This window comes from Clupea harengus, chromosome 12 (assembly GCF_900700415.2).
Source record: "Clupea harengus chromosome 12, Ch_v2.0.2, whole genome shotgun sequence".
NCBI lineage: Eukaryota > Metazoa > Chordata > Actinopteri > Clupeiformes > Clupeidae > Clupea > Clupea harengus.
In genome coordinates, this window is record NC_045163.1 from 24,249,063 (window position 1) to 24,320,113 (window position 71,051).

General features: G+C 43.1%; 6 protein-coding genes across 18 annotated transcripts in view; 1 reads left to right on the plus strand and 5 right to left on the minus strand.

The window, feature by feature from the left end:
* Nucleotides 1-3,621: 3,621 nt before the first annotated feature.
* Nucleotides 3,622-5,903, plus strand: LOC116222848. The gene is made up of 4 exons (XM_031577831.2): nucleotides 3,622-4,349; nucleotides 4,535-4,556; nucleotides 4,696-4,758; nucleotides 5,025-5,903. Exons 1-4 carry the CDS (start codon nucleotides 4,140-4,142, stop codon nucleotides 5,417-5,419), a joined length of 690 nt encoding a protein of 229 aa, XP_031433691.1. The 5' UTR covers nucleotides 3,622-4,139; the 3' UTR covers nucleotides 5,420-5,903.
* A 7,789-nt stretch (nucleotides 5,904-13,692) lies between these two features.
* Nucleotides 13,693-35,591, minus strand: sh3glb2b (SH3-domain GRB2-like endophilin B2b). 12 transcript variants are annotated; one of them, XM_031577349.2, is made up of 15 exons: nucleotides 35,342-35,591; nucleotides 31,399-31,540; nucleotides 31,002-31,013; nucleotides 28,269-28,397; nucleotides 25,223-25,356; nucleotides 24,733-24,825; nucleotides 24,289-24,300; nucleotides 22,921-22,983; nucleotides 19,975-20,019; nucleotides 19,551-19,574; nucleotides 17,972-18,061; nucleotides 17,582-17,682; nucleotides 17,209-17,223; nucleotides 16,658-16,904; nucleotides 13,693-15,181 (listed from the first exon to the last, which is right to left on the minus strand). In XM_031577349.2, the coding sequence occupies exons 1-15, from the start codon at nucleotides 35,402-35,404 to the stop codon at nucleotides 15,074-15,076; spliced, it is 1,278 nt and encodes a 425-aa protein (XP_031433209.1). In that variant the 5' UTR covers nucleotides 35,405-35,591; the 3' UTR covers nucleotides 13,693-15,073. The 12 variants fall into 12 exon arrangements, with proteins under 12 accessions (XP_031433209.1, XP_031433211.1, XP_031433210.1 ...); XM_031577351.2 differs by lacking the exon at nucleotides 31,002-31,013; XM_031577350.2 differs by lacking the exon at nucleotides 24,289-24,300 and having other exon boundaries at nucleotides 35,342-35,590.
* Nucleotides 35,592-36,840: 1,249 nt separating this feature from the next.
* On the minus strand, nucleotides 36,841-45,862 carry pip5kl1 (phosphatidylinositol-4-phosphate 5-kinase-like 1). 2 transcript variants are annotated; one of them, XM_031577345.2, is made up of 11 exons: nucleotides 45,219-45,862; nucleotides 44,066-44,236; nucleotides 42,264-42,314; nucleotides 42,022-42,176; nucleotides 41,649-41,773; nucleotides 41,502-41,536; nucleotides 41,364-41,419; nucleotides 39,422-39,534; nucleotides 38,210-38,372; nucleotides 37,813-37,851; nucleotides 36,841-37,350 (listed from the first exon to the last, which is right to left on the minus strand). In XM_031577345.2, exons 1-11 carry the CDS (start codon nucleotides 45,231-45,233, stop codon nucleotides 36,870-36,872), a joined length of 1,404 nt encoding a protein of 467 aa, XP_031433205.1. In that variant the 5' UTR covers nucleotides 45,234-45,862; the 3' UTR covers nucleotides 36,841-36,869. The 2 variants fall into 2 exon arrangements, with proteins under 2 accessions (XP_031433205.1, XP_031433206.1); XM_031577346.2 differs by lacking the exon at nucleotides 37,813-37,851.
* Nucleotides 45,863-45,950: 88 nt separating this feature from the next.
* Nucleotides 45,951-48,814, minus strand: dpm2 (dolichyl-phosphate mannosyltransferase subunit 2, regulatory). Its single transcript, XM_012837816.3, has 4 exons — nucleotides 48,716-48,814; nucleotides 48,146-48,235; nucleotides 47,931-48,033; nucleotides 45,951-46,633 (listed from the first exon to the last, which is right to left on the minus strand). Exons 1-4 carry the CDS (start codon nucleotides 48,716-48,718, stop codon nucleotides 46,578-46,580), a joined length of 252 nt encoding a protein of 83 aa, XP_012693270.1. The 5' UTR covers nucleotides 48,719-48,814; the 3' UTR covers nucleotides 45,951-46,577.
* A 2,123-nt stretch (nucleotides 48,815-50,937) lies between these two features.
* On the minus strand, nucleotides 50,938-53,469 carry LOC116222815 (dolichol phosphate-mannose biosynthesis regulatory protein-like). The gene is made up of 4 exons (XM_031577653.2): nucleotides 53,370-53,469; nucleotides 52,800-52,889; nucleotides 52,585-52,687; nucleotides 50,938-51,287 (listed from the first exon to the last, which is right to left on the minus strand). The coding sequence occupies exons 1-4, from the start codon at nucleotides 53,370-53,372 to the stop codon at nucleotides 51,232-51,234; spliced, it is 252 nt and encodes an 83-aa protein (XP_031433513.1). The 5' UTR covers nucleotides 53,373-53,469; the 3' UTR covers nucleotides 50,938-51,231.
* Nucleotides 53,470-60,791: 7,322 nt separating this feature from the next.
* Nucleotides 60,792-71,051, minus strand: part of fam102ab (family with sequence similarity 102 member Ab) — a 49,821-nt gene continuing 39,561 nt past the window's right edge. The window contains exons 4-12 of the mRNA XM_012838021.3: nucleotides 70,075-70,104; nucleotides 65,452-65,568; nucleotides 64,445-64,491; nucleotides 63,970-64,118; nucleotides 63,582-63,686; nucleotides 63,187-63,388; nucleotides 62,705-62,826; nucleotides 62,490-62,559; nucleotides 60,792-62,377 (exon numbers count right to left, since the gene is read on the minus strand). Coding sequence (XP_012693475.2) covers nucleotides 62,332-62,377; nucleotides 62,490-62,559; nucleotides 62,705-62,826; nucleotides 63,187-63,388; nucleotides 63,582-63,686; nucleotides 63,970-64,118; nucleotides 64,445-64,491; nucleotides 65,452-65,568; nucleotides 70,075-70,104 — 888 coding nt within the window. The 3' untranslated portion in view covers nucleotides 60,792-62,331. The remainder of the gene's footprint in view (nucleotides 62,378-62,489; nucleotides 62,560-62,704; nucleotides 62,827-63,186; nucleotides 63,389-63,581; nucleotides 63,687-63,969; nucleotides 64,119-64,444; nucleotides 64,492-65,451; nucleotides 65,569-70,074; nucleotides 70,105-71,051) is intronic.

Genomic DNA, 71,051 nt, shown 5'->3' on the forward strand with positions numbered 1-71,051 from the left:
AAACAATTCCCTGTTTTGTGAAAAGGTAATTGTGGGTGCCGTCAGATATGTCTAATAATCACAACACATTAAGGACTTTCTTAGAGCAACACAACAAGGGAATTGCTAATCGCTAACAAGATGCTAGCGCGAACGTGAAATTTGATTACTTTGATACTATAACAAACTAGCGAGTCAACAACTTTCCTAACACAGTCAAACATCAAGCACATGGTTGTTTTGCTTGGTTTATGGCAGGTCAAATACAGGCAAGCTGGTCTCAGGTAGAGAAGTATGGGAGATGTTCTGGGGTAAATTGCATTATTGAGGTATTTAATGCAGCGCAAGTCTGTCACTTCCAAAAAAAGTGTCCGGGTGACGTAATGCTAGCGTTGGTATAGCAACTGTCACACAAGAGTAGTTCGAAAGCCAATATTACATCACCCGGACCCCTTTTGGCACCCGGACACCTTTTGCCTTTGACAGCTCCACGTAGGCGGTGTGCTTGCTCTAACCTGCTAGGGGCCGTAGGTGCTGAAATGTGCCAGGTGCCAGCGTGAAACGGGTCTGAAGGGGCTGAAATGACACAGCCACAAAATCTTTTATGCATTGAGTTTGCCTTTGATAATGGCCGTCAATACACACAAAGTTTGGTGTCATCCGTCGTAGATGAGTGGTCTGAAAAATGAAGACTAGAAAGTTGACCATTTGTAGTTTTATTTAGACTATTAAAACATCTGTGACACGATGTCAATATGACTATTAAAACATCTTTTTATTGTCTATTTTTGCTGAGAACCACTTTCCTCATGCTTACTTCACATGTGCAAAACAGGCTCCACGTAGGCAGTGTGCTTGCTCTAACCTGCTAGGGGCCGTAGGTGCTGAAATGTGCCAGGTGCCAGCGTGAAACGGAGCTGAAGAGGCTGAAATGTGCCAGGCGCCAGCATGAAACGGGTCTGTAGGGGCTGAAATGGATGACAGATTCAACAAATCAACAAACTTTATTGCAGAACAGTGTACAAAATATACAGACAGGTGCTCAATATATCAGCCAGTCATGAAGCAATATAAATGATACAGTTGACAGATTGGTCGGTGACGTCAGCATCTTTTATGCCCTCGCTTGGTACGCATATGAGTCGCTTCTGTCGAGCCCCGTCTTATTTCGTAGTTCGTTTTCCTTGTGTTGTCCATGTTTTTCTGTTGGGGTTCTTCGGTGAGGAAACCCCTTGTGAACACGGGGAGAACATGCAAACTCCACACAGAAAGGCCCGGGAGATAGCCCACCTGAGGACCTGCCCCCCAGAGCCAACAGCGCCCCATGTGGGAATCGAACCCATGACCTTCTTGCTGTGAGGCGGCAGCGCAAGCACTTGAGCCACCGTGCCACTTTTGACCACCATATCCTCAGTATTCTTCTCAAGCACTTGTTAATAAATGCTTGCACTTTCGCTAGCATGGCCTTGGTAGTTCGCCAGGTTTCCGAGCCGTACAGCAAGACACCTTTAACATTGGTGTTGAAGGGACGACATTTTAAACATGATCTCTGTTGGTCCAGTACATTTGCTTGCTTCCATGGCGGTTGCTTATGGCAACCAGGGGAGAAATGGGCAGTGTGTGGTATCACACTTGCCAATCATAATAATAATAATAATAATACAGTTTATTTGTATAGCACCTTTCATGCAAAACAATGCAGCTCAAAGTGCTTAATACACAGACATTCCGCTCCAGAATGGACATTTTAAAAGGAGAATATGTTAAGCCAGTATTTCAATTTAGCATGTTTCTCTAATCTCTGATGACATATCATGTTGATTTTATGATTTAGTAGAGTACATTTACTACATATTGGTCCTTAAAAGGAGCATTTTGGAGTTTTGGTCAAAAACTAGTGAGCCAATGTTGTAGCGAAACAACCTCTTTAAATCTTAAAGTTGATACTTCAATGAGAGTCAGAAGACCGAATGCGATGAACTGAAGTGTCCTTACCTGCTCTTTGACAATTCCGCATCATCTGTTTACCAAAATGTGTCACTCATCAGTTTTTATGTTTTTTTTTCTTTCTCAGGCTGTGGATGACTCTGGGGTGCCAGGCATGGACCGAGTTGACAGCATGGCAGAGTATCTGGTGGAGCTGAGGCACCAGCTCTCTCTGGCCCGCACCAACCAGCAGGTCAGGAATATTTATTGTCTTACTACTTTCCCTCTGTGCCCTGTCATACATATTCACACTCATGTTTTTGTCTTTTCTCACGGGCTGCTGTAGACGTGAGCCACACCACCCACCCTGGTACAGTGGCACAACAAGAGGGTGTAGAGGCAGGGCAACGTGGTGGTGCAAGGACTGGACCTGCTCAGCCACTTGTCTGTGGCGACTGACCCTCTCCTCCATGCTAATGTGTGCCCACCATCTGCACCCCCCCCCAACCAGGCCCAGTTCACCAGTACCCCCAGGCTGGCAGCACCGTGGGCCAGGCACAGGTGAAGAGGAAGGTATCGTCCGCCGTCGCACCGGCGGCTGTGAACTCGTGCCCCCAGCGAGAACTCTTCCCTGCTCCACCCTCGGGCCCTCAGCTGTTCATGCTGGGTCCAGTGACCTCACAGGGGCCTGTGCTGGGTGCTGCTTCACAGGCTCTGGGTGCCAGCCTCTCCTCTGCCGCTCCTGCTCCAGTCCGAAAACGGACCTGCGGTGTTCTGCGCAACACGTGCAAGAAATGCGAGCAGTTCAGGACAGCGGAGACTGGACACAGCCAGTACAAGGACATTATATACTGCCCCTCTGTAGAGGCTGTCCCCAAGGAGCAGTGGTTGGAGGATAAAAAAAAATGCATGAAAAATAAATGAATAAATTGTCCCCCCCCCCAGAGGCATGGACACTGGCTTAGTGCCCCTCAACCCCTTTCCCTCCCAGTTTCACACTTTCTGTATATAGTTCTGTATATGTTTTCTGATATATATTATTATATTGTATATATATATTATGCTATAGTTGTTGTTGTTGAATTTGTTATTGCAAATAAAAGTTTGTTTACAACAAAGATTTATACATTGTTCTTTTGTGAATAGAAGGACGTATTAATTGGAACACAAATATTTTGTGAAACAATTAGCGTACCTCACACATAACTGTACATGAACTTGCATTGAAATATTCAATGTAGATTTATAAATATCTCACTAATATAAGGTAAATTAAAAGTAATATGCAAACAAATTGTGATTTCCAGTAAAAATTGAACTTTGCAGTAAATAATGCACAGCTAAATTTCTGCTAACGGTGGGACTCGAACCGGGTATTTTGGGGTCAACTCTTCTCTCATAAATGCATATATGTATTGAAATATTCAATGTAGAATTATCCATATCTCACTAATATAAGGTTAATAAAAGGTAATATGCAAACAAATTGTGATTTCCAATAATGAAAATGAGCTTTGCATGAAATAATGCAAACCTCAATTTCTGCCAACGGTGGGACTCGAACCTGAAACCTCTGCTCTCATAGTAATGCATACAAAATCAGAAGTTAAATGTTTTAAAAATAATTTATGATGTACATCAACATTAAAAAACTTTACTCATGGAGGATTAGGCCATACAAAATCCCTTCCTTCTTTTTTCTCTCCTTTTCCCTTTTTTCTCTCTTTTTTCCTCTCTTTTCTTCTTCCCCCTTTTTTCCTTTCTTCCCCCCTCATGGTGTGCGAGTGTGCCCCAGCTTCTTGCCTACTCTAAATAAACTTGCACAGCAGATTTCTATGTTTACCAACCCATTTTCTTTTTTGTTAATAACGAAATACTCTTAGAATGCTGCCGTCAAATTATATTTGACTGCATGCTCTGGAATAAGGCACAATAATAGCGCCATGTTGTGTGCGTTTTACTGTTTATTGCGAAATTAACAAATGCTATTGCCCCGAGCTGCCGCTGAGACATAAAAAAAAAAAAGAAGAAACGTTGAGCATGCCTAGTCTTGACTCAGGATTCGAGTGGTCGATGTTTCTGCAGGGCGAGACAGGATGCATAGATTTGTGTGGGCGGGCGGGACTAGGCTATACAGTAGCCTATATAAAACTCGTGGGAACTAAGGTTGAGAGGAGAGAGTGGAAGCAACTGAATAGGCTAAGTCGTAAAGCGGTGTAACCTTGGTGCACAAGATGCAGTCGGCTCTTTCTACCGATGCCCTTTCTTCAGGCTCGGTGACCAACTTGAGACAAGAAGAGATTGTCATAGCTCTGTTAAGCCACTGTCGGTCCATGAAGCGACAAGAGACGCGGTTTCGTTTAGCAACGGGTTTCATGTTACTCGTGGGCTTCGTCGTAATTTGTTTTCTCCCTCATCTCAAACGAATGAGTACAAGTGATGAGGTAATGCGATGCTATTTTTTTGTTATGAGCAGGTGTATGCATGCGTTTTGTGGGAACTCGGGAATAGCCTCCAATAGCCTCTATGGATGTACACAGCCTTTTGCACATAATGACAAATGAGTAAATAGCATGAGAGCCTGCTTGACGATCTGTTTGTTCAGTTCCTAAATGCATTTGTTTTTCAGGCTGGCATGGGTGCACAGGGGGGTAAGTGTTTTGTTGTTGTTGTTGTTTATGTTGTGCCTATATTCGCCTAAGCCTACTGATAGGAGAAGTACATTCCAAATGTTAAATGCACGTATTTCAGCTTTATTAATGTCATGTTTTTTTTGTTATTATTATTAAGTATCTCTTGCTCAAGCACAACATGATCCCCGACCAAAGCAAGAGCCTGGCTTTCGCCTGATTCGTAAGTCTCATTTTGAACGCAAAGCAGAATGTGTTTTACTTCTTACTGGGGGTTCGGAGGATTAAGGAGAGTAGGATAAGTGGATAGGTATTATCCACAAGTTGGACGGTCGGACTTGCGTTTGAACACCCAGTTAAATATATATTTATAAGTACAAGTGTTTGTGTGTAGAGACAATGGGTGCATGTTTTATTTGGCATTATGTAATAAATCATGCAACTTAACAAAATATCAAACATTCATGTCATTCTCTGCGCTGCCCTTAGCTATTAGACCCCATCCGAATAATACTACACCCATGCAGTGGAGGAACCCCACCAATCGCCAGACCGTCAAGTCCCTGCGCATTCCGACGGATGGCTTATACTTCGTGTCTCTGAGAATGTCCTATCGCATACCAGACCAGTTTTGTGAGCAAGAAGGCGCTTTTGAGTACCTGAGCACTGTTGTCATGAAGTCCAAGAAGACCTACCCAAAGGATCAGAAGGTGGTCAGCTCCTTGGACACCATGACCTGCACCTACCCAAACCACAAGTCCGTTTACACCGGCCGCTTTATCCCGTTAACGGCGAACGACGAGTTGAAGGTCATGGTGTACACAAAATATGAACTTATTGACTGGTATAGGGATGGGGTGTCTTTTGACGTTTTTCTTTTCTAATGTGTGGGCCAGAGGATGATAACTAAAATAACCTTATCAGGAAGTTGTGGTGGTGTGACATCATTCGGTGTCAATCGATGTATGTCGTTAAGTGGCTCTGAACATGTTAGTGGTAACATGGTCACACACGTATACACCCCAAGGGGATTTAAACTTTTTTAGAAATGTTCCCCTATAAAGAACAAATCTGAATGAACCTGACACGTTTTATGTTAAAACTATCCCCTACATGGAAATTCATGGCTCTATTGAATCGTTTTCTAAACACAGATTGACCAGTATGGATTGGTTTTGAGATCTTGTGGTTTGTTAGGTCATTCCAAAGTGATAACGTTATTTTATCTATCTATTTGACTATGTGGTCCCTGGGCCAACTCATTGTTGAGTACTAATAAAGAATGAAAGAGAGAATGAAATTCCTTCAAGTTGTGATTTCTAAAGTTGAATATTGTGATTAGGAGCAGCATTACTTAAAGATTGGGGCTGTGGGCTCAGGAACAGCTTCTTCCCTGCGGCTGTCACCCTGCTGAACTCTGCATCACGGTGATAGCCCCCCTGGCTACCCCCTCACATTCCTTCCTACAGTGACTGTATTCCCCCCTCTACCCTGGCCTGACTGCCACACACCTCCCTCCAGCCACTGAACATTTGCACTAAAATTGTTCATTTGTTTATATCTATTTATTTAAAATTGTTGTCCATATCCATATTCACCGTATTTATATCTTATCATGTCTCCTACCTCAGTTATAACTTCTACTGCACTTTCACCTGTACTTCACCTGCACTTTACATATATCTATATCATATCTGCACTAATCACCATTATTGCTGCTTACTGTTCACTTATATCTTATACCATACTGTATATATTCTATGTATCTATTTTTATATTACCACTTTGCATATATACTCTGCAGTCTTCTGATTTTGCACTTCTGGTTAGATGCTAACTGCATTTCGTTGCCTCAGTACTTGTACTCGATGACAATGACAATAAAGCGATGACAATAAAGTTGAATCTAATCTAATCTAATGACAGGTGAAATGGTAAATATCTTACCAAATATATAACAGTTCTAACTGAAGTCACGGTCTCGTGATATACATTCTGTTATTTCCCACCTCTTTAAGGTTGTGCTCATTTGGCTGTGGCATACTCTGTACAGATACAGTTTTATGTGCTGAAATTGTCATTTGAGTTTGTCCAACATATGCTTGTCCGCAGGGGCATGTAAGCATATAGATTACTGATGTTATATTGCAATTTATCAATTGTTTGTTGGGAAACTTACCATTGTGTGGATGGGTGAAAAACTTCAGCAGACATTAGGAGTATTGTTTCCATGGCTGCATTTTCCACATCTGAAATGTCCTTTTAAGTGAAACCAAGCATGATTAGGGCAGGCGGGTTGAGAAGAATGCAGTTGTGTTGGTCCAGTGTGGTCTCTCACTAATGGCTCTGCTTTTGCCATTGTTTGTTGATTATTCTTGATACTAGCACGTACGTTCTTCACTTGCATGACAGGAAATAACTTTCCATGTACATGTGTGTTCCAAACCATAAAACAAAGCAGCGTTTGCTTACCCTTTTCTCTTTTGACCGTGGAAAAAGAAAGAAAGAAAAGCCGCAAATTAGGGGATCCGACTAGTGCCAATGGTGCGGGACACACCACAAAGACTAGGGCTGCAGACGCTCGCCAACGGGCAGACCTTGGCCGACGGCCTACCTTGGTGCACCAGGGGCTTTAGTCATAAGAACTGTCCCTTAGGTATGTTTTGTTTCAAGTGGTTTGGATGGTTGCTGTTGTAGTGGAGGAGAGCGCTCTCCATAGGCTTCCTGTAGATCGAGGCATGATTTCTAGAGATGGTAAGGTCCAGGAAGTTGATAGTGTTGAGGTTCTACTCCGTTGTGACACAGCTTCCTGAATTTACATTTGACTGCAACATTTGAGTTCTTCTATTGTTCCATTCCAAAATATCAAGACATCATCTAAAAACCTTTTCCACAATTTTAGCTTTGTTCTGAATGGATCCATGTCTGTGTTATTGATTACCACTTCCTCCCAGAGATGCACATCCTGGATCAGCCACCGTGCCCATCAGAGATGGATTGTTTGCCCGAGACAGAAGGTCCTAGAGGGGGATTTGATGTGCTTTGGGGTTACCGTACAGTATTGGAGTCCTGGTGTACTGCTTTATAAGGAAGTTAACCTTTGTTAGTGAAATCCAGTTGCATTCCATGGCATGCTTGAGAAGGCTGTCAATTTCATTTTTTATTTCATTCACTTGGCTGATGGTGGGACTCTGCGTCTTCCATGTGAATAAGCCTCTTGGCTCGATAATAGTTTGCCTCCATAATCCCAATACGCCCTTCCTTATCTGCAGCTCCCATTATGATTTCTGGATTGTTCCTTAATTCTGTCAAAGCCTGACGATCAGCCATGCTGAGATTGTTGCTGATATTTTTTCTCAATCATTTCATCCTTGTCACGGTATATTCATTTACCAATGGGGGTGATGATTGGACTTTGGTTCGTACAAAAGATGAAGGTCTGGTTGAGGGGGTTGTTTCGAAGTACCAATAGGAGGCATCATGGTGTAGTCTGTATTTCTATTAAGGCGGCGGAAAGAAAAGCTTCAGGTGCAACTGCCTCCTAAATTTGTATGTCCACTTTGTGTACATTGACTTGGTTCGTTGTGGAGAAAGGCAAACCTTAAGTTGGGAGGGAGGTATGCGCTGGACTGAGAGTAACTTTGGAGAAATGTATGACTTATGAATATGAATTATGGTATCTCTAGGATAGTCTGAGGGGCTTTCTTCCCCCTTAAACCCCTTGTTGTCTTCCTGGTCCTTTGTGGCATCCTGGTCTATCTGGATTTCATAACACATTCATAAGCACTGAACAACTGTTTAAAAAGCAACACATGTGTATTTAAAAAGAGCGTATATGCAGCATGATAGATATTTAGATAAATCAAATAGCCTACCTAGCACTGTATGACTAATTGCTTAAAGGAAAGCTAATGTTTCAGCTTGGGCGCTACTTTTAGATCTTGGGTCCAAACTGTTACTAAGGGCAACTAACTGGCACGCACAAAACGGCTACACAATGTAACCCTAAGGTAAGCATCTGCGTCAGAGTCAACTGCTTGTTCTTGCGACTGACAGGCTCATAATGTTATTATAAGTGTCTGACAACATGGAAAGGACCCCTACAGAGGATCCCTAAATGTACCTGTGTCTGTTTACCTCAATAACTGTAAATAAAAACTGTAAAAAATGTAACTGAAACTTAAACTACATAAACTGTGATTTGTCCATATGTCCATATGGTGTTTTATATGATACACGACATATCATGAGCGAACTAAGCAGTCAACGCCATGACTGAGTATTTCCACCTTAGAACGGCAGGGTACCAATGACAATCTAAACAACACGGAATCAGACAGCCTGGGTTTCATACATCACATACCTGAGGAACTAATCCCGTCAATTTGATGGGGATTTACATATGCTGCTGTCCTTCTCCTTATTGTCTCTTGTTGTACGGGATGCGGATGCTATGTAGTTCTGTCAGCTTATGTGAGGGAATGTCGCCACCTGCTGGTGTATATCCTAACTGCATCGCATACTTGTGGATTCTTTTTAGATCAGCTTCGGGACAAATTGGACATACATCCGCAAATTAATACGAGGGAACAAAAATCTGCTCTTCTGATGCTCATACGCCATCTCTTTTTCTTACGTAGTTAGATAAGATGGTATAGAAATACATTTGAGTCTTTCGTAGTGTGTGTGGTCCTACACATCACCTGTGTGCATGTATATTGTTTCATCATTAAATAAAATTAATGCATTACATGTTTGAAACTGAAATAAGTGCAATTTTATTGCCAAAATGCTCAAGACACCTCGTAAGACCGACTTAACCTCTCATCATCATCAACCATAGTCTTGCTTTCTTCTTAATGTCTTCAGACTCAGTGCTGCCAATTTGATTACTTTGCACCCTGGTCCTGGAACAGTCTTCAGTCAAAACCCACTTGACCACTTTGTAATTTTAAATGAGTTCAAAGTTTTATTCGGTCTCATGCAAGTTTGTCCGCTCCTGTTTCGGATCCAGCTTATGAGCTTTTTAATTGTAACTACTGAAGTCACAAATGTTACATAAACAAACTCATAGGAATGATCCACAAATATGCGTTTTGGAAAATCCCTCCCCATTTCTGTGGAAATGACACACACACACACACACACACACACACACACACACACACACACACACACACACACACACAAACACGCTCACATTACCCACAAATTCACAGGAAGCGATGTGCAAAACCCCGGTTCACATATGCAGATTTTTGTTTGGTGATGGTGAAATATTTGTGGATCATGATACACATTTGCGGATCGTCTTCTGTGGGTTGCTAATAATGAAGTCCAATACAAACTTCCATAGTTCTCCAGTTCCATATGGTTTGTATGCATGTATGTCAAACACCATACATTTGATCACATTTGATCGCTTCCTGTGAATTTGTGGGTAATGTGAGTGTGTTTGTGTGTGTGTGTGTGTGTCATTTCCACAAAAATGCAGAGGGATTATCCAAAACGCATATTTGTGGATCACTCCCTATGAGTTTGTTTATGTCACATTTATGTTATATGTTGCTTACAATTAAAAAGCTCATAAGCTGGAACAGCTTTGAACTCATTTAAAATTACAAAGTGGTCAAGTGGGTTTTGACTGAAGACTGTTCCAGGACCAGGGTGCAAAGTATTCAAATGATGAAGGATATTATTGTATGAGACTGAGACAAGATGAGACTGATAAAGACATAAACATGTCTCCTTTCATTGCTGTAGAAGTGACACACACTCACACCCATACTTGCTGAAAGGTGATCCACTGGAACGTCCCATATCAACAACTCCATCTGAAATCAATCAATGCTTACACCACACAACCCCATGTCAAGAAGGGGAATTATCAAATCCTGATGACAATCCTGGTAACCTTTAAACATAAAAAGCAAGGAAAGGCAATTTCATGCACATTGTTTATGTTGTGCCTATATTCGCCTAACCGTGCAAACCCATGACAGCGACGCGATACGCTTCCATCACTTTGAGTGGGCGTGTTGTAGCGTGTGGAAATAGCATTTTCAAACTGTCAGAGACGACACCAAACATTCTGATTGGCCGCTGCGGAAAAAATCGCTCCTCATTTGCATAGGATTCAACATTTTCCAACTTTTTTCGGTCGCGTCGCCCAAAAAGGTGGTCTACGTCACAATGGATTGGCTCCCGTTCAAATGCATGGGATTAGAATATCGCGTCGCTCGTAACGGTGTCATGGGTTTCCACCGTTACACTACAGAAAAACAGACCAACATAGAAGATCAAAACACCATAACATTCCTGATTCCATAAACATGTCTCCTTTCATTGCTGTGTGGATGAGCCATCAAACTCACTGTCATCACCAGATTCGTTAAGGAAAAGGGCAGTGTATGTGAACATTTTCTTGACGTCAGTGAGTATGCGAATTCCCTGATTAAACCGCCAAGGCCCAAACTTGATTCAAGTTAGCTTGTTCGGAGTAAGAGACTTGTGGAAGACGACTTAATATGTTTATTCCGACACTAGCCACAGTTACCTCGGCACGGCACCGTCGCATGCCACGAGGCATGTCTTCTTCTGTGAGGAAAGTCTTTTGTTACGAGGAAAGTCCTCTTCATTACAGAAATGTACATTACATATATAGTTTATATAACAATAAATAAAGTTAGTGGAGGGGGTGGGTGTGTCTGGAGGTCAAAGGGGAGGTCTAGCTTGTCAGGGGATATAGCCTGGTATGGCCATATAAATGCTAATATGTTTGGCTTCAACCATTTTGTCGTGGCTGTAGACAAACGGCAACAATCTGAGACTACATCAGCTTACATAGAGATGCAAAAGCTATTACATCAACTACAAATCCCACAATTCAACAAATTGATCAGACTTATGAAGGAGGAAGGTGCATGGCTTGACAGCACGGTGGAGTGGGGGCTTTAATGAAATCCCACTGCCCCAATGTACATCCACTGTTTAACTCACTCAGTAACATTTGGTTTTTAGCACAAGGCACAAATACCATTCAAGCAACCAAACTGCTTTTGTAACCAAACTGTCTCGATGCCTTTCACAATTTTCCCCTCATGCTCTTGTAAGAGATCAGCATTATTGTGTGACTTGTAGTATTGTACATGACCCGATGATTTGCCGACACGGAGCACCTGATCACATCATTTTCATCTTCCTGCAAGCCCGCCGCATTTCACACCAGCGAGTTAGCGCAGCTGATCAAGATGTATCCATTCTTTAATGAGCAGAAGTTAAGGAGCTCCACGAGAAGTTGTTTCAGAAGCCACCAGGGAGAGGTGGCACAGCCTCTAATTGAGGGTGACCTACAGGGTACATGCTCCGAGGTGTACAAGGTGTTCCAGCTTACACTTATACCATACGTGACGATACCAGCCACCAGCCACCAGCACATCAGCAGAGCGCTACTTTTCCTGTCTAAAAAGGATCAAACTCATCCAAGGAACACGTGTGGACAGGACGGACTTGCAGACCAAAATATCCATTGACTCTTGTTTACACACAGAAAATAAGCACCAAGGACAGTTACGCACAGAAAAACTGCACCAAGGACAGTTACGCACATAAAAACAGCACCCTGGACAGTTACGCACATAAAAACAGCACCCTGGACAGTTACGCACATAAACACTGCACCAAGGACAGTTACGCACATAAACACTGCACCAAGGACAGTTACGCACATAAAAACAGCACCCTGGACAGTTACGCACATAAACACTGCACCAAGGACAGTTACGCACATAAACACTGCACCAAGGACAGTTACGCACATAAAAACAGCACCCTGGACAGTTACGCACATAAAAACTGCACCCTGGACACTTACGCACATAAAAACTGCACCAAGGACAGTTACGCACATAAAAACAGCACCCTGGACAGTTACGCATAAAAACAGCACCAAGGACAGTTACGCACATAAAAACAGCACCCTGGACAGTTACGCACATAAAAACTGCACCCTGGACAACACCCATCGGGCCAGATTACTATGAGGTTCCATTTGTATCAAAATGAAGCGCTCTGTCTATGTCAACTGAGCCTCTGACAAAACATGTGTTTAGGTTTATTCAACTTTGATCTGTACATCAGTTGTGACCAGACTATTTTGATAATTACAGTGTCTATGTTGACTGTTCACCTGACAAAACATTTGTCTGTGTCAATTCAACTTCGATTGGATGTGTCGTCCTACACGTCCTTTGACTGTCATTATGCATGTCGTCCTGATGTGTGGTCTGACAGGGTTGTTATGCATGTCGTCCTGATGTGTGGTCTGACAGGGTTGTTATGCATGTCGTCCTGATGTGTGGTCTGACAGGGTTGTTATGCATGTCGTCCTGTGTCATTCTCCTTGTCATTTGACGGAGTATAGCGCATGATTCGTGCCAGAAACCTCCCAACCAACCAACTGATTGACCTACCAAACATCATATCAAACGTCTCACTGACCATCTCACTGAACAACTTGTATGCTGCACGTGTTGTCATCAACTTTAGAGATTAACTGGTCTACCATTAGCAGATTTTTTTGGAAAGCAAATACCATCACAATTTTGTGAAATATATTCGTCAAAGGTTAAAAACTGATTGGAGCTTAAATTGTTCCATTCCCTCAGCTTTAGTTTATACTTAGTTTGTGGAAGGGAATTGGCCACCGGGCACAGGTAGGTTGTCTGGTCTGTATGGGTCACTTTTGTAAGCTTGATTGGACTACAGCAATAATATCTTCAATATTATGAGTCATCTCTAATAATAGCAAACACTACCAAATAACCAAGCCAAAATAGGCAATGCTGCAGATATTCAGATGTAGGAAACAATGCGCAATGCTACAGCTATTCAGATGTAGGAGTTTTAGCAATACGCAATGCTACAGCTATTCAGATGTGGGAAGCAATACACAATGCTACAGCTATTCAGATGTGGGAGTTTCAGCTGCGTTGATATGTCAAAAAACAACAGTTTTGAGGTACTCCTTTGATAAGGGACTGACTGCCATATTCTTGCAATAAAGACTCTATGGCAATATGCTTGTCAATCCAAAACCATAAACAGCCTGGTTTCTATCTTTCAGCTTCAACAACACAATGAATTAAAAACAACATGCCTCAATAAAGCTATCTTTATTATATCCGAGTCGTATCATTCCATACACATCTCTTCTTAAGAACAGCCATTGGGTAGACAGGAGACACCAAAACATCACAGTGAAAGAGAGAAATAAAAGTCACAATTAATCACGAATCGCTGGACCCTTAAAAAAAAAATTATACAAAGTCTATGGTCAGAGCATACTCTACATGTTTTTGCACCATATACATACTCACATCAAACGAGGGGTGAAAGACCGCTGGGTCAGCCCAGCGCAGACTGAGCAGCTGAACATTGCAACAGAAATGTTCAAAGAAATATCCTTTTGAAATACAATACCACATTCCAATCAAAACAATGCAGACTAATCAGAAACACACCTCCACAAATCCATAAGGCTCGGCCAGGAATAGAACGACTGGCTGCTACGCTGGAGAACAGCTGGACTTCCTGGTTCAGTACACATCATTATAGGAAACCGGAGCACACTCACGGAAACAAACAACCTCAGCAAAACATAAACAAACAACCTCAGCAAAATAATGTAGTAACATAAACAAACAGTTCCAAGACAGCAAATGTATTGGCGGAAGCGCAGTATATAGAAGCAAAAGTGAAATCTTAGCCAGGTGGGGGAGGGGGGGATAAAATGTGTGCGTTGTAGTAGTTGTTGTTTAAGAAAGTGTGACTGGTGACACGCCCCTGCATCACACAATGTCAACAACGCTTGGAATGCTTCTACTGCTTTCCCTCCACTAAAGCCAGCGGCCACATTCAGCCGTGAACTCCCTCTTTGGACTGTGGGCGCCATCCAGGGCAAGCTTAGCGTAATCACCGATGTATAAGTGGTCAAACTCAACTCGTGTCATCCTGCCTGTCTAACTAAATCCGCCTTGCTCTCACGGCCCCTACCCAGCTATTTGCTATTCATAGGTCCAAGCCTCAGGGATGCATCTTAACTGTCCGGTATTCACTTTACACTGAGGTGCACACTTTTGAGTGTGTATGTGTGTTGACTTGAGGGTATCAAATGAAAACTGGTGAAATAGAAAAAAAATGCCCAGACAGAGCACTTTGGTAGGTTACACGTGCATAATGGGGTCAAACTAGTTTTTGTGTCTGCTCCCGTTTTCCTGTGCTTTGCAACTGTATCTTGACTGAGGTGTACTTTTTATTAACTAGAACATACTTGTGTGTGTTTGCGTATTTCTGAACATGTGTATGAGTGTCTGTATACATGTGTTTTTTTATTGTGTAACTGTATTATAAGTGCATGTGTGTGTCTTCATGTGTGAGTATGTTTGTCTTCATGTGTGAGTATGTTTGTCTTTGTGAGTGTGTGTGTGTTGTATGTATAGGAGTCCTTGGTGTGTACATGGGTTCGTCCAGGTTGAGGTCTAACTGAGCAGCTCCAGGTACGTGACGGGCACTTTGCCTTTCTGGTTGCCCCGCTCGCCAACCAGCCAGTCTGGATCCATGCCAGGCACCGTGTACACCGTGATGAGCTGCATGGGGCAGAGAAACATGTGGCAACTCAATCAATCAATTTGTTTATTTGATCAAAAGGCTAGTTTCCATTGGCAGTCCCCCTGCCAGAGTGAACTCAGTCCACATCATAATTATAAAATATATACATATATACAGTACCAATCAAAAGTTTGGACACGCATTATTGTCTACATCAGTGGTTCCCAAACTTTTTACAGTCTCGTACCCCTTCAGACATTTAATCTCCAGCTGCGTACCCCCCCCCCCCCCCCCCCCCCCCCGTTGAAAAAAAAAGTTTTTACTTTAATTCCGTTTTAATCCGTTTCGGCTCATTTTGTTCACCCAGAGGTAGATTGATGGCTTAAAATGAGTGAATAATATGTGCCACAAGTGACCCAAACCTTCTAAGGTTGTTGTTTGCCAGCCATCAACAGAACAGAAGACTAAAAAAACATTATTTGCAGGCGATTGGGAAGATGAGCGAATTCATTTGACAGGCTACGGAGGTCTGTGTTGAATAGGGGGGCGTGGCCGGAGCGGAGTTCAGCACAGACGTGACATTTTCTCAGTGGTTTTGTTGTCTAATTAATGCTTGTTCATCGTTGCGATCGTTGTTGTGTTTATAAGAAAGAAATACAGCCTTGCAGGACAAAATACAGGGGAATTTGGGCGATTTTGATGCACAAAATGATGTTTCCGTCTGAAAGTTGCAATTCTGTTTCAAACGGTACATTCTGCGAATTCCGTCTGTTTTCTGTTATCGCGGAAATTTTCTCCCCGCGTACCCCCTGAACCACTTCGCGTACCCCTGGGGTTTGGGAACCGATGGTCTACATTGTAGATTTATTACGGGAGACATCAAAACTATGAAAGAACCCATATGGAATTATTTAGTAAACAAAAACAAACCAGTTTTATATTTTAGATTCTTCAAAGTAGCCAACTTTTGCTTTGATGACACTCTTGGCATTCACTCAGTCAGATTCATGAGGTATGATAGGGAAATATGAAACTCTGACTTTAATCAAGTATGAATGTATTAATCAAATGCCTTGTATTAATAATGACCTTATATGAAATCACATGCTTATGTAAAGCAGGAACATGGCTTTCTGTGTTTCTGTGTGTGTGTAGCTGACGCCACTTAGTCTGCATATGGGTAAGAGCATGTTTGGACCAGATGTGATAAGAAGGGTCAAACTGTGCTTCTTTCGAACTTGTGAAAACCTGACATCCTTGCATTAATGGGCTTTGCACACTCTTGGCATTCTCTCAGTCAGATTAATGAGGTAGTCACCTGGAATGGTTTTCAATTAACAGGCATGCCTTGTCAAGTTAATTTGTGGAATTTCTTGACCTCTTAATGTGTTTGGTTAAAGACTCTGATTTGTGAACTGTATTAATTAATTAATTAATTCATTCATTCAATCTTTGGTTTAATCCAAACAGCATCTGCGATAAAAAAAATTGGAAGGTTCTAACTATTCCCATACCTCGTCAGCCAGTAAGGAGAGCTCACTGGTGTCGGCCGCGTCGTAGTCGTACAGGACCTTGGCCTTGCGCGTGCCTGTTGCAGGCGGCTGCACCTCCTCGATCTTAAGAGTGCCGGACTCCCGGCCACCGGGGCTCACCGGGGGGCGGGGCGGAGGAGAGGCCCCAGGCAGGGAGCTGCTGGACAGGCCAGAGGGACCGGCCAACGCCCCTGAGCTGGAAGGGCTCACAGCGAAAGCATTCGGAACCCTGTGGTCATAAAGGCAGCATGATCAGGAGGATGCCTTCAGGTCTTGTTTCATGTTTATGCTGACAAGCTATCCAAAGCCATTTCTAAAATAGTCAGATCATTCATTTAGCAAACATTCATCATGTAATGAGTCCATGAGTCCGTGATCCCTGAGCATTAGACACATTGCTCTACTCTCATTCAGCTGAGCTGCAGGACCCTCAGTAAAAGAGGCTTTGACACAGGACAACAAAGGATTCTAAGTAACGGTTGGATTGCCTGCTAAAGACACATTCCTCTCTCCAGAGTGGACGTGATACTTACGAGTCCCCATTAGCACTGTGGGCATGGAGGAGGAGAGAGATAAACAAACAGTCACTGATCAACACGCTGTCAAAGTTTGTAAGACATGTTTGAATGGCAGTGCCTTCAATTCATCAGAGGCTAGTTGTAAACATTTATATGTTCCTGTGCACCCAGTGTGATGCCAAACAAACAAACAAACAAACAAACAATCCCGCCGGCACAGGTTAGAGCTCGCCGGCACCAGAAACAAAAACAATATGGTGACAGGAACACACACTATGTAACTGTAGTACTAAAGCGGTGCTACCGTATAAATACCATGTGTTGTGCCTATGGCTTGTGTGTAGGTTCATTTCACTGTTGCCATTTCAACCCTTTGTGATTCTCTTACCTTCTCAGTTCCTTCTGCAGCTCCTGCATATACAGGTGGCACTGGGCGTAGTATGCAGCCTGGGCCTCCACAAACTCATGCAGACAGCGCAAGTGGTTCACCTGACAATCCCACAAACACAAAGGTGTCAGGAGAAGTAGAAGAGTGAATGATAGAAACGTCAATGTAGGCCTCATCAAAAGACATTTTGAAATAAATGCAGTATTGTCTTTGGCATAATGTTTTAAGATAGGGAGCCAGTTCCAGAGAGGATAAAGTGAGGAAGATTTGGCTAGGGCCCAGTTTTACTACCTGTCTACTCCCTATGGGTTTCCATAATAATATTTTTCCACTGGAAAATGAATCATCTACGGGAGCGGAGGAGGTTTGTTTACTCGGGACTTGACTCACATGAGTGCTGCTAATTCCTTCCAGGAGCAGCCGCGTCACCTCGGCCTGCCTGTCAAACTCCGTCTGAGCCACACGCAACTCGTGCTCGGACTGCGCGAGTAGAAATTTGTATGGAAACACAAACACACACACACACATACAGGTGTACACAAACACAACCACACACAGATACAAAGTAAATAAGTAAATACAAAGCAAATAAGCAAAAAGCATCACAAGAAATGGACGAAAGGCAAATGCTGCAAAAGACTGAAGGTTCACATTATTCACTGAAATAATTGGACTGTATGTGACAGGAGAGTTTGTTTTAAGAATGGACCTTGGCCCACAGAGCTTTGGATTTGTTGCTTGACCCTCATGGTGCGTAACCCCAGTGCCGTGAATAAAGCTGCGTGACCTGAACATCTGTTTGCAATCTCATTTTACACAGAAATGAAACAAATTATGTTGAATACCTTTGAATACCACTCCATGGCTAATCTAGCACAATCAATCCAATGCCTTCTTTCTTGTATTGGTATGACCTCAAAGGCAATGCCAAATGTTTAGTCATGGAACGAGTCATCACTGAAAACCAAAATGTGGTTTTTGAATTTTTGAGGTTGAGGGGGAGGACAGAATTGGGCCCTCAAATCCTCCGATTTGTTGCTTGACCCTTGTGGTGCGTATCCCCAGTGCCGTGAATAAAGATGCAGTCTGTGTTACCTGCGTGACCTGAAAGTTTTTTCTACCACACATTGTAGATTTTTGATCAAGGTTAAAACCCTTCTTTTCAGATCTGGATAAAACTCTTTGCTCTTGACTTCAGAAGTCAGGCAGAGTGTGGAGCAAAATAGGTTTATATTGCCATCATAATACCAACAGCATAAACCTGAGACACGAGACAGTTTTACAGAGTTTTGCATTCCTTTTTCATATGTCTGATGAATCACTCTTATCTTACTACATTTTCCTTGACCCTTCCCTGTGGGTTATGTGTCATTTTGTATTCATTGGGCCCGGAAACATTCATGTAATATTTGGTCTGCTCCCTGCACCTGTCTTCAAGGCTGAGGCCCAACCGAATAGCTCCTTGTTTACTAGAGAGTAGCTCATGTGAAACGGGATGGGTCCCAGGTAGTGTGTGTGAGTGTGTGTGTGTGGGATGGGTCCCAGGTAGTGTGTGTGAGTGTGTGTGTGTGTGGGATGGGTCCCAGTTAGTGTGTGTGAGTGTGTGTGTGTGTGTGGGATGGGTTCCAGGTTAAGAATGAATAGCCTCTCCGAGAAAGTGGGGAGCTCCCAGCAAACATGCGGGTAGTTCCCCTGATACACCTACTTCCAAGTCCAGTTTAATACATTTCACACATCAGTGTGTTTGCTATACTTGATACACACTTAAACATAGAGTGCACATAATCTAATTCTAATACTACAGCACCTCTATCTCTGGACCACTGACAGAAGGAAGAAGAAGAAGAAGAAGAAGAAGGCCTACAATTTCTCTTTTCTTCTACAGTTTAGATGAGAAACACATTCAATTTCGGGAGAGGGTTACATCCAAGCAGCCATGAAGAGGTCACAGGTGAAGAGAAATACTCACTTTGTCCAGCTCCTCACTCCACAGCTGTCACGGGCAGCATGGTGGCAGGGAGAAAGAGCACAAAAGACGTGTTCAGGCAGACCCAGTTGCACAATTGCAAGGTGAACATGAACAACACTCTGGAGGGCCACTGTTAGGCAAGACATCTCACGCATGTGCACACACGACCGACCGCAACTCATCCTTAACTCTCCCCCTAGATAGTGGGGAGAGTGGCCATGAGTGAAAGTGGTCATCTAAGTGGTCATCTAAGGGGTCATCTAAGTGGTCATCTAAGGGGTCATCTAAGTTACTTCATCACAATATGCCTCATGGCCTTTCCTACTGCTACGATGACAACAACAACTACACTCTAAGGATCTTGGGTAATAAATCACATCTATTGCAGCACAGAGGAAGCAGAGAAGGCTGAACATGACACAACCTTCCTCTCTGAGTCAGAGTCAGACTCGGCAAAGTCCCTGGACCACTGGCGGACAGGAAATGAGAGAGGGAGAAAACAGAAGAATAAGACATGCCCGTGACTAAAAGCTAAAAGTAATCTCACAACTTGAATCACTTCCTCCCAATCAATCAGTCAGTTCCAGTAATAGAACATGTGGGCTATATTACGCAAGAGTCGGTTAGTTTCAACTAGAGGTTTCTTAAGTGTTGAGCACCAAGCGAATCCCCCAGCTTCTTAAACACAGGATGCACTTAAAAAGGACAGGTAGTACGGCGGTAACTAAGATGTGTGTGTGTGTAACATAACAAAACACAGGATGCACTCAAATGGGCCGATAGTACGGCGGCAACTAAGATGTGTGTGTGTGTAACATAACAAAACACAGGATGCACTCAAATGGGCCGATAGTACGGCGGCAACTAAGATGTGTGTGTGTGTAACATAACAAAACACAGGATGCACTCAAATGGACCGATAGTACGGCAGCAACTAAGATGTGGGTGTGTAACAAAACAAAACAAAACAAACGTAACTCAGATGGTCTGGCACCTGGCAGACTCCTAGAGAGATGAGGCTTACGGTCTTCCTCACTGAAGCGTCCCCTGCCTGTCTTAACATGCGAGGACAGCCCGCACAGTCATATTCTTACCATGCGAGGAGAAGGAGAGCCTGCGCAGTCGTATTCTTACCATGCGAGGAGAGCCTGCACAGTCATATTCTGTTTTTACTTCTGCACAGGTTCCCCATTACGGCAGTTAAAAGGAATAGCCTCACCCCTCGGAGGGACTGTCAGCTGCACACGTAACAGCGGGTGCCAGTAATTCATTATCAAAGAAATAATCAAAACAAAATCATACCTTTTTCTTCACAAGGGCTGGGAGACATAAGTGGTTATGATGGATTGCTTTTGAATTAAAGTGTGTGTATGTGTGTATATGTGCGTGTGTGTGTGTGTGTGTGTGTATGTGTATGTGTATGTGTATGTGTATGTGTATGTGTATGTGTATGTGTATGTGTATGTGTGCGTGTGTGTGTGTGTGTATAAAAAACGTAAAACATAAGGTCTATACTTGGACAAATAATGTCAGAAAGAATGAGATATCTTGTCCTCACTGCATCAAGTTCAGACATTGCAGTAGGAGAGGGGATGAAACCAACTAAACTGCACAACTTAATGAGCACATGAGTTTGACTCTCAAAGCACTGCTTACAGGGAGTGAAGTGTGTTTGTGTGTGCGTGTGTGTGAAAGAGAGAGAGAGAGAGAGAGAGAGAGAGAGAGAGAGAGGTAAAACGGGTGTGTTCTACACGCATGTAAACCTGAGTGTATGTTAATGTTAAAATCTGAGTGTATATACAGTGGGGAAAATATGTATTTGAACCCCTGCCGATTTCGCAAGTTTGGCCACTTGCAAAGAAATGTGTGATCTATAATTGTAATGGTAGGTGTATTTTAACAGTGAGAATATGTGAGTGAGAATAGAATATCAACAAACAAATCCAGAAAACTGCATTTTATAACATTTATGACTTTATTTGTATTTGATGCAGAAAATAAGTATTTGAACCCCCAAGCAAACAGCAAGAATTCTGGCTCTCAATGACCAGTTATGTGCCCAAGAAGCACACAGATTAGTCCTCATTAGGCCTAACAAGGTACACCTGATCTCAACTGGTGACATGTATAAAAGAAACCTGTCCAAAGAATCATACTTCACACCTTCAACCTCACCACCATGGGCAAGACCAAAGAGTTGACCAAGGACGTCAGAGATAAGATTGTAGACCTGCACAAGGCTGGAATGGGTTACAAAACCATCGGCAAGCAGCTTGGTGAGAAGCAGACAACTATTGGTGCGATTATTCGTGAATGGAAGCAACACCAAACAACTGTCAATCGCTCTAGGTCTGGGGCTCCATGCAAGATATCCCCTCGTGCGGTATCGGTGATCATCCGAAAGGTGCAGAATAACCCCAGAACTACACAGGGGGAGCTTGTGAATGATCTCAAGGCAGCTGGGACCACAGTCACCAAGAAAACCATTGGCAACACACTACGCCGTAATGGTTTGAAATACTGCAGAACTCACAAGGTCCCCCTGCTCAAGGAAGCACATGTACAGGGCCGTCTGAAGTTTGCCAATGAACACTTGAATGATTCTAAGGAGGATTGGGAGACAGGATGTGGTCAGATGAGACCAAAATCAAGCTCTTTGGCATCAACTCGACTTGCCGCATTTGGAGGGGGAAGAATGCTGAATATGACACCATCCCCACCGTCAAGCATGGAGGTGGAAACATTATGCTTTGGGGCTGTTTCTCTGCCAAGGGTACAGGACGACTCCACTGCATCAAGGGGACTATGGATGGGGCCATGTAATGTAGAATATTGGGCTTGAACCTCATTCCCTCATTCCCTCCCATTGAAAACGCAACCTTAAGGATTTGGAGAGGATCTGCAAAGAGGAGTGGACCAGAATCCCTCCTGAGATGTGTGTAAACCTGGTGACCAACTACAAGAAAAGTCTGACGTCTGTGCTTGCCAACAAGGGTTATTCCACCAAGTGCTAAGTCATGTTTTGCTAGGGGTTCAAATACTTATTTTCTGCATCAAATGCAAATTAGGTCATAAATGTTATAAAATGCAGTTTTCTGGATTTTTTCGTTGATATTCTGTTTCTCACTGTTAAAATACACCTACTATTACAATTATAGATCACACATTTCTTTGCAAGTGGTCAAACTTGCGAAATCGGCAGGGGTTCAAATTCTTATTTTCCCCACTGTATACTGCCCAAACTCAATATGTTTGCGTGTGAGCATAGCAGTGTGTGTGTACACGTGCATTTTAAGCCAGTGTTTTGAGTGCCAATGTGTGTGTGTGTGTGTGTGTGTGTGTGTGCTCACATAAATTATGTGCCTCTTACCGCAGATGCACTGGCTGAAAGAACATAATTGCGAGGCCTTGTCTCCTGAAAATCGGGTGCAGCCTATGGGCAAGGGGGGAAGCAGATTATACACATAATCATGCATCAACACAAATAACGCACAGCAGATTTTACACATAAGCATGCATCAACACAAATAACGCACAGAAACCAAAACAGCAGACCAAAACCATACGACAAAGAAAATGATGAAAGGGGAGAGTAAAAGTATTGCACTACAGAGCTTTGAGGGAGAATGAGAAGGAGGTTGCACCAGACAGGTAAACGCTCTGCTCTAAACATGCCCTGACCCCATGCCAAGGAAGTGAGTCACCTTGAAGCACACATGGTGTAATGCGAGAATGTGCGGAGGATGAGGGTTCATCTGCCTGAGGGGATGTTTAGTCAACGTAAAAGCCTGCACAACAAATTCTTAATGAATAGGTCTACCCACACGTCAAACGAACCAAAACACAGCTCCGGTTAAGGGCGGTTTGGCTCCTCAGTGGATATCCACTGGGAAAAAAATATATTTGCAAAGAGCAAGCAGCGTGCATTTACTTTCTCTCAGGGCGCTTTAAAGGAGCCCCAGAGAACCCCCTACACTAGAGCATAGGCCACGGTGGCGTGGGAAGAAACCGTAAGCAAAACCCAGCTCCGGACATGAAGGAACCGATGTGATTGAGACCAGCCCGCAGAACCCAGCTCCGGACACGAAGGAAACGATCTGATTGAGAACAGCCCGCAGAACCCAGATCCAAACACGAAGGAACCGATCTGATTGAGACCAGCCCGGTAGAGACGAACGCAGGGGGGCAGGAGGGAGGCGAGGAGGAGCAGAGAATCAGGAGCAAGTAGAGGTTATCAGTACTACAGCGGTGCAACCTTGCAGGTTGGCAATGACAAGGTGCCAATTGTGACGGGCAAAGAGGCTGGCACCCTCATCTATCATGAGTGCGAAATAACAGCAGCGCTGTGGGCAAAACTATCCCCACAGTTGAGCGAGTGTTTGTTTTGGTCAAACCAGTGAAAAACAAAAATCAAAACAAACAAATAAATAAATAAATAGCAGGCCTAATTTCAAACATGGAATTGCCTACTTTGTGTACTTCTAGGTCTGTGAAAGTAATTACAAAGCTGTTAAATCATTGCTTGTAAGAGTACTCAAAATCCAGTGCATGTCAGTTTGGCTTTTTCTTTTTCTTTGTTATTTCGGTCATGAGTAAATTCAGAGGCCCTGTGGTCAGCTGGGGAATCTAAGCGTGACGCCAAGATGCAGCAGCCCAGCCAGAGCGCCCCCTGCTGTCAGGAGAGAAACAAGCAAGCTTGGCTTGAGTTCTACACAGTGAGAAGCACACAAGTACTCACATCTCCCTCGCACTGTGCAAACAACAACAACAGAGAAACACATTAGCATGCATACACCTCACAACAAGGAGCACTCCACACACAAGCACAGACATATGCCTGGGGATGGTGAACTAAACAGCATGTGAATTGGTGTGTCTTGGAATTCACTCACGGATGTAATATCGGAGATGTAAGGCAATATAAACTCTGCGTATTTAGGTAATTTCTATTGATCTATACAGAACAATTTACACTACAGTTCAATTCAATTCAATTCAATTCTTTTCTCAATTGAACCGCAAAAATTGCAGAAAAACAGAATAAATATATATATTTTTTTTACTGTGACTAAAACTAATCGACACTGTTACTCCAAGCACTTTGGAAAAGCATCCCACAGACTTGTAGTAGTAGTTGGCCATGCAGACACACATGCTCCCCCTAGTGGACACAGCAACTCACAGCAGCTTTGGCCTCTTGGAGCTTTGCCTTCTTGACGCGCGCTTTGCACACATCCAGATCCAGACGCCGATTCTCCAAGAGTCGTCTCTCTTTCTGAAAAGGAGAAAGAGATAATAATAATAATAATAATAATAATAATAATAATGGATTTTATTTGTATAGCACACTTTAAAATACAAAGAGGTCTCAAGGTGCTTAACATGGTATAGACAATCACAACAACAATAATGCAAAGTAATAGAAATGCTAATGAAGTGCAGAAAATAGGATAATATAAAATAAAAAATAAAAAAAAGAGAGATGACCATAACCCTGTGTCAACATCTTTCCCCTAGGTTTTAGAGAACTGATTTATTTATTTACTGAAATAAAAGGCCTGTATCCATCGCAATTTTATGTCGCTGCCCATGCATCGGGGTTGTAACAGTTAGCATTTGTAGGGAAGTGGCTGTGTGTGGTGCAGAGGAGGTCTCCGATGGGTCAGACTCACAGAAATGGTCCTCCAGTCTCCCTCCAGGAAGTTGCGCAGAGGGGTCAGGAAGTTGATGGCGGACGTCTGTAGAAACTCACGCTCTGCCCCACCCAATTTCTTTTGGTACTCGCCTACTGTTGTTAGGGTGCTTCCTGCAAACACACACACACACACACAGACACACACACACAAACTTTAATTAAAAAGCAATCCATCAGACCAACTTATTCTTCAGCTGAAAACACCACATAAACTAAAAACATTAAGTCCCTGGGCGCTGTTCACCTCACTGAAGCATGTGTAGGGGGGAGATATTTCATGTTAGATTATTGTGTTACCAGAAGTTTGTGCATCTAAAATAGCAATGGCTTGACCACCTCCTGGTGGCCACAAAGGCACATTGCATCTCTTCTCACTCCGTGAACATGACACTGGCAAACCCTCACTGTAACCTGATCGCTGAGACAGAGATACTCGCAGCACTTGAGGAAGGAAAATATGATGAAGCAAAAACATGAGCCAGCATAGGTGCTGTTTATTTGCATCAGTGGGTCAAGCTTCCCCTATTTAAATACTGTCTGTATAAACAACAGAAGTCATACTGGCATCACCATAGCTGACAAGCCATGTGATGTACAACATTGGACTGTAAAACATAAACATGGACTTTTCTGCAGCAGCAGTTACATTTATTTCAATGGTACGGACACAATTCTGTCAAAAACTGATGTGAATTTGAGCATTGCTTACAGCAGTAATTACAAAAGAAAAGTCTCTGTCTCTCTCTCTCTCTCTCTCTCTCTCTCTCTCTCTCTGGCTAGATGTCAGAATGGATCTCAGGTTTCAAATAAGGAGGGGTAATGGCATCTATTACTTCCATCTTCAGGCGAGGGGGGTGGGGACTGGCAGGAGGAGGAGAGGTAAGTAACAGTGATGGAGGCCAAAGCTGCTCTTACTGGAGGCTCAAGCAGGCAGGGGACACAGAAGTGCTGACCAATCAAATGTGCTCGAGAGAAGTACCACCTGCAAAATGCTACAACATACAGATCTTTCAGAAAGTATTCAGACCCCTTCACCTTTTTCACATTTTAGGTTGCATCCTTGTGCGAAAATCTTTTAAAAAAATGTTCCCTCACCAATCTGCACTGAATACCCCATAATGACAAAGTGAAAATTTAGGATTTTAGAAGTTAAAAAGGGAAAAACTGAAATACCATATTGGCAAAAGTATTCGGACCCTTAGCTTAATACCTAGTTGAAGCACCTTGGGCAGTCTTCTTCTATGACGCAACAAGCTTTGCACAACCTGGATTTGGGGATTTTCTGCTGTTCTTCTCTGCAGATCCACTCAAGCTCTGTCATGGGGACCGTTGATGGACAGCCATTTTCAAGTCTCTCCAGAGATATCCGATTGAGTTCAAGTCAGTGCTCCGGCTGGGCCACTCAAAGACTCTCTGGCGTTGTATTGGCTGTGTACTTAGGGTCACTGTCCTGCGTTGTCTTGACTGTGTACTTAGGGTCACTGTCCTGTGTTGTCTTGGCTGTGTGCTTAGGGTCACTGGAAGGTGAGCCACCGGCCCAGTCTGAGGTCCTGAGTGCTCTGTACTAGGTTTTCATTAAGGACATCTCTGGACCTTCCTCCGTTCAGCTTTGACATTCCTCCCTCAACCCGGACTAGTACCTCAGTACCTGCCGCTGAGAAACACCCCCACAGCATGATGCTGCCACCACCATGTTTCACCATTGGTATGGCATTGGGCAGGTGATGAGCGGTGTCTCGTTGCCTTCCGGACATTTCGATCTTTTGAATCATGTCATCTGACCAGAGAATCTTGCTTCTCTCAGTCTGAGAGTCCTTTAGGTGCTTTTTTGCAAAACTCCAAGCAGGGTTTCCTGTGTCTTTCCCTGAGGACAAGGGAGGACTGTGCAGCCACTCCGCCATAAAGCCCAGGTCCGTGGAGAGTTCCAGTGATTCCCATCCCAGCTGTCAGAGTGACCGTCGGGTGCTTGGTCACCTCTCTTACCAAGGCCCTTCTCCACAATTTGCTAAGTTTGGCTGGGCGGCCAGCTCTAGGAGGAGCCCTGCTTGTTCCAAACTTCTTCCAACTGGGAACCTTCAATGCAGCAGATATTTGTAGTAGCCTTCCCCAGATCTGCGCCTCGGCACAACCCTGTCTCTGAGCTCTGCAGGCAGTCCCTTTGACCTTGTGGCTTGGCTTTTGCACCGATATGCATTGTCAGCTGTGAGACCTTACATAGTCAGGTGTGTGTGTGTGTGTGTGTATGCACCTTTCAAAATCATGTCCAATCAATTGAATTGACCACAGCTGGACTCCAATCAAAGTGTAGAAACATCTCAAAGATGGTCAAGGGTAATAGGAGGCACCCCTAAATTGTCATAGCAAAGGATCTAAATACTTATGTCAATGTGATCTCAGTTTTTCCTTTCTAATACATTTGCAAACATTTCTAAAATCCTGTTTTTCACTCTGTCATTATTGGGGAAAGATGGGGTGTAGATTGATGAGGGGAAACATGAATTTAAACGATTTTAGCATTAGGCTGCAACAAAAGGTGAAAAAATATGAAGGGGGTCTAAATACTTTCTGAATGCATCGTACATGTGGTGTTTGTTGTTGACGGTGTTCTGTTGGTGTTGGTGTTATTATTGATCCAATTACAAGCATACAATAAGCATTATGAAGTGGTCAGAAATGAATGAGCACTGCAGAAGCTGAATCTATGGCTCACTGATGGTTATGTGAGCTACTGCTACAACTGTTTTATTACCAGAAAGGTCCCGCTGTCGTGGAGATGATGAGTGAGTGAGTGAAAAAAAAGGTATGTAGACATACAGCAAATCTAAAGCCATCAGAGGGGGAAAAAATTAAACAAATAAAAAAATGAAGCCATCAGAGGGTTAATCTTCAATCAGGCTATTTTTCCCCACCACTGAGATATGAGAGAACGCCCAAACCTGGCGTACCTGAGGAAAAGGTGCCTCTTGCAGTAACGCCCAAACCCTGCACACCTGTGGAAAAGGGGCCTCTTGCAGGTGACTTACCGTATGGAGTTCCAGGACCAAAGTCTTTAGCCGCATCCAGCATGTGCTGCCCCAGCAGCTCCGCATTGGTGGTCCTCAGGGGAATCTTCTTGTCCAATTTCTCATAGAAGAACTCCTCAATACGAGCACCTGAGCAGAGGCACACATCAGCCAACAGCAGGGACACACACACACACACACGCACACACACACACACACGGACAGACACACACACACACACACTCGCACACACACACACGCCCAACCTTAAACCTGCACACACAAACGCACGCACACACACACACACACACCCCTACCCCCCAATACACACACACACACACACATTCTATGTTTAACAGATTGTCTGCAATTTAGTGCCTTGCACTTAATGTGGGAAATGGGGATCATGGATGGTGAATAAGAGCAATTCATCACTCCACTTCTGAGTGATTCATCTCCACTCATCTCCAGCAGAGAGTCGGAAATGCATCACCGATGTTGCATTCAGACTTCAGACCATTGAGAGGCCGTTTGAAAGCGGGCAGTTGCTGTAGCTGCATTCAGATGTAGAGCTACTTTCAAAAGCCTTTTGGAAAGATTCTGGCATACTAACATGGCAACACTTAACATCTTTATTTCTTTGCATTCGCTTATCTCCTCTCAAAGCTCCATAAGCTTCACTGCTCACAAAGCCAACAGGATCGCTAGATTAGAACTACACAGCCAGCAATGCAGAGACAAGCAATTTTGTGCCATCATCCATAACTGTCTCGCTATCATAGAAGATAAACATAAATAAATCTATCAGTTATGTTGGGCGGGAGGACAAGAGTGAAACGGCATTCCTTGCTGGAAGGCGGCCAACAGTCCATTAACGAAACAGAGGATTGTCTTCTAACGGGTCAGTACTGCATGGACTGTCTTCTAACGGGTCAGTACTGTACGGGTCGCAGAGGAGAGAGCACAAACAGTGCAGTAAAGGGATGAGTGCCACTGCTGACAATCACTAACATTTAGACAAACACAGAAGCCATTGAGTCACGATGACAAATACATGAACAATATAAAACACACTGGGAAACCAACCAAAACACTGAAACAAACTGCGAAGTACAATGTACTTAGCGCACGGTATAAACAAGCCCATATTTGAGAACACACATTACAGCCTTGCTCACAACAGGAGAGGTGCTAATGTATGTAGGAGGACACAAAAGCTTGACTTGCAAAAAAATTAGATGCATACTGATAGAGAAATGTAAAACTCTGACTTTAATCAAGTATGTATGTGTGTTAATCATATGCCTTTGTGAGCTGAAACATGACGTTTCTGTTTTTGTACATCTTTGATTCTTAAGTGCTGACGTTTCTAACTCTGTACGTGAGCTTAAAAGTGTACCTTCTGTGTGTGCGTAGGCGAGAGCTGAAAAGAAGAACTAGTAGTAACTTCTTTTCTGCCTTGCTGATGCATTACATTGCAAAAAGCATGACCTCGGATGTATGAAACCCACCATGTGGTTATCTCTGCTGACATAACGCTTTGGTGTCAGAGAAAGGCTAACTTCAACCTGTATAAACCTAGTGTGAAACTTTGCTTCTCTCTCGTCTGCTGCAGTCTGGGAGGTAGCCCGGGCTCTCTCTCTCTCTCTCTTTCTCTCTCTTCCTCCAAGATGACAATGAGCCCATGCTTCTCTCTTGTCTGCTGAGACATGACTAAGCCCGATATGCATATTGAATAAAAAGACACTTATACACAACTCCAGAGTCCGAGGTAAACTTGAGTGTGAATTTTCACCTCCGAGTTGAGACAGTGGTCAAAGACCTGTCCTTCGACATAAACTGTCCACAAGATTCAGGACAGTTGGCTGAACATGTACAGGACAACACTCTAACAAAAGAGGCATATGAGGCCTTCTTCGGGAAGTGTGTGGATACAGAGAAGACACCAATAGCTTTCAAAAGCACAAAGAGATAGCAGTGTTCCTCAGGAAAACACACAGACACTGAGACCGTCACAAAACACAGGTTCTAACAGAAAGGCAGGGCCCTCGACCACCCCTTCAAGATGACACCATGCTACACAGTACAATGTCCTATGGTCATCAGAGATCACTGATGAGGAAGCTTGCTACAGCTCTGAAATGATCTCAGAGGGTGCAGCACTAGAGAGCCTCTCATCTTTTTGATGCCTCTCAATGGGGGTGGTCTGCAACGCAGAGGCGTGGTCACTTGCTTTGATAACTCCTGCTGTTGTAGGGTAGTTACCAAGACACACTTCTAGCATTGCTACGAGAACTCGTGTTACAGCTGGTGCCTTACAGGAAGAACCGCCTGGAGTCCCCATTCAGACGGGAAATATCCATAGAGAGCAAGAGATTACAAATGCAGCTCATTCTATTCATGTACCAAGAAATCTAACGAATACAAATGAGTGCATTACAGAAATCTAATCCAATTTTCTAACACTGTTCAGAAGGAGTGGGAATTCTATATGAAAACCCGCCAAATAAGTTGAAAGCCAGTTCATTTATTGGCAAGGTCCACTGGTTGATTTCCAGAGAAGACTTACCAAACAAACAAACTGACTTTCACAGCAATCTAAATCTTGGCAGTGCTATGAGGAAGGTTCCCTATCGGGACACCAGAGGCACCAGCTCAACACATGTTCGCAGCGATTCCCCCCCACCCCCACTAGAACACTCGTAGGAGAGAGGGGGGGGGGGACCAGGACATAGAGATGAGAGACAGACTTACCAGTGCTGTCGACTGGAGCAGGAGAGAGCCAAAAAGTCACAGGTTAGAAGTCCCTACCGAACCAGAGCCCCATCGACACTCCAGAGGTGCCAACACACAGACTCAAACCCCAGCTCCCCTTACTCACAGTGGTACTGGTTCAATTAGACCAAGATTATGGGACTGCTATTGCTTATTATTATGTTTAATAGTTATCTTTCAAGTTATTGTTCTAGTTATCCTTCAACCATGTGAGGGACCGCTCGGTCACCCCATGTTATGGGGATGTGGCGACTAGAGATAGTGGTGGAGAGGAACAAACCACGGGGCACGGGATGACAGTTCTTGTAGAAAAATATATATATTTGTATTTATTATGAAACATCATAGTGGATGGGCCTTTGGCCTGGGACCTTACTTGGGTTGGGCTGCAGAAGAACCTCCGTCTGCCTGAAGATCTTCTCTGTCCAGTTCTTGGTGCAGTCGCCACGAGCGACCAGGTTCTCGAGGTGAGCGTCAAGCTCGGTCTTCTCCGCCTGGCCCAACTTCTCCTCTGTAAACTTCAGAGGGCAAACAGAGAGGATGACCATGTAGGTTTTCTTTCCTAGTTTGATTTTCTGAGCAACACCAGCCTCTCTTGACCTGTGCAGGTCAAAAATCTATCTCACACATTTCCCCACGGACCAATATTAAACCAGCCCTGATAAACAGACCTGTTCCACTTATGGCTGAGAAAACAAATGAAGCAATTTCATCACAGATGAGAGCTTACATCTCTCATCCACAACCCCCACCACCAACCCAGCCCCCTACACACACACACACACACACACACACACACACACACACACACACACACACACACACACACACACACACACACACACACACACACACACACACACACACACACACACACACACACACACACACACACACACACACACACACACACACCTCTCACCGCATGAGAGCCATAAGTGCTGCACACACTAATACAAGTCTACAGGAGGGGCGCTTGACACTAGATGACTGCAGTTCATTTTCAACGGTCACGTAGGTGAGCCACGGCACATTTCAGTGAGCCTGCGTGACCGTGTTGAGGGAGGGCATGTTGACTGTGTTGAGGGAGGGCATGTTGACTGTGTTGAGCCTGCGCGACAGTGTTGAGTGGGGCATGTTGACTGTGTTGCATCCATGAAGCAGCAGCACAAAAATAGACCCTAATGCATCAACAAGGCACCACCTACAAGCTACCTGGAAATGTCCTGCACCTGAATGGTGTGGGGACACAAGCAGCTGTCCCTTTAATAATGTATCTGTAAAAACAGCATACTGCATGTGCAAGAGCTTTGTGGGAAATTGAGAATTTGTCGAGGGAAGGCCGGAGGTGTTAAAGGTATTACTATGTGACTGAAATGAACGTGTTAAATTTGTGTAAAAAACACCTGCTTCATTAACATCTTAACAGCATGAATGCATCCGAAACAAACATACTCAGAACAGCAAATGCTTGAAACAGAGGCACAGTGAATCAGCCTGAGGGATTTCCAGGTACTCTTTTAATTACATCCTAGCCTATTTTCCTGAGACGGAGAGTAATGATTGGCTCAGAGGACACGCCAATCAAAATGGCAGAGAATCCGACTGGCTTACACGACGAACAATCCCAGCCCAGCTGGTTCTGATGACCACCACCACACTCCCCTGTCAGCTAAAACAAAGCCTTACCTAGTCACAGAGGGGCAGAAACAAACAACAAAGGAAAACCATTTTTTCTCATTAGTGTAAGTTAGCTTTGAAAACATGCCCATCACAAATCTGGGTCACTGCATTGAGATACATTACCCCACACTTTCCTATTCACCACTTGTCCCGACACACCCTCATCTGAAGGATGATTTCTTATTAGTGTAAGTTAGCTTTGAAAACATGCCCATCACATAAAATGCCATAAATCTGGGTCACTGCATTAAGATAAATTACCCCACAGTTTCCTAGTCACCACTAGACACCCTCATCTGACGGACTGCCTACTGGCATTTAGTGTGCGTATGTAACGGTGACTTTACAGTGCTGTGCGCAGTGAGTAAACCTCACTCCCCGGAACCTTAAGAGACGTGCTAGCCACAGATGCTAGCACCCATGGGTTTTACCCCGTCCCTAGCACGCTCCAGGTTTGCGAGGTCGAGTCTGGTGATACATTGTGCTGACGAGCACAGTCTAAGTTACATACACACACTCTAGAAATGAGTCCCATAGTGCTCCTCTCACAACATCACTCCTTTTGATTCATCTTATAATGTAATGTAATATTCTGTAATGACTAACAAATGAATATAGTAGTTTTACAGCACTGAGGTGTCAACTACAATCTGCAGAAGGGAATGTGCTAAAGGCAATGTAGCATATGAGCACATGCAATAACATTGCAGCACCTAGTCCCTGATAACTGACCCTGTGCAGCCTATGCAGACAATAGTGCCATCAGGTAGTTTCTATCAAGTTGATATGGGAGTGTGGCTAAGAGTGTCTCTGATCAGTAAGTCAATATGAGCAAGAGGCTCTCAACATTACCGGTCAAACCGGAACAGGTTTAAGTACATTATACTCCTAATTTTTTTTTTTTTGCAATACGCAGAAGGTAATTTCATGCTGCTGTGATCCTGCCTACACGTGCTTGGTGTAAGAAAGGGTTTCTGACGATAGGGTCTTTCTCCTCTGACCTTGTTCAGGTCACGCTCGGCTGAACCGCTCTGGGGTTTCCCTGTGCACTCTGCAGGGGTTGTATGAGGCATGAGTCAGGCCTTTTGGGCTGAACAGGATCTACCACAAGGACGCTCTATGCATTCATGGTGAACAGTGGACAAGATTTCCAGGAAGCACTTGTGCATATTCAACATATTGACCTATTTTGTCAAAAGGGGGAAATATGTTTGTGCAGAAAATCAACAACTCTGCTGGTGAAACCTTGGAGTATAATGTCTATATTTCATCCTCCCACCATATAGGATTTCCAAATGACTTCAGACGTGAAGACTGAGAGCATGGGCAGACTCCACAGGTAGCACAATAAGATACAGGATTGTCATTCAGTTTCCTTAAGCAGGATGAGGCAGGAGACTGCAGGGCCCAGTGCAGCAGTGCATGTTTAGCAGTGAACTCCACACTCTTCCTCCCTCTGGTTTGCAGACACAGCAAGAAAGTAGGAGCTTAAAAGGGAAAGGCTGTCTACTAGATCATCCTCGGGGATGTGGTGGATTTCCTCGGTTGATACCAAAGGTTAGACCCTCCTACCTTTCCTCCAGTCACATGGTTGGTCATGAGTGGTCATCATCGAGGAACGTTCATGGTAAGTGATTTTGCACACAGTCGATCTTGCCGATCTTGCAGATATTTTTTGTATTTTTATTTTTCCAACTAAACATTCAACCAGCATTGCTATGCTATCCAATACTAGGTTTAGTGTTTGTCTGAAAATATACTTACATTTTGCACCAAGAACAATCCTATTTAGGAATACATACCTTATTATTATTATTATTATTATTATTATTATCATCAAAATGTTAAGCTATTTGTTCTATTGATGGCCACAATGATGGTTCGAGATATAAACTATCTTATATAGATATTCATTAGTAAAGCGGATAGCGATGTGCAGTAATTGTACTCATACAGGCACTAGTCTTACAAGATGTCATCAGCACGTTGAAAGTACTCTGTACACCGTGCGTGTAAATTCGTAGTAGAGAAATGTATTATTTCAGACTGTCACAGAAGGTCCCACTTGCAGAGATACGGTGCCATCACTCCTTTAGTATCAGTCAGATAAGATGCTTGGGAGCGTTCATCTCTATTGCCAAACACCCACACCAATAGCTTAATGTCTATTGGGACTGTCGCTCAAACTGTTGCTTTGCCACAGCGCATAAACTGTTCATGGCCATGTATACAGCGCTCGGGGAAGCACTTGGTGCGGCATAGCCCAGATCCTGGTGACTGTCACATGCACCCTCCGGCCCAACAATGAGGAACAGTCATAAATAATGGATTCTGTCTAAGCTTGCCTTTATCGGCTTACATTGACGGGAAACCGGCGCATGTTCCCCTGAAAAAAGTGTTAAGGGTATACATTTATTTTGGTGACATATGGATGCGCACAGGTGCAGCACGAAGTTAGCTACATCAGCGTTCGAGTTTGGGACTAGTAGCCTATTCATGAAAGATAATATGGGGGCGGACATATTCACCCATCCATTAACACTGTTCACATTCTAGTCGAAGTGTGTAAACATTATTTTGCGTGGTTTGGGAAAATCAATTGTCAATGACATATTGCGAAAACAGCGACCAATTACCTGGACAGCCCGGGTGAAGAAGACGCCCGCATCCGACGCCAGCTTTTTCACGTTAAAATCCATCTTTTCAACCTCTACACCGCTATGAACATCGGCTTGCGCTTATCCCCCACAACGAGGACGGGAAGCTCCAGTGCGTACTGAGATGCGGTGGCATAGGCTGAAGGCGGCTACCTAGCCTCTAATCTGCTAGCATCCGTCAATCGGAAATCCTCAAACCACCCTAGCTTTAAAGGGGACAGCGCCAGAAAGACACAGCTTAATATCCTATTGATATCCTTTGGGCTGGAGGCAGTCACGATACAGGCAGCTGATTATTATTGATACAAAATTAAAAATACAAAAGTCATACATCGAAAAAAATGATCAGTCTAATGTAGGCCTAGGCTACGACATTTATTTGGATCTAGTCATGAGCTGTAGGCTGTCGTACTGGTTATATCCTATACATACTGGTAGTGAGACAAAAAAAAACTCTTAGGATGTTTTGTTTTGTTTTTATATATGTAAAAAGCCTACATGTAGGGCCTATGTTTTAATACTCAGTAGGCTAATCTCATATGACTAAATTACCAAACTAAATTCTGCCCAACATTTCAATATAGTAATCGTTTTAAAAACACAACCTAATCTAAAAAAAGATTAATATTAGTAATTGGCTCGGTAGCGCGCCTTAGTGACAGCTTTCAAAGTAATTTTGCAGAACCTGATTCTATATGACTGCAGTGTTCAGATGGTTTGTATTTAATCTTTTTTATGTTCTCAAAGAAATGTCCATTTCACTCCATACTGGATAAACTGCTAGCCTAATGTACACTGCATCACTGTTTTGAATGACAGATGACCAAATGTGTGATTTTGTATTTTTACGCACCACTTCATAATCAGTATTTATTTTAAATTCATGATAATATATTAAAAATTAAACAAATTAAAGGTACTTCTTTGCTTTAGACAACAGAAGCATGTGAAACATGAAAAACAACTGCATTGCAGGGATGGTCACACAAATGTGATCCCTATTTGATGCCTCTGGCCAAGTCCTTCATGGAAATGGGGGATCTCTGTTGGTTTCCCTGGGTGGTGTGTGTTGGCAGTCTCCTAGCATCAGCCTCGGATGGCCTCGTCAGACAGCGCCACCTAACAGTCTGATGCATATTGCTCACGAAGCTGGAAAAGCTGGGAGATTCATCAGCTGCAATGTCCCTGGCTGTCCGCAATGTAAATCACAGGAGTACACACACATCCTGGGAGAGACACGTGAGGGCGTCTCAATCGGTGCGCTAGGGAGCATTTAGCAAGACAAATGGAACAAGACATATTCACTAAAATTGAGTAATTACGCAAAAGCAACATCCTGTGGTTGGTTGATCTGCATGTAATATTTTGTTAGGCCTCTTCTGTTCAAGTTGGCTAGTAAGATACAGTGCGAGCTAAACTAAATGCCAATGATCAAAAGTCTTGCAAGACTAGCTGACCCTCTGCATCTGCACCCCCCCCCCCCACCCCCACCCCCCCCCCCACCCCCCTACTTGGTGTGGTCCTGCACCCACTGACACAGCCGTGAGCAGTAGGCGGGGGGGCTAACTGTCGAGAAGGTCCGCCCAGGGTGCCTGAGTGTCTTCCACAGGTGCTCCAGCCTCTTCTTAAAGCCATACACGGTAAAAATGTCAATGATCCCTATGAAATAGCGCTGCTCTGGCCCATCGATTACATGCAGGGGGTTTTTGAAGTTGGGTAGCAGTCTGCGGTTTTGGGCCTGGAAGTCTCTCAGTTCGGCTGAGCCTGTGCGTGTCCCTCTGCCACGCAGCTCTTCTTGCACGCTGCTGACCTCCTCCTCCTCCTCCTCCTCGGCCCCACCGCTGCCACCACGCATGTCCATGACGTGACAGTGCTGCATCCCACAATCCGTCTGTGACTCCAGAATGGCGGAGTCCTCCTCTGGAACGGTTCCCGGAACTGAGGGAGCTGCTCCTGTGTGCGTGGGACTAGAGCTTGTAACCATGGACCTAGAAAGGCGAAAGATACAGGGGTGATATTGCAGTACTCACTACGGCTCTCTGAGGGTAATAGCAGTTCTGCAATTGGTATTGCTTGGTAAGTATTAGAGTGTGTAGCTTTGTCTGTTCTCTGTATGTCTGCTACAGCTAATGAACCTTGGCAGTGACATTTTCTCACTCTGTAGAACTGACTCCCAAACATTAACCTACTGCCACAAATGATATATGTAAGTGCAATTTCACCCACAAGAGGGCGCAATTGCCACGATAGGGTAATATTTTCAAGCTGGAAACTTGAAACTAGGTGGCGCAAGTGTCAAGAGTTACATGAGGTTAATGTTGGTTTATAATTATTTATAATGAGTTAATAATGGTTTAGTCGTGCCTTTACGCAGGCTTAGATATTTGTTATGAACTGGATAAAGCTTTAGCATTAGCATGGTTGCTATTCTTGTAGTTCTTTTTACATGCCTGCTGGTTTTTCTCTTTGTAGTAATGGCAGAAATAGACCTGTAAACAAAGTGGAGTGAGCTCCATCATGATTTGTTTTTGGTGATGCAGGATGTGTATGACACCCCATGACTAGTCCCTGGATTCCCTGAATTATTCAGGAACAGGTGATTTGCATTGTGCTTCCTCAAGTGCAGAAAACATCCCAGTCAAATATGTATTCCAGTCAGAGTAAGACTAAATAAAATATAGTACTATAATTATAATTATATAATTATACTAAATGTTTGCTACTTTTAAACAGTTTTTACATTTTAAAATGACGATAAACTATATCTACAGTATATATAAGTCATAGTGCTACAACAATTGTGTGTCTTCTGCTTTTAGAGGAGCTGTGTTGTGGGTGGTGACTCACTTCTTGGTGCGCATGATGAGGGTGGCGAAGGAGAGGCTGTGGTGCCGCTCGTCCTCGTGCAAGGGCTGCTCCGCCAGCAGGAGGCTGTAGTCCAGCACGTTCAGCGTCTGGAGGAAGTCCGTGTCGATCTCCACCTGCCGCAGCAGCCAGGGTCGCTGCTGGTCTGCCCACACATCAGACACTCATGCCAGTTAGCTACAGAACAGTCTTCTCACAGTTTCAACAAATAAGTAAGAACAATTGAACATTAACATGGAAGTCAATTCCAGATTATAATGATTAATGCCCTTAGACCTAAGACTCAGCCTAAGACTCTAAATTGTATTTGATTTTGTTGCAAAGTCGCTTTGGATAAAACTGTCTGCTAAATACCTAAACCTTAAACACACTCCTGGACCCTAATATTTTACATGCTCGCGCAGTCATAGGCCAAACTATAGCCGTTATTTACACTGGGGACACTGAAGATTAGTTTACATTTATAACAAATTCCTACATTTACTATTTCTTACCAGAGCTGAAGGCGTTACATGGCTGACTGATCTTAAAATATTTAACCTTTGAACCTTTGTGTACATTTATCAAACATGATGTGACCAACAGTAATGCAGTGTACGGTGGCTACACTGAATGCAGTCGCAGTCATGCAGAGTTTTGAAATGTTTTGTGCTACATAGTGACCCACTTTCATAACTCAAAATAAAACAGTGGCCATTCCACATTATGGAGGTGGGAACAGGGTGATGTTTCAGTTGCTTCACAATTTTTTTTACAGCATCCTAACATTGGCCATTAACTATGGTCTAGTTTAACTATCTGTTGAAAGCTAAATAAATGAACGTCTAAATTTTAATTTAGACCTTGGGCTCTGAATTAATTCTCAGTGTAGGCCACGAGTGAGAAAGCTCAAATTTGTTCATGTCAAGTTATCACCTTTACTTCTTATTTGTGTCTGTGTGTGGTGGGGGTTATGTCCAAAGCATCATTTATTTACCAGGCACAGAGATCTCTTTATCTAGGAGACATTTTTCAGTTAGTTCTTCCTTTTTCTTCAGGTATTTGTACCGGACAAACCAATGAGTTGTCCATGAACACTCGCGCTCATAATACTAAGTGAAAGAGTGTGAGAGAAAATGCCCTGTTTCCGTTTTACAGCAAAATGTCAAGCTTGACTTGCTTAGTCTTCAGAAAGAGGGTTAGACCTTTATTTACCTAGTGTGATAAAGTGGCCTTCAAAATTGAGATCTTTCAGCACCACGATGACCTGGCTGCCCTCCGGGGCGGGGTCTGTCCAGCGGCTCACCTCACAGCCTTTAATATCATACCTGCCAAAACACTCAAGGTCAACACACAGGTCAGCTCACACCCCTTTAATATCATACCTGCCAAAACACTCAAGGTCAACACACAGGTCAGCTCACACCCCTTTAATATCATACCTGCCAAAACACTCAAGGTCAACACACAGGTCAGCTCACACCCCTTTAATATCATACCTGCCAAAACACTCAAGGTCAACACACAAGTCAACTCCTGCAAGCCAAGCAAGTTCACTGCTCATAAAATGCCGCACCTCATGGGATATAATAGACCTGCACCCTGATGACAATGCCAGACAACCACACATCCACACACACACACACACACACACACACACACACACACACACACACACACACACACACACACACACATCCACACACACACACAACCACACATCCACACACATCCACACATCCACACACACACACACACACACACACACACACACACACACACACACACACACACACATCCATACATCCACACATCCACACACACACACATCCACACATCCACACATCCACACACATCCACACATCCACACATCCACACACACACACATCCACACATCCACACACACACACATCCACACACACACACACACACACACACATCCACACATCCACACATCCACACACACACACACACACACACACACACAACCACACATCCACACACACACACACACACACACACAACCACACATCCATACATCCACACATCCACACACACACACATCCACACACACACACACACACACACATCCACACACACACACACACACACACACACATCCACACATCCACACATCCACACACACACACACACACACACACACATCCACACATCCACACATCCACACACACACACACACACACACACACATCCACACATCCACACACACACACACACACACACACACACACACACACACATCCACACACACATCCAGACATCCACACATCCATTCATCCACACACACACACACACACATCCACACACACACACATCCACACATCCACACACACACACACACACACACACACACACATCCACACATCCACACATCCACTCATCCACACATCCACACACACACACAACCACACATCCACACATCCACACATCCACACATCCACACACACACACACATCCACACATCCACACATCCACACACACACACACACACACACATCCACACATCCACACATCCACACATCCACACATCCACACATCCACACACACACACACACACACACACACACACACACACATCCACACACACACACACACATCCACACACACACACACACACACACACACACACATCCACACATCCACACACACACACACACACACACACACACATCCACACACACACACACACATCCACACACACACATCCACACACACACATCCACACATCCACACATCCACACAACCATTCATCCACGGGCATTTTACTTTATTGCTTAATGCTAGAAGGCTGTGCTGTGCAGTGAAAAAGAAAAGCAGATGTTTTGGTCATTCATTGCTGTACGAGTGCACATAGGAGAGTGCTTTCTCTTCCGTTCTACTTCTAGTTAAGTTCAACTCTTTACATTGTTCTCTACACACTGTACATATATGCACAACAGATAACCCATGTAAATGATTCCTAACAATTCATAACATCAATTTTAAAGAAAGTATGACTTTAGAAAAATAGAAAAATACTTTTACAAAATAACACTTTTTACATCTAGAGGCTTAATGTATAGGTACGGGGGTCTCGGGACGGCCCTCCTGTTGTATGGAAGGTGACAGAAACATGAAGGGTAGGGTTCCGACTTACCTTGAATGTATTCTCTCATCTGGATAAAAAACACTCTGCATTACAATGAAGTATTTCTGTAAAAGACAAATCACACAGCTTTCATAGGTGTACTTCATTTACAGTGATTTAAGGTGAGAATGTTAAAGGAACATTTACCTTCTTCTGATGGGGAATTTTGATTCGATGAACACCTTCAAAATAAATGATACAGAGTTACCACCCTATGCCTTAAGTAGATATATTTTGGACGAAGTGGAAAATGTACGTATTCACTCTGCATATATGCATGTTAGTGTTTCTCACCGAGAAATTTGACCAGCAGGGAATGAGGATATTTTTCCAGATGCTCCATATAGATCTTTAGATTAGACAACAGGAACCGAACTTCCCTTTTGTTTTGTGTCTTCAGGAAGAACCGTTTATCATTTCTGTACATTACAGAATTACAGGAGGACAAGAAAGGGACACATATCATCAGTGATGCCTCGGTGTGTGTGTGTGTGTGTGTGCCTGTGTGTGTGCGTGCGCATGTGTGTGTGTGTGTGTGTGTGTGTGTGTGTGTGAGTGTGTGAGTGTGTGAGTGTGTGTGTGTGTGTGTGTGTGTGTGTGTGTACAATACTGGCCTGAGAGTCAGCAGCAAGAAGCCCTGTGTCATACCGATGCTCCAGTAACTCACGTTAGGAAGAAGTCTGCTTTGCTTTTGGAATTGCTGATGAACTGCAGATAATGGCCTTCAGACGAAAGAGAGAGCTGATACTCTTTCTCAGTCATCCCCAGAGAGCGACGCAAGCTGGCAAACACCGGCCCGGCAAATGACTCCATTCTGAATTCCTACACAGAAAAAATATAACGGGGATCGTTTGTGAAATAAACTTAATTTCCAATGTTCAAAGCATGTGATAATTGTAGGTAATGTACCTTGTGAATCTGAGTGACTTCCATCCTGAAATCATCATCAGACAGTTCCTCCTATGACAGAGAGGAAACATTTTAGATTTAAATGTTAACTGGCAAAAAGCAATACTCACAGAAAAAAGATATGCTATCTAGAAACCCAGCAGTATTTTCAGATTATGTATATATTTCCATAAAAGAGCTCTCAGCTCTATTTCTAACTCTCTCTCAACAATAACATTGAACTATTCACTGCTCAAAATGACAATTTGTAAGGGTGTTGAATCCTTTTTGATAGACAACAAAATAATCGTTGTGTGGTAGTGATATAAAAAAACATTATAGCACATTTTTATATGTGAACAAATTCATTATCATCTCTACAGTGTGTGTTTGTTAGTGTGTGTGAGAAGATGTATTTGTAAGTGAGCAACTCCACTGAGAGTAGCTGTATGAAAAACAGACTTGTGCTCCCATTCGTTGAACTGCTGAGTCAACTGGCTCTGGCGCTCCATCTATGGTCACAGGACTGCCTTCAATCACATGTGTGCACAGCGTGTGTGTGTGTGTGTGGCTGTGGGTGTGGTGTGTGTGTGTGTCAGTGTGGGTCAGTGTGGGTGTTTGTGTGTGTGTGTGTGTGTGTCTGACTGAGTAACTACCCTGTGACCTCTCTCTGTCACCATCACACAAAAGCCATAGTTCAGCTTTTATAGCTTCAGTGTCATTCACATTCTTCTGTAAACATGAGTCAAATCTAATAACAAATGATTTCCTTTCGAGACAAACTGAACATATTCCAAGAACGAACTTATAAAAGAGGAAAAAAACTAAAAAACTTGACAGCAAAAAAAGTGTTAGAACCTGCCATGTCACCCACAATGACAAAGACAACATCGAAGCGTGACCGCTTTTTGCAGTAGCGCTTTGTCACAGCAGCTGCAAGATGAATTGCGCCTACAGAGGATACTGGGCCGAACACTTCTGTTCTTTGTCAGAACATCAGCGGTGTTTGTGAAACAGCCTGGCCCTGTGTTCTCCCAGGCCTGAGCACAGGCCATTGGGGACAGGGGGGACGGGAGGTTGAAGTGTCGTCCCTCTAAGGGGACCATTGTCTCTCATCGGACTTAAAAAAAAGCAGCAGCTTCCAAACAACACCCCTAACAGCATCTCTGAGGACGTGGGGACTCACCACTGCGGCACTCTCAATGCAGAGCTCCCTCTGAAGTCTAATTACAGACAAATGGAACATGCGATTGATCATTCCACTCTGCCTGCCATGGTCCTCTTAACCTTATTATAATGGTTATATCTCCTCCAATTCAACAGGCCTGAAAGGTCACTCGCGCACATAATGAAGAGGAGACATCTGGCATGGTCCAAGGACACTTGAGTGCAACAGATTACTGTTGTTTATGTGCAGAGTCTATAGAAAGATATACGGTTTTGTGCTAGAACAGCTAATGACAAATGCTCAGATGATTCAAGTGATCAGTTTTCAGCTTAACTCTTTTTGTTATATTCCATTAAATGTGTGCTGTTTTTTGCTTATGACTTTTTTGCTTATAACTTTTACACATTCAATACAAAACCACCCTGTGGCCTCTTGAGTGACAGTTTTTCAGTACGAGGAAGCGTGCAGTGAGTCAACTAATAGCGGCCATCATGACATGCTGATCAACCGTATATCTTTTTTAGATATCTTCCTTAAGGTGTCAAACAATAAAATTAAATCTTATGTTGCCACTGGATTTCTGGGTTCTGTCCAGCTCTGTTGTACTCACGGGCAGTGGGTTGTCTATGGTGTTCTGGATAGAAGTTGTACTCACGGGCAGTGGGTTGTCTATGGTGTTCTGGATAGCAGTGGACAGACCCTCCTTCATCATGCACGTGAGGCTGTAGAACTCATGCTGCTGGTCAATCTCAAAGAGTCCCAGCAGCTTCCACTGCTGGCGCAGGCCTCCCCACATTCGCCTCTTCACCGTGCGCGACCGCCGGGGCTGCGTTGGGAAAGTGGGAGCAGAATGAGTGCACCACTGCTGCTGCTGCTGCTGCTGCGAAGGCCGCAGAAAAGGGACGCTTATTTTGCAAGGCATTGATTTTTCTTTTTCATGTTAACTGCACTCTGCTGTCAATATAAGCGATCAATTGACAGCATCCATTTAGACACTATCCTAATGCAGTCCTGTTTTATCTGACTTATGAGGCTATATTGCATGAGTCATTGCAGTGCTGCAGATTTAGCCACCTTTTCTATTGCGCTTAATTCATTTCTTGGCAACAGTTATGCCCTCATAACGAGGCATGAACTTTATGGGAAGCTGTGGTCCCTGCCTTTGCTCAGTTACTATGGATTAACCAGCATCTTGTCTCCCTGACAACAAGCAGTAGATGAGAGTGATAAGTCTTTTCAAGAGTCTGGATGCTCTGTGTGTCTCAACAGACGGGTGAACTGCCCTTTTCCTAGCTTTATGAAGTAATTGTAAATGAAATAAAAGTTACTTTATTGGAAGTAGCACTTGGCTGAATGTTATTATAAAGGGGTTCGACTGAGTGAGGAGAGTTTCATCGAATAGACTGCTGTTTGTCTGCAGTTATGGGAATCAGCTGGTCTGAATGAGGGACGTGAGCTGTGTATCCTCCACTAAAGCATGGAATGAGTTTTAGGTACAAAAACAAAGTTGTCATAATCTACTGTTGTTGCCTACGACTGTTCAAATTGCCATACATCCAGATAGAGAAAACATTAAATCATCTATATGCTCTCGTATGTAACTTAAAATAGCCTTGCCACAATAGCTTACATACTGGTCCATCCATGCGATAGCCGATTGCTAGAAATATGTCCTCAGTATTATAACTGGTAAGGGTTTAAACGGTGCGGAAAATCCGCACTGCCACGACTGGAATATCCGAAAACCTCACTAATACGCATTGTAATTGAGTGAATTAATAAAAGAATAAAATATACAGGCTACACACCTCCATATGGCTCATTTCGTCTGCGCTGATTCAGTCCGTAACTCAGCTGATCCGCTCCGTGGTTCGGGACATCAGCGCATTCTTTCCATCCTCAGTTGACATTGCAATCTGTCAATGGATGCGTGTGTCGCCCTAGTCGATCCCTCGCCTGATGTCTTTGTAAGCAGCGCCCCACCGCCAATGGCACAGAACTCTGCCCCTCTCGCGTTCGCCAGAGAATGAGAAACGCTCTTTTAAACGGGAAAAGTGTAGCTAAATAACCAGCACTCAAAGGGTAAACTACACTTAAGCCTTACGAAATTCACATGTAAACAACATTGCCTGTCATCAGCACAGACGACTGAGCTGTGCCAAGCAAATCTCGAAATTTGGAAAGGAACTGTATTGCATGCGGCAGAAAGAGGTAGTGTGAAGGGTTTAGCGATGCTGGCTGAAGTACAAACAGTAAAACCGGACTCGTAATGTGCGATGCTATAGGCTAGTAACTAGTGGACATTCTAAAGGCACGTAAGCCTGCTGATGCTCCCTGGTCTGTTCGGAAGATTAAAGCATTCCTTGTCTTTATAGATTGCATATGATCATTAATGGTTTGTACACGAAAATAAGTATTTCACTCACAATATGGATTTGACATTTCGGCCACGTATCTTATTGCGTTTGCCAAGCCCTTGACATTGCCTAGCCTCACTCAAAACATCTCTGAAATATCCTGTTGAGCAAGGACACATTGTCGAATGTTTAACAACTTTATTGCAATTTAAAAGGCTGTGGAAACGATGTTATATTCATACAGCTTTACAATTATATCCTAGAATGGTTTTATGTTTTCATGTCGCAATTATTCAGTATTCACTGATCATGATATAACAATTTTATTACAACTCAGTCTCCACTTCAACCAGTTTACATTCAGATACAAATCAACACTTTATAAATTGTTATACCCTCTCTACATCATTCAGTGCATTTACTAGGCATTTAGGGCTTTTACAGGCCAACTCAGACCGTAACAGCACATTTACCTATCACTGTAAATCTATGCATAAGAACACTATGATTGCCCATGTTTATGCTGCATTTATTCAAGTGCATTTAGGTCAGGGATCCAAGTGAACAGAGGGTGGACAGAGGGAACATGAGGTCAAGTGCTAAAGCCGTTCTGTCAAACTCTTCTTTTTTTTTCTCCACCAGTCTTTGGCCATTTCAAGCAGCTCATCTAAGCTCAAAAAGTCAGAGATTTGGCATCCCTTTTTCATCTGTGATCTCTGGTGTTTGTGGTCCACTGTGTTGGGTCTGCATCCAGGTGCCCCTTTGATAGGAGCTTAATGTGCTGTGACAGACACAAATCACTCTCGACTCTTACTCCACCTTCTTGGGTTTGCGGTTTCTCCAGGTCACCACGGCTATGAAGGTACCTGGACCAGAACAAAAGCGGACAGCATAAGTGACACTACCTTCATATGACACTTACATCAGATAACATATTCACACTCCCAACACCAATCATTGTTTAAATAGTATCTCTTGAAATTCCATGATGACAAAAAATTAAGTTATGATCAAGATGTTGACACATCAAACCTTTGAATTTTTTTTAAACTGTTTAAATTTGCTGCTACTTTACAGAAGTTTAGAACTTAACTCTTATAACACTTCTTAAGTGTTATAAAAAACCCTTCTGGCTTAACAGGGACTGAACTTGTTGGAGCCGTTTGCTGGTGCTTACGTGTCATCAAGCTAGCTGGTAAATGGAGGGGACCTGCTTTTTCGAAAGGTCAGCTGTGTGTATTGGCAGCAAATAATGTTATTCTTGCTAAAATGTCCTCCATATGATGCTGATAACACTTTTGTGGAGGTTCAGGATGAGATCAATTCTGCCTGTAGCCTCACATAAAGGCAAGGTACAATTTTAGACTCTGAGCTGACGTAAAACATGTGAGCGAATATGAATCTGTGTGTATACATTTCATGTCTACAAAGCATTGCACTCAATGTTGTATTCTGTAGATTATTGTATAATGAATATGCATTATGAAAGAGAGGCATATTTACAAGATGTAAATCTCCAAATACGTAAATCTTTACCATGATTCATGGAGGAACATATGCTCCTGGGCAGGTGACTATTCATGACATGAACACTATGCCTTCAGCGCACAAGCAAGCACCAATTTTTTTACTGACAACTTTCAAGAACTTTCCCTATGAATTGTCAAGAGCCCTTAATGACAAGACATGATTTTCATGCCCTTTCACAACCCACAATACACAAAACTGCACACTTTTCTCCACAGATTGGCCTATTTATTGAATGGAAATGAACCTTATTAACCCATTCCTTTTCTAATAGACTAGTTAGGATGTGTCAACTGCATACATCAAAATAAAAAGTCATTATCTGTCCAAAGTTTTAAATTAATGTACTCAACGTCATGACTTGTCCAGGCCTGGACAAGGAGTTTCATGGCAGTGGGAACCCTAAGCACCACGTATGAGTAGGCTCCTATGCTTTTCATTTCACTGTGGTGCTGACACAAGGGAAATCACCCATTTTTGTACTGGCATGACAGTAAGCACACAGTACATGCTCCCTCCTCACTGTCTACCTCCAGGAGCAATGCTATTCTTTCTAATGAGTAGTGTGTACCTCTGAAAATAGTATCAGTAGAATGTACTATCCTCTTCTACTTAAACATTTATAGTATTACTTACCAACACAGAGGACCAGAAACAATGCTGCTACTCCAGGAAGAATGACAGAATACTCCCGTGGAAGGAAATAATTGTGGATCAAATGGTCACTGTCAACAAAGGGCTGTAAAACAGGTCCATGTGATTTAGAAAACAGAACAAGTGAATCAGATGAATGACAAGGTAATACATTACTCAAAAAGTTTTCATCTTAATTAACAAGCAAAGGTACCTACCAGAATAATGACCCAAAGTGTGTAGTAAGTAAAAAGCAGCAAACTAAAGCCAACAAGGCCCATTCCAACAAACTGATCTGCTCCGGTAGCCTAATGGATTTCAAATAGAAGCATGAGTATTAACCGAGACATCAAAAGCAAACTTACTTGCACAGAAACATAATTCCGGCTAGCGATTGATTACGTGTACAAACCATCCCGAGGTAAGTAGCTAACGTTAGAGCTGTATTAGAGGTATTACGAACGAAATATGTAGCTTATGTGTGAGACATCGCCATTTAGTACTAGACCAAGACAGTAATATAGTGCTTATTAGTTGTACTCAATATTGTACTTATATGTCTACATGAATGATGTACCGGTATGTGGTCTCTTATAGTTTAACTTTACTACTTTGACAGGCTGCAAACTAGCTACTAGGCTACTAACGGCTACCTTAATAACTACAGACATCTTTATTTGAGATGATGAAGGTTATATAGACTCTAAAGTCTAATTTCATTAATTTATCATATACAAACACAAAATCAATTTTATACACAGATATATATCTATAGAGGACCGTCTTACCATTTCGAAGATTTCAATGTGTATTTTCCGCGTACAACAAGTGCTTCCGTATTGAAATGCGCACGACCCGGATGTGTAATGACGTTGTGCCGTGGTATCCGATAATTTCGGGTGGTATATGGATATATTCGAAATTTTCTGGACATATAAGCCAAAGCCCGTCTACGAAATTCTCTGTACAAACGTAGACGTTGCATTGCCCGCTAAAGTACACTATATATAACTATATATTTTTGTATTTCTACCCTGACCAACATGGCGGCGCCGTAGCTATATGAATCAGGGACTAATGTGACGTCTATGTATGTATTTGTATGTATGTATTTATACGAAAAAGAGAGGGGGGAAGAAAGACGCTACACTATATTGTAGTGTAGTGACTAGGTTGGAAAAATGCAGGCAAATAGGCTATGTTGTGTGCTGTACGTTGGCCTTTATGGAGTTTATGACTTTAGTTGCATTATTTTCAATCCTGATATATCCTCTAATTGAAGGAGAAACTAAATGTCAGGAGAACATGAAGAATATGAATATATATATATATATATTATTTTTAAACCTAAAATGAAAGGACTGACTGGAATGACTAACTTCAACCTACATCTTGAAGTCCTGGAATGCTCAGTAGGGGGGTATTTCAGAAACCAGGTTTAGCAAACTCTGAGCCTTTTGTGCGGGGGGCAGATGTAGTCTATTTAACATTTATTTTGCAGGGAATGATGGAACACCTCTAAATTCTCTCCCAACGTAAGGCTATGCAGATAAATGTGGCTTTAACATTGACGGGTAAAGGAGGAAAGGGCACCCCATGTCCAATAGCTGCTCAGCAGGAGGGAGGAGTTGGGGAGAAACTAGGGGTCTGTTAGGTTGTTAGCTCCACAGAGTCAGTTACCGTGGATACATGTTTCTAGGTTATGTTTAAGCAATAAGGTACGAGAGGCAGTACTGTATCGTCAATAATGTACTGTTCAAGGGTGTTGTTAGGCCCGACGCGAAGCGGAGGGCCGGCAAACCCTTGCACAGTACATTATTGACGATACAGTACTGCCTCGAGTACCTTATTGCTTTTATAATACGGTTGCCAGCAACATTATAAATAGTAACTAAATAGTAAGCTACCTTTCAGCACAAAATAGTTGTAATAGCAACCAAACGTTGTGTATCGCATTTCAGTAGCCTAGACTCTAGAGAAAATAGTCCCCGAATGTGTGGCTGTTGCTATGCAACAGACAAACGGCATTGGGAACATCACGTTCTCCTGAGCAAGCTAAAGTGGTAGCTAGCGAGCTGTTTACGGTCACACGTTTAAAATGCCCGGGATATGTTGTGCTGATGGATGGGACAACAGTCGCCAGAGAAAACCTAAATATACAATTGATACAATCGTGAATAATTGCTGTGTCTTATTAGAGCTAAACTCTCCTAAGCAAGCTAGAGTGCTAATAACTAGCGAGCTGTTTAGCCCTTTGGGATTTGGCTACAACTCGTTAGCCCATATTGGCACTCTTGCTTGCTCAGGAACGGTTAGCTTTGATAAGATCCAGGATACATGTCCTGTGATCTCATACATATTGTTTTTGTCTCCAAATGCCATATCTTGGTGTCGTTCACCCATCCTGCAACTGCATATTGAAAGGCATCTCTACTCTTGAAATCTCCGGTTTATGGGGATGGATTGTGTACAAGATAAATGTAAATGTCGGGAAAAGAAAGTTGGGGCAGATGCTTTGCAAAAACACAGAGGAATTGCTAATCGCTAACGGCTGGTTGCATGCTAACCTTTGATAGGTGGCTCATACACCTCGCAAATCCTCTTAGACGTATTTTTCAGTTACAATAATGTGGTTTTTACATTGTACATTGTCTATTTCTCGGTAACTTTCTAAAAATCTAAGCAAAAAAAAGTCAAACTTAAAACTTTTAGGTAGAAATACGATGATCTACGGAAATTTGGTCCGCCATTTTTTTTCTAACTAAGGTAGTATATTTTGAGTGCGCACTGATATGGAACGCTCAGGTAAATGTAAACAGCTTTACAGTACATTATGGCTCAATACAGTACACCCCGTGACCTCCTTTCAACCAATCAGAATGCTTGATTTCATCTACCCGTATTATATTTAAGCAATACGGTACGAGAGGCAGTACTGTATCGTCAATAATGTACTGTTCAAGGGTGTTGTTAGGCCCGACGTAAGCATAAGAACACTATGATTGCCCATGTTTATGCTGCATTTATTCAAGTGCATTTAGGTCAGGGATCCAAGTGAACAGAGGGTGGACAGAGGGAACATGAGGTCAAGTGCTAAAGCCGTTCTGTCAAACTCTTCTTTTTTTTTCTCCACCAGTCTTTGGCCATTTCAAGCAGCTCATCTAAGCTCAAAAAGTCAGAGATTTGGCATCCCTTTTTCATCTGTGATCTCTGGTGTTTGTGGTCCACTGTGTTGGGTCTGCATCCAGGTGCCCCTTTGATAGGAGCTTAATGTGCTGTGACAGACACAAATCACTCTCGACTCTTACTCCACCTTCTTGGGTTTGCGGTTTCTCCAGGTCACCACGGCTATGAAGGTACCTGGACCAGAACAAAAGCGGACAGCATAAGTGACACTACCTTCATATGACACTTACATCAGATAACATATTCACACTCCCAACACCAATCATTGTTTAAATAGTATCTCTTGAAATTCCATGATGACAAAAAATTAAGTTATGATCAAGATGTTGACACATCAAACCTTTGAATTTTTTTTAAACTGTTTAAATTTGCTGCTACTTTACAGAAGTTTAGAACTTAACTCTTATAACACTTCTTAAGTGTTATAAAAAACCCTTCTGGCTTAACAGGGACTGAACTTGTTGGAGCCGTTTGCTGGTGCTTACGTGTCATCAAGCTAGCTGGTAAATGGAGGGGACCTGCTTTTTCGAAAGGTCAGCTGTGTGTATTGGCAGCAAATAATGTTATTCTTGCTAAAATGTCCTCCATATGATGCTGATAACACTTTTGTGGAGGTTCAGGATGAGATCAATTCTGCCTGTAGCCTCACATAAAGGCAAGGTACAATTTTAGACTCTGAGCTGACGTAAAACATGTGAGCGAATATGAATCTGTGTGTATACATTTCATGTCTACAAAGCATTGCACTCAATGTTGTATTCTGTAGATTATTGTATAATGAATATGCATTATGAAAGAGAGGCATATTTACAAGATGTAAATCTCCAAATACGTAAATCTTTACCATGATTCATGGAGGAACATATGCTCCTGGGCAGGTGACTATTCATGACATGAACACTATGCCTTCAGCGCACAAGCAAGCACCAATTTTTTTACTGACAACTTTCAAGAACTTTCCCTATGAATTGTCAAGAGCCCTTAATGACAAGACATGATTTTCATGCCCTTTCACAACCCACAATACACAAAACTGCACACTTTTCTCCACAGATTGGCCTATTTATTGAATGGAAATGAACCTTATTAACCCATTCCTTTTCTAATAGACTAGTTAGGATGTGTCAACTGCATACATCAAAATAAAAAGTCATTATCTGTCCAAAGTTTTAAATTAATGTACTCAACGTCATGACTTGTCCAGGCCTGGACAAGGAGTTTCATGGCAGTGGGAACCCTAAGCACCACGTATGAGTAGGCTCCTATGCTTTTCATTTCACTGTGGTGCTGACACAAGGGAAATCACCCATTTTTGTACTGGCATGACAGTAAGCACACAGTACATGCTCCCTCCTCACTGTCTACCTCCAGGAGCAATGCTATTCTTTCTAATGAGTAGTGTGTACCTCTGAAAATAGTATCAGTAGAATGTACTATCCTCTTCTACTTAAACATTTATAGTATTACTTACCAACACAGAGGACCAGAAACAATGCTGCTACTCCAGGAAGAATGACAGAATACTCCCGTGGAAGGAAATAATTGTGGATCAAATGGTCACTGTCAACAAAGGGCTGTAAAACAGGTCCATGTGATTTAGAAAACAGAACAAGTGAATCAGATGAATGACAAGGTAATACATTACTCAAAAAGTTTTCATCTTAATTAACAAGCAAAGGTACCTACCAGAATAATGACCCAAAGTGTGTAGTAAGTAAAAAGCAGCAAACTAAAGCCAACAAGGCCCATTCCAACAAACTGATCTGCTCCGGTAGCCTAATGGATTTCAAATAGAAGCATGAGTATTAACCGAGACATCAAAAGCAAACTTACTTGCACAGAAACATAATTCCGGCTAGCGATTGATTACGTGTACAAACCATCCCGAGGTAAGTAGCTAACGTTAGAGCTGTATTAGAGGTATTACGAACGAAATATGTAGCTTATGTGTGAGACATCGCCATTTAGTACTAGACCAAGACAGTAATATAGTGCTTATTAGTTGTACTCAATATTGTACTTATATGTCTACATGAATGATGTACCGGTATGTGGTCTCTTATAGTTTAACTTTACTACTTTGACAGGCTGCAAACTAGCTACTAGGCTACTAACGGCTACCTTAATAACTACAGACATCTTTATTTGAGATGATGAAGGTTATATAGACTCTAAAGTCTAATTTCATTAATTTATCATATACAAACACAAAATCAATTTTATACACAGATATATATCTATAGAGGACCGTCTTACCATTTCGAAGATTTCAATGTGTATTTTCCGCGTACAACAAGTGCTTCCGTATTGAAATGCGCACGACCCGGATGTGTAATGACGTTGTGCCGTGGTATCCGATAATTTCGGGTGGTATATGGATATATTCGAAATTTTCTGGACATATAAGCCAAAGCCCGTCTACGAAATTCTCTGTACAAACGTAGACGTTGCATTGCCCGCTAAAGTACACTATATATAACTATATATTTTTGTATTTCTACCCTGACCAACATGGCGGCGCCGTAGCTATATGAATCAGGGACTAATGTGACGTCTATGTATGTATTTGTATGTATGTATTTATACGAAAAAGAGAGGGGGGAAGAAAGACGCTACACTATATTGTAGTGTAGTGACTAGGTTGGAAAAATGCAGGCAAATAGGCTATGTTGTGTGCTGTACGTTGGCCTTTATGGAGTTTATGACTTTAGTTGCATTATTTTCAATCCTGATATATCCTCTAATTGAAGGAGAAACTAAATGTCAGGAGAACATGAAGAATATGAATATATATATATATATATTATTTTTAAACCTAAAATGAAAGGACTGACTGGAATGACTAACTTCAACCTACATCTTGAAGTCCTGGAATGCTCAGTAGGGGGGTATTTCAGAAACCAGGTTTAGCAAACTCTGAGCCTTTTGTGCGGGGGCAGATGTAGTCTATTTAACATTTATTTTGCAGGGAATGATGGAACACCTCTAAATTCTCTCCCAACGTAAGGCTATGCAGATAAATGTGGCTTTAACATTGACGGGTAAAGGAGGAAAGGGCACCCCATGTCCAATAGCTGCTCAGCAGGAGGGAGGAGTTGGGGAGAAACTAGGGGTCTGTTAGGTTGTTAGCTCCACAGAGTCAGTTACCGTGGATACATGTTTCTAGGTTATGTTTAAGCAATAAGGTACGAGAGGCAGTACTGTATCGTCAATAATGTACTGTTCAAGGGTGTTGTTAGGCCCGACGCGAAGCGGAGGGCCGGCAAACCCTTGCACAGTACATTATTGACGATACAGTACTGCCTCGAGTACCTTATTGCTTTTATAATACGGTTGCCAGCAACATTATAAATAGTAACTAAATAGTAAGCTACCTTTCAGCACAAAATAGTTGTAATAGCAACCAAACGTTGTGTATCGCATTTCAGTAGCCTAGACTCTAGAGAAAATAGTCCCCGAATGTGTGGCTGTTGCTATGCAACAGACAAACGGCATTGGGAACATCACGTTCTCCTGAGCAAGCTAAAGTGGTAGCTAGCGAGCTGTTTACGGTCACACGTTTAAAATGCCCGGGATATGTTGTGCTGATGGATGGGACAACAGTCGCCAGAGAAAACCTAAATATACAATTGATACAATCGTGAATAATTGCTGTGTCTTATTAGAGCTAAACTCTCCTAAGCAAGCTAGAGTGCTAATAACTAGCGAGCTGTTTAGCCCTTTGGGATTTGGCTACAACTCGTTAGCCCATATTGGCACTCTTGCTTGCTCAGGAACGGTTAGCTTTGATAAGATCCAGGATACATGTCCTGTGATCTCATACATATTGTTTTTGTCTCCAAATGCCATATCTTGGTGTCGTTCACCCATCCTGCAACTGCATATTGAAAGGCATCTCTACTCTTGAAATCTCCGGTTTATGGGGATGGATTGTGTACAAGATAAATGTAAATGTCGGGAAAAGAAAGTTGGGGCAGATGCTTTGCAAAAACACAGAGGAATTGCTAATCGCTAACGGCTGGTTGCATGCTAACCTTTGATAGGTGGCTCATACACCTCGCAAATCCTCTTAGACGTATTTTTCAGTTACAATAATGTGGTTTTTACATTGTACATTGTCTATTTCTCGGTAACTTTCTAAAAATCTAAGCAAAAAAAAGTCAAACTTAAAACTTTTAGGTAGAAATACGATGATCTACGGAAATTTGGTCCGCCATTTTTTTTCTAACTAAGGTAGTATATTTTGAGTGCGCACTGATATGGAACGCTCAGGTAAATGTAAACAGCTTTACAGTACATTATGGCTCAATACAGTACACCCCGTGACCTCCTTTCAACCAATCAGAATGCTTGATTTCATCTACCCGTATTATATTTAAGCAATACGGTACGAGAGGCAGTACTGTATCGTCAATAATGTACTGTTCAAGGGTGTTGTTAGGCCCGACGCGAAGCGGAGGGCCGGCAAACCCTTGCACAGTACATTATTGACGATACAGTACTGCCTCAAGTACCTTATTGCTTTTATAATACGGTTGCCAGCAACATTATAAATAGTAACTAAATAGTAAGCTACCTTTCAGCACAAAATAGTTGTAATAGCAACCAAACGTTGTGTATCGCATTTCAGTAGCCTAGACTCTAGAGAAAATAGTCCCCGAATGTGTGGCTGTTGCTATGCAACAGACAAACAGCATTGGGAACATCACGTTCTCCTGAGCAAGCTAAAGTGGTAGCTAGCGAGCTGTTTACGGTCACACGTTTAAAATGCCCAGGATATGTTGTGCTGATGGATGGGACAACAGTCGCCAGAGAAAACCTAAATATACAATTGATACAATCGTGAATAATTGCTGTGTCTTATTAGAGCTAAACTCTCCTAAGCAAGCTAGAGTGCTAATAACTAGCGAGCTGTTTAGCCCTTTGGGATTTGGCTACAACTCGTTAGCCCATATTGGCACTCTTGCTTGCTCAGGAACGGTTAGCTTTGATAAGATCCAGGATACATGTCCTGTGATCTCATACATATTGTTTTTGTCTCCAAATGCTATATCTTGGTGTCGTTCACCCATCCTGCAACTGCATATTGAAAGGCATCTCTACTCTTGAAATCTCCGGTTTATGGGGATGGATTGTGTACAAGATAAATGTAAATGTCGGGAAAAGAAAGTTGGGGCAGATGCTTTGCAAAAACACAGAGGAATTGCTAATCGCTAACGGCTGGTTGCATGCTAACCTTTGATAGGTGGCTCATACACCTCGCAAATCCTCTTAGACGTATTTTTCAGTTACAATAATGTGGTTTTTACATTGTACATTGTCTATTTCTCGGTATCTTTCAAAAAATCTAAGCAAAAAAAAGTCAAACTTAAAACTTTTAGGTACAAATACGATGATCTACGGAAATTTGGTCCGCCATTTTTTTTCTAACTAAGGTAGTATATTTTGTGCGCACTGATATGGAACGCTCAGGTAAATGTAAACAGCTTTACAGTACATTATGGCTCAATACAGTACACCCCGTGACCTCCTTTCAACCAATCAGAATGCTTGATTTCATCTACCCGTATTATAATTTAACATAAGGCCTCTACATTTTCATAAATTCTCTGTTCTTTGTATCACTGGAAATCTCTATAACCTTGGTCTATGATCTCCTCAAAGAAATAGGGTGGGGAAGCGGGGTGAAAAGTTTACAACTGTGTATTTTAATTTGTGATGTCTGTACTACCTGTATGTTGTAAACCGAAAATCGATAAATACAATGTTAAAAAAAAAAAAAATGGTAGGTTGGATATGGGTAGATAATTGTTCAGGATGGAAGTATCTAGATGATTCTTTTGGAGAAGGGGCTTTATAACGGATGTTTTAAGGGACTTATAAATGTACGAGACAGCAATGATAGATTTACAATTTTAAGCACTTCTGCTGCCAAGTGGTGGAAATCAGATTTGAAAAAGTTGATAGTCAAAGTATCTAAGCAGCATGTGGAAGACCTGATATTCTGTACTGTTTTCATTGTCTGTCAAACTAAATTCTGACATCAGGTTGAGTTTCCATCTCTTGTTGCTGGCATTTCCAAATGATCCAAATTGAGAGGATATGTTCTGCCTAATTTTATCAATTTTGCAAACTCATTGCACTTTTTAAGAGAACTTCAGGTGAAGTTAATGTGCCAAGGGAGGGTGGTTAACTTCTCGACTGTTGCAAATAGCATACGAGTGTTGATTGCATTTCTACTAGGGCTGTCAGCGTTAACGCGTTAATCTATGCGATTAATGCGGCCGCGATTAACGCGATAAAATATTTTAACGCAATTAACGCAATTTAAAAAAAATAAATAATAATATATATTTTTTTTGGATAGGACATGAAGTTATGACAGGAAGCGAGGCGGAGAATAGGTGGGGAGAGGATTGGGAAATTACATCAGGCCAGACTTGAACCTGTGTCCCCTCGGGCAATGTAGCCCGTAAGTAGGGGGCTTGGCCTACCATTTTATGGGAGCGATGAGGGACAGGTGGGGCTTGAATAGCCCCCCTTGTTCAAAGTGGGGAATGACAGAAAAAGTTTGAGAACCACTGCGGTAGTTGAAGATGGAGAGAGCTGAGAGATTGTTGGGTGGAAAGTCTCTGTTTAAGAGCCAAAATGACAGAACAATCGACAAAACTAAAGTTGTATGTAGCATTTGTCAAGCTGAATTTAGCTGTCACAGAAGCAGCTCGTCTTGAAGTTATCACCTTAATGCAAAGCACCCGACAGAAAGCAGTCCCAGGTTAGATGATCGCCAACCCACACTCCATGACTTCTCTAGGAAAATAACTAGACCAGTCCGTGAAAAGGTTGCCATTTGGGTTGCCGGTGACTGTCGGCCCATCAACATAGTTGAGGACAGTGGGCTGATTGAGGTGATTCGAATTGCTTCAGGGGAAATTCTTACGATTTACCGTCGAGGGGCACCATTGTGTTTTTAAAAAAAAATACAATTAAACAACAGTGTCTAAAATACACGCTGTATGAAGTGATTACTCGTTAATTTATAAGATTTAGTCTTAAGAAGAAAAAAAAAACTTTTAATCGCGATTAATTCATTTCAAAATGTGCGATTAATTAGTTAATTTAGTTTAATCTATTGACAGCTCTAATTTCTACTGATGATGTTAAAGAAAAAAGACTGTCTTGCTTTGTCTATTTCAGCATATGTGCGGAGCATCTCTTTATGGATTTGATAGTGGATCTTAAGTTTGTATTTGCACCATTTCTGTTGGATCCATTGTTTGCACTGCCTTTTCAATATGGCAGGTTTATATACACGTCACTGCTGATTGGGTAACACCTCTAACACACCCACCAACCGAGAGAAAACGACCTCAAACCCCATTGCACACCATTTTAAGGAAACATGTTGCTCAACCCGGAAACCGTAGCAAAACGGTGCACACCGTTTTGAGATTGAACATGTCCCAGGTTTGTCACTAAACCAAGGCCTACTTGGAAAAAACCCTGATTTGGGTCAAATATTGGCCAACAGGGGGCGATATAACTCCACTTCAGTCTCCTGCATCCTGTCTGCAGTAACCTTACATGTAAACAGGTGGATGGTGTTTGTCACACCATGACAGCAAGGTAGTATAATAACTCAAAATAACAATACATCTCCATATTGCCCATCAATAACTTTATTTCCCCAAAATATTACATTTAAATTTACACTTTTCAATAGACATTTACAATCTTTAATAGGAAACATTCAAATTCAAGAATAGAAATATAGCTGAAATCCATTATAATCACAGTGCTCCTCCCCATGCAAACCACCAGGCAAAATAAAGCCTTGGGGTGACAAATCAAAAGCTTTCAAATAGACTTTGGAGAAATATGTGTATATTAGAATTTGTGTATTATATTTAGTCTGTGTTTGTGTAATAAATACATCTTTGTAGGAATTTTTTAAAAATAGAGATATTTTGTTTTATGACATATTCAGATCATATTGTTAAATCCACAGATGCACTGAGCTCAGGTGAAACTCTTGTTAGGTCCGTATTAGACAATATAGTGGATTAGGTGAGATGACCTATGAGCGGGGGAGTCTTTGCATAGCTTTAGTTCCTTAACAATGACAGTGGACATGAGTACATGGCAAATAATTGGTAGAAAATTAAAATCAAGTTAATTCTCACAATTTAAGTGCTGTTGTCTTGAACAGTACTCAACCCAGGGTTCAAGACCAATCAAAATCTTTGGAGATCCCAGTGGAGATTACGTCAGAAAAAGGACACTGATCATTTTACCACAGATTTGACCACACATCTCAACACAATGTTGATCATTAATTTATCTTTTCAGTCACTATGTATGGAGCGTGTGACTTCACGTGGAAAGTATGTGTAAATAGTAAAGTTTTGTAAATACATCACAAGACTGGAGCATCCAGTATGTGCCGCACACAGTCCGATCAAAATGTGCTTCACGAGAGACTTTGTAATGACAAGACATGTCATTCAGACACGATCTACCTGACCAAAACCGATATAGTCATCTCAACTTTTCACCTTTGATTTATAGAACAGATCTTTGCACTTAGTTCTAAACAACAGCAACTCACATTAATTTAAAAGTATAATCTTTTTTATGTTAAAAATCACAGATTATAGTCAAGTATGAAGGAAAACACCACAAAAGAATCCCTCTTATACAAAACAGAAGCACAGAACCAGACGCCACCAATTGCCTGTTATAAAGACATGAATACATAAAGCATTGAATCTGTAAAAAGTTCATATTTTACCACAGGAAACACCGGATCTCTGTTGAGCTCCATTGGTAAGGGGGTCACAGAATGAAGAGGATAGTTAAACCAGCCAGCTGGTTTGAAAACACCGAAGCGTTACCTTTTAGTCACTTAAAAACCACCATATGGCTAAAGGAATGGTCTGTTTAAAACAGTACAATGGCAGATGTAGAGAAGAAAAAGACAGAGTTAGTCAATGGGTTACTTTCAACAAACACACCCACTCACGTTCCCTATTGGCTATCTAGAAGATTAAAGCCTGTGAATCTGGTATAGTGATTTCCACAGGCACACAACCATATCTGCAGATGACTGGCTGTGTTTTAGGTCAGTATCATCATCATCATCATCATGCGTGTTATTTTCTTTCTAGAGTGCTAGAGGTATGTTTTGCAGACAAAGAATATGTGCACCGTTATTTTGATTAAGCCTTGTGAGTTTCGGTGTGAAAGTAAAACACCCAACATAATTTGCCCATTCAACTGCCCATTAGGCAGAACTACATAAACCACGTGTAAATAACAATATAAAATGCTGCCCGCTTACAGTATGTGGTAATTCTAACTATAGTACATTCGTATAATGACACCATAGACATGCTGAGTTGTTAAGGATGTGTAAAATGAGCAAACGAATCAGAAGAGTGCACCAACACGTTGGGGTGGATTGAATCCCTTATTGCACAGACATATGTTAGCAGAGCCATGGCCAATGGTTAAAGTCAGTTTTGCACATTTTCCCAGAACTCTCAGGTCAACTAAGAGTGAGATTTGCAATACATGTAATCACTGCAAACCCATAGAGAATAGAGGTCTCTATTCTATCTGTCCAAACGTATGAATACGCACGCACACGCACACGCGCACACACACACACACACACACACACACACACACGCACACACACACACAGAGGTAAAGGAGGTTCATCCTGTCAGAAAACCCACTGTTTCCTGGTGCACTCCAGGTGCTTGGTGGAAAACTGAGGCCTCTTTGCCAAGATGAAGAACGTGACTTTGACTCATCGCCCCTGATCTCATCCTACCCACAATGCACTGCTCGCATCCCAAGTGCCAAACAGATGTTAGGGACATTTAGCCACTAAGGCCCAAACAGATTGAGCACGGCCAAATGCAAACACTTTGATCACTGCATTTAGGACTATGAGTGCAGCGCTTAGAAAAGTAGCACCCACACACACACACGCATACACACACACACACACACAGTGAGACCACAACACAAACACCTTTAGGCAGGAAACAAGAGCCAAGGCAACAGAAAAAAAAAAACAGAATACTGCTGTCACCAGACCAGCCAGTGGAAGCAGAACATAAGCACATGACACACACACACACACACACACACACACACACACACACACACACACACACACACACACAGAGGAGCCCTGTCAGAATGGGAAAACAAGACTAATATCCAGGCACACTCAACGGTGACCACAGTCACCATTCCACTACAACTCACCCTATGGTTCTTTGTATGACCAGCCACACAGAACCACATAGTATTTAACTGTGGCACATCCTACAAACCATAACCAACTCATGATACACTTGAACTTTAGAGATTTGCAGAGGCTAAGAATTAGTGTTGAACTCTGGTGTGGGAAAAGGCATGTGATTCCCAATTCAGACTTGTGATTCAAACCCACTCTAAAAGACGAGCACAGAGAGAGGATTGATTTGCCTCCTTTAAAGGTTTGTAACAACCAGTCTTCCGTGGCTGCGCTTAAGACCACAGCCAATCAGAGAAGCTGGTGAAGCAAATTGGAGCCAATCAAACATCTCAATGTAGCGGAGTAACAGAACAGAAAAGAAACAGAAAAGAAAACCACAGGTTAAAACCACTGCTTTTTTTGTGGATGAGCTACCTCTAGCAGTAAAGTACATTTTTAAGATTCCCATGTAGTTCGTACATGTCACCCACACAACATGACCGGGCCAGCCCTTCACAGTGTTGCACTACATTTCCCATAATACCACAGTTTGTGGCACATCAAGTAGTTTATACGCTTGCATTTCGATCAGATTATAAAGCATTTATAAATAGAAGTTTTAGATGAATTAGCTTTGTATCATGTAATAACACAACCAAGCACTCCACATGAGTGTCATGGTTATGTCTCGCGGTAAGATGCATAGGGTGTAGCCTAAAATATATAGGATGAACAACAAAGATAGCAGTACACACCAAACACATACACACATATTTGCGCGATTTGTAAGTAACTGTGAGCGTCCCCTCTAATGTATGATTAACAGACGGGATGGAGAACTGAAGGCCTCGTCGCCGGTTTCCTTCCCTCTTCTTTCCTTTCATCAGTCATCGGATGGAGGGATGGGAGACGAGAGAGGAAGTGAGAGAGAGAGATGGGAGATGGAAGACGAGGACGTCTGCCCCTTTAATGACTTTCGATCACTACCGGCTCGAAGACCCCTGCCGTCACCCTGGTTACGATGGAAATCAAAGCACACAATTAAAGCGGTTAGGTGTTTCTCTGGCAGCAGCACAGCCATGGCTGAGACAAGGTCTCATCAAATAAGAGTGAACTTTGCTCACCTGCTACCCAGCTGGATACCACTGAGGGCCGTGGTGCCGTCTCTGCTGACAAACAGCTGCAGGTTGCTGTCTGTTCACCACAAACACACACACACACACACACACACACACACACACACACACTCCAGTCAGGTACATCACAGCTCTGACAACATGGCAACACGGCAGCAGAAGCCATCGCAGGACTAAAGTTACCTAGCGTAATGCGCAAGTACCTTCTTTGTTGCCGACGTCAGCAAAGTTCTGGCTTTGAACGATCTTCTCCACGATGTCGTCAGCGTCAATGCGTGTGTCATCCACCCAGGTGGGCTGGTTCTCCACGGAGTCCTTCTTGCGTCTGTTGATGAAGAGTTAACCATGTTTAGACTGGAATCAAGGTTACGCCTTTCAATCTGATCTGATATATACATCATGGCTGATGGCAATGAAAGAATGAATTAACCATGTTTAAACTGGAATCAAGGTTATGCCTTTCAGTCTGATATGTTTATATATATATATATATATATATATATATATACACACAGTATATATATATATATATATATGTGTGTGTGTGTGTGTGTGTGTGTCATGGCTGATGGCAATGAAAGAATTAATTGATGGTATTGACGCTATGCCTTGGATTGGGCATTATATACTAAACAGAATAACAGCCACTGAAACTGAAACACCTGTCGTGGGTCACTTGTGTTACCTGGACGGTCTGTTGGAGAGCAGAACAGGGAGTGGGGGGCGGGGCGGTCTCTCGGGGCGGGCGGATGGCTCCCTCTCGGTCTCGGCTGCGCCCTCAGTCGCCGTGGCTACACTCCCGGAGGCGCTGCTGCTGGTGGAGGTGTTGCGGCGGTGCGACGTGAGGTCGGTGAGGCTGGAAGAGCGCGAGTGCTCGGTGCTGTAGCCTGCAGGAGGACCAACACATCCCACAAGCCATGCTAGTTAAACCCATGCTAGTTAAATGGTGGTGTCCAGACAACAATGCCCTGCAGCTGCATTAATCTAGACATGGCAGGATAACAGGATCGTACTAAAGGGTGATTGTGGATGAAGCTCTAAAGGTATTTGCTTATGTGGTTGTGAATGAAGTAGTCATACCTGATACTTTGCTCTGCTGGCTGGCGTAACTGGAGTTTCTCGAGTGGCCCGTGTGAAAGACTTCATCCGGGCTGGACAAGTTCTGGTCCAGTTCCTCTGGGAGACCTGAAATCAAACCCAGCACACCTGTGTCACAAAACACCCCTGCAGCTACAAACCCTCCTGTTTGGAACAGCTTCATGGAGAGGGTTAGACCTCTCACTGGAAATCGTGTAAGAATGTTAAATATTTAAATATTCAAATTCGACTCAAAAATTGCAAATTCTCTTCATGTGGTACCATGCATGAATGGTGTGCTTATATGTATGTGCGCAAATGTATATGTAAATGTTTATGTATATGTATATACGTACATATATATGTGTGTATGCCCTGTCACTGTGCCTACCCGTGCTGATGGCCCTGGGTTTGAGAGCCCGTCCTGTGGAGATGCCAGAGGGGAGGGTTTGGGTGGCATCGGTGCCCTCGCCTTTGCAGTCCAGCTGCAGGGAAGGGTCCTGCCCGGCGATGGTGATGGTTTTAGCTGTGCTGAGGGGCCTAGCAGACATACCACAGTGGTTTCACTCTTGAGTCTTAAATGCGTGTACTTCAGCTAGCACAAAACCGCTCAGATCCAAATGAGTCACAAATTTGTTTTTCTTTCTTTCACTGCTTGCTGACAGAACATATATTAACATACCAATTTATGAATTCCTTATTTTTAAAATTGATAATTAAAGCACACTTTATCAGAGTGATAATGTTATGGATTCTGTAGATACAGGCTGAATGTTCAGGTTGTTCTTCCATTCTTAAGCAAGAGGGGGCGCCAGAGGTAACAGTTTGAACCTGGCAGAGAGGCACGAGTGTGAGGAGACACTCACGTTTTAAAGCAAGGGTCTCCAGACAAGAGAGTCATCCCAATGGTAACCTGAGGAGAAATGGGAACATAATCCATAATTAAAATGACGGCTACCCACTGACACTGAACACACAATGGGAGATGTTCCATAACTCCCACACAACTGCACACACACCTCCCACTCTCCTCCGCTGAGTTCAGGAGCGTTCCTTCACTAAATAGTAAGGTGTTTGACTAGGGAGCTGATTTAGAGACTGAGCTCAAAATGAAAAACTTGGGGGGCAGCTTGCAACATGAGTACAATTTTCCCCTCAAAATAAAATGGGTTAAGCATTTCTCACACTGCCCTTTCAGTCAAACATTTCAGTCAATATCCCTAAAGTACCCTCCTGTCAGTGGATGTCAATACATAGCTCTTTGGCCATTATGCAATCTACAGTCTACCTGACCTGGGGTTATGTGTTCCACCCACCCACTCTGTGCCACAGTACGTCCACCCAAACACTGGCCTGTCACAGGACACTCAGTTCCAAGAAAACGTCTTTTTAAAATAGATACGGAACAATCTGTCCCTCTCTTGATCTATGCCCTCGTGTCATCGTGTGTCAGTCTAAAACAAGTACATTTCCATTGGCTCTAATGCTACCATGACTACCATGGTCTGTGTTTGGGGTTTCTGTCATGGTTTCCCACTGCTGGTATGAAGGGGTGACTAATGAGAGAAGTGAGAAGTGCTTCACCCTCCACACATTAATTAGTCTGTGAGGAGAAGAGTGGGAATCATGAGACGTGCATTGGCTCCTTGACTCATTCAGTCCGTCAGTCTCTCCTCCTATTCATCCATCCATCCATCCATCCATCCACCCCTCCATCCCTCCATCCACCCCTCCATCCCTCCACCCATCCATCCATTAATCCATCCATCCATCCATCCACCCCTCCATCCACCCCTCCATCCATCCCTCCATCCATCCATCAATCTGTCAACCCTTTTGTTCACACAGTGCATGAGGGTGGTGAGCTGGCCACCTTGAGTATGGAGTTGTCCTGACGCGTGTTCTTGGTGTCGTAGCCTTCGAGGATGCAGCAGCGCACCGCGGAGCCTGAGCCAGCAAACTCCGCCATGTTGAGATCAGCAAAGCCCAGCTGCAGGAGGAGAGGAGAGGAGGGGAGACGTAGTATGTCAGAGACACACACACACACACAAAATAGATACACCAACCCACCCCATAGTCCTCTGCACAGGATGCAGCCCTCTACTCATCGGGATGAATCTGATTAGAGTCAGAGCTTCGTCCCGCCTGTGTTCGTTTATAATCCTCCCTAAATAAAACATCCATTCAGCGCTTCCTGTTTTCTTGGAACCTCTCTGCACGGTTGAGAACGTTCATTCATTTTCATTAATCAGAGAAGGGGCTCTAATGGTGTCTAATTAAGAAGAAGAATACAGTTGGGCCCATTGGCATCATCTACATGCTATGAGTGCCACAATCTCTTCCAGGTGACTGACACACTCACTCACTCACTCACTCTCTCTCCCTCTGTCCCCCTCCCCTTTCTCTCTCTCTCTCTCTCTCCCCCTCTCTCTCTCTCTCTCTTTCGCTCTCCTCTCTCTGTGGGGGGAGTTAACCCTCTCCATGCAGTGCTGTTACATAACCATAGGCACGTGAGGCTAGCCAGGCCGTCCATTCATCCATGAAGACTGAGCTGAGTGAGCAGTGCTATAGCTCCTCAGCACCCTTCTCTTTCTCTCTCTCTCTCTCTCTCTCTCTCTCTCTCTCTCTCTCTCTCTCTCTCTCTCTCTCTCTCTCTCTCTCTCTCTCTCTCTCTCTCTCTCTCTCATCCGCTCTCGCTCATCCTCTCTCTCTCTCTCTCTGTGTGTGTGTGTGTGTGTGTCTCTCCGTGACTGACCAAACCACACCAACGTTAATGGGGTTTGGTTGTGTTTTAGCTGAGCTCAACACATAAAAATAACACACAAACCCAAACACACACACACACACACACACACACACACACACACACACACACACACACACACACACACACACACACACACACACACACACACACACATAAACACACCCTACAGTCTATTCATTTTTTATGCTCTTTTTCACACAGACACGTGGAGCACAGGAACAATACATTCCAAATGGCTGCACATCTCCGGCTGCTTCATGCATCCTTAAACACACACTCTCCTCCTCTCCTCCTCTCTTCCTCTCCCAAACATCCACCCAAAAGCTCTTAGCATTCCACCCCCTGGCCTCGCTGCGCAAGGCTCCAGAGACTATACCATCATTTCACAAACCACCAGGCTAAAGTAGTCTTTTGCCAGGCTAGCATCTCCATTCCGAGAGCAAAGTCATAAAACGAGGAGAACATTATCCCGTCTGATTGAGAGCTGTTGTATTCTGCCTCGTTGCGTCCACATATGCTTTCACATTACGAGACAGAATGGCTGTTACATCTAACACACCTCAGCAATACAGGACTAGCACACACTGATGGAATACATTTCCTACCACATTTACTCTTTGGAACTTTGGAAATATGTTAATAAAGACATTGTTTATAGGCAAATGTAACAGACCTGGCAGATGTCTTTGTGTAAAGCTGGTTTACACTGCACCTTATTGAGTTGCTACTTAGTCACACTCACATACTTACTTACTAACAATGACAGGCTAAGTGCACAGAGACGGAGAACTGAGACTGTCACTATGGTTGAGTATGTGCTATGACTACCATACCAACAAGCCTGGCTGGTTAGTGCAAGCAAAAGGTGAAGGGTCATCACCCTGGAGACCTGAGGCAAGATGCCGTGATTACCCACATATTTGTCCAAGGAAGGGAGTGAGTTGGCAAGACAATTTCCTTGGAAACCACTGTACTGTCTTTCCTCAAAGAATCTACAGGTGTCATGGCCGATGGACAAACAGCGGCACAGAGTGGTCTGCCCTCGCCGGGTGTGTGTTTGGACACAGACAGCGCCATCTATGGGAAGTTAATGAGCTTTATTGCAGATTAGCGCTGGGTGTCCTCTGGACCACCTGGACAGCGCGCGTGATCACATGGACCTGAGACCTGAGAAGGTGTCCATGGCAACCAAGTAAAGTAAAGGTTCCGCTCCACAGTGGTCTTTCATCACCCGGACCGTCTCTCTGGCATTTAACCACTTCTGTTTTCCACCTCTTCCCCTTACAGGTTCCCACACCAATAGAAGTGTAAACATTTCTCGCTTACCATAAAACTATCACAAATCTTATTTGAGTAGAGAGATGTTAAAAGCCATGCTAGTTATTGCCTAAGTGGCCCCCTAAAGCTCCAGTAAAATATATAAAGGCTGTTTTAGGACTGTTTACAACAGTGGCACAAGTGCTCGTGTCCTCTATAACCCCCCCTGTGGGAGGATTCTGGTCCAAAAGGTCACCCTCCTCTCTGCCTCTGCTCCTGTCTGCTGGCTCAGCAGAACGTTCCGGAACATGGCCTCCTCCCGGATACAGGGCTCAGCAAATACCCAGGAAACAAGGGGGACACGGAAGCCTCGTCGGAAAGATAACATCCTCCACTGACACCTCTCCCTCTCTCTCTCTCAAATCAACACACACACACAAACACATCCACCCACATACACGCACGCACATGCACACACACACACGCACACAAACACATCCACGCACATGCACGCACGCACGCACACACACACACACACACACACACACACACACACACACACACACACACACACACACACACACACACACACACACACACACATCCATCCACCCACACACACACACACACACACACATGCACACACACATATAAAGACGTCTATATTAAGTGGTCAAACAGGTGAAGAGTTTCACAGTTTCACAATTACACAACGCTGGATTCTCAGGATGACTAAACAAAACGCATTCACCCCTTACCAGAGACAGAGCTCCAATAAAACTTTTTACAGGCTCTCACAACAACTCATTAAACAACTTTAAAACACTGACTCAGAAGACAAAACCGTCTTAAAAGACTAAAATGTCCTTCACATAATTCTAGAGCCTAACTGTCATTCTTGCATCACTGAGATAAATGCTACTGTCACTAAGGCCGCTAAGCTATCCGCACCTGAACTGGCTGACCGTATGGAACAGACTTACTCAGATCTGCTATTGTAGTCTTTAACAAAAAATGGTCAAGCATACCATTCAGGACTGTAGGTCGAGCATAAATAAAAATCTTTCGTCATGTCAATGTAGGGCATTCAGAAGTAATATAGTATGATATGCACTCACTCACCCACCCACTCACTCACTCACTCACTCACAAGCATCCAAAAACACACAGATCCACCCTCCCTCTTAATGTGATTAGCCTCCCTGATGCTCTCCACAGCCACATGAGATCCCCCGTGACGAGCGCCGAGAGCTGGTGAACCCACCAGTGCCAACCACGCCCTCGGCTCTGCTATCTCTCCTGGGATCGCGGAACATTCCAGAACAGACAGGGGATCCCATGCGGAGGCCCTGCTAGGACCTGCCCCAGCCAGGCCGAGACCACACACACGCCTGACTGACTGACCGAGGTGCTTACTGACCACACACACACGCCTGACTGACCGACAGAGGCGCTTACTGACCACACACACGCCTGACTGACCGACAGAGGTGCTTACTGACCACACACACGCCTGACTGACCGACAGAGGTGCTTACTGACCACACACACGCCTGACTGACCGACAGAGGCGCTTACTGAAGCCATGAATAACCCGGGGAGGGACAATATCACCCAGCGACTCTCAGCACTGCACATTATTTCATAAACATTTAGCAGCTATAGCAGCATTTATCACATATGAAAAACATATCTACACTGAAATGTAAAATCTATACTGACCTGTCAGTTACTTTAATTAAAAGTGTTCTTTTTACTGAAGAAAAAAATGTAAATGTAAATATTCATTTGGTTGATATTTCGGATAGATCAGCCGATATCTCAGTTTTGCCAATATATCGCCACTAGCTGGCTAGCTAGTTAATGTTAGCTTCACCCCTTTCTTTGGCATCAACATTTACTAAGGTAGCATTCATTAGCCTTTCATAGATTTTAAAGACATAGATTTAGACATAGATTTTACAGATGTTTGTTTGTAAAACAATGATTACTCCCTGGTACCCTCCCAGATTCATTCATCTGCCCAAAATATTCGGCTAAATATCATCTATCAGCCATCCTAAGCCATTAGATACTGATATCGGTGTCAGCCCTATAAAATCCACCTCGGGCGATCCCTAATTTAGGAATGTATAGTTTTGGTTGAAAGTCAAATTTTGGATCAGCATGATTACTCGAATCTCAAGACCTGTTTCCGTGAGAGCATGTCTGTTATGTTATGAATGTCCTGTGAGACAGTCCCACAAAGCTGTTGAGAGATAGAGGGAAATAGATGGAGGAGGAGAGTGAGAGAGTGAGAGAGTGAGAGAGACAGACAAACTGGGATCAAGCTGGGACTGACCCTGAATGTGTGACTCATAAATACAGAGCAGAGTTGGTGAGAGGGGAAGAGAACAAGAGAAAAAGAGAAAGCATGTGTGTCTGTGTGTGTGTGTGTGTGTGTGTGTGTGTGTGTGTGTGTCAAGTACCAACCTTTGAAAATGCCTTTCCTCCTTTGAGCTCCTGCAGAATGAAACACAGAGAGAAAAAAGAACATATGACACATTCCAACCCATTCTCCCTGCACTGACAAAGCCACTGCCTCAAACACTCATGACCTTTAACCTCCACTGATCCACAGAGAGCATTCAGACCTGAAGGCCTGCAACAGATTGCCCTGCTGTCTGACACATACCGCAAATCAGCTGCTAGTTATGCAACAGCACAGAGAGAAAGAGAGAGAGAGAGAGATAGAGAGAGAGAGCGCAGCTCTTAATGCATGCGCTATGTATTCTGTTGCCATTGGAGACCGCAAAAACAAGGAGCTAAGGAGAGCGGTCATGTAAACTCAAAGGGACTGCCATGCATTCTAACAAGCCCCAACGAGAGCCAAACACGGCCAGACAGGGGCTGACCCTGGTACTGAGTTAGCCCTGATGCGGGCCAGATACAGGCCAGATGTGGGCCAGGTCCAGGCCAGAATCAGATGCTGTGTGGGAAACCTCTTTGGCTGTTGCCAGGGAAACCCGTTCAATGCACTGAGCAGTTTCAGGAATTCACTTCTTGTTTGGAATTTACTAGACCTGTCAGGGAGGAACTATAAAAACATCCTTTGCTAAGAGAAATGTACTTGTCCTGCCACTGACACGGACAAGTTCCATATTTACAGTCTGGCCTCATAAAGAACCAGTATGTGTTGGGCATTTACTTGAGCTGAGCAATTAACTTAATTGATTTGAGGAACTGATTGAATTGACAGTTGTCTTTTCTGAACCTTTTAACTAATCCACTAAAGGGCTTGCTTAGTAGGTACAAGTTCAGTGGAGGGTCACCTGAATGTCACTCCAAAGGGGGAAAAGGCATGCAAATATCTGTGTGCATATTTGCGCATGTGCATGTGCGTGTGTTTGTGTGTATGTATGTTTGTGTAAGTGAGTGTGTGTGTGTGTATGTATGTTTGTGTAAGTGAG

Bases quoted from the DNA above. Each gene is read 5' to 3' on its own strand.
- LOC116222848 (XM_031577831.2), top strand. From the start codon at position 4,140: ATGCAGTCGGCTCTTTCTACCGATGCCCTTTCTTCAGGCTCGGTGACC. The intron at 4,557-4,695 runs GTAAGTGTTTTG...ATTATTATTAAG, and splicing joins TGGCATGGGTGCACAGGGGG to TATCTCTTGCTCAAGCACAA. The intron at 4,759-5,024 runs GTAAGTCTCATT...CGCTGCCCTTAG, and splicing joins GCCTGGCTTTCGCCTGATTC to CTATTAGACCCCATCCGAAT.
- pip5kl1 (XM_031577345.2), bottom strand. The intron at 42,315-44,065 runs GTGAGTACAACT...TCTCTGTCATAG, and splicing joins CCATAGACAACCCACTGCCC to GAGGAACTGTCTGATGATGA. The intron at 38,373-39,421 runs GTAAATAAAGGT...ATGTGTGGGCAG, and splicing joins AGGCCACTTTATCACACTAG to ACCAGCAGCGACCCTGGCTG.
- LOC116222815 (XM_031577653.2), bottom strand. The intron at 52,688-52,799 runs GTAGGTACCTTT...CCTGTTTTACAG, and splicing joins CACTTTGGGTCATTATTCTG to CCCTTTGTTGACAGTGACCA. The intron at 51,288-52,584 runs GTAAGTAATACT...GTTCTGGTCCAG, and splicing joins GTTTCTGGTCCTCTGTGTTG to GTACCTTCATAGCCGTGGTG.
- sh3glb2b (XM_031577349.2), bottom strand. From the start codon at position 35,404: ATGGATTTTAACGTGAAAAAGCTGGCGTCGGATGCGGGCGTCTTCTTC. The intron at 25,357-28,268 runs GTAAGTCACCTG...GTGTGTTTGCAG, and splicing joins TGGTCCTGGAACTCCATACG to GAAGCACCCTAACAACAGTA. The intron at 20,020-22,920 runs GTAAGAGGCACA...CCTGTCCGCCAG, and splicing joins TTTCAGCCAGTGCATCTGCG to TGGTCCAGGGACTTTGCCGA.
- dpm2 (XM_012837816.3), bottom strand. The intron at 48,034-48,145 runs GTAGGTACCTTT...CCTGTTTTACAG, and splicing joins CACTTTGGGTCATTATTCTG to CCCTTTGTTGACAGTGACCA. The intron at 46,634-47,930 runs GTAAGTAATACT...GTTCTGGTCCAG, and splicing joins GTTTCTGGTCCTCTGTGTTG to GTACCTTCATAGCCGTGGTG.